Source organism: Miscanthus floridulus, chromosome 2, assembly GCF_019320115.1.
Source record: "Miscanthus floridulus cultivar M001 chromosome 2, ASM1932011v1, whole genome shotgun sequence".
Taxonomy (NCBI): Eukaryota; Viridiplantae; Streptophyta; class Magnoliopsida; order Poales; family Poaceae; genus Miscanthus; species Miscanthus floridulus.
This window is the reverse complement of record NC_089581.1, coordinates 40,671,566-40,742,933: the sequence shown is the minus strand read 5'-3', so window position 1 is coordinate 40,742,933 and position 71,368 is coordinate 40,671,566. Positions and strand designations below refer to the sequence as shown.

The 71,368-nt window shown below is 45.6% G+C and overlaps 4 protein-coding genes across 11 annotated transcripts; 1 reads left to right on the top strand and 3 right to left on the bottom strand.

The window, feature by feature from the left end:
• Positions 1–4,129: 4,129 nt before the first annotated feature.
• On the bottom strand, positions 4,130–9,018 carry LOC136538572 (cationic amino acid transporter 1-like). Its single transcript, XM_066530520.1, has 2 exons — positions 8,532–9,018; positions 4,130–5,733 (listed from the first exon to the last, which is right to left on the bottom strand). The coding sequence occupies exons 1-2, from the start codon at positions 8,953–8,955 to the stop codon at positions 4,352–4,354; spliced, it is 1,806 nt and encodes a 601-aa protein (XP_066386617.1). The 5' UTR covers positions 8,956–9,018; the 3' UTR covers positions 4,130–4,351.
• Positions 9,019–16,722: 7,704 nt separating this feature from the next.
• On the bottom strand, positions 16,723–21,784 carry LOC136538571 (BTB/POZ domain-containing protein At1g30440-like). The gene is made up of 4 exons (XM_066530519.1): positions 21,352–21,784; positions 19,699–19,768; positions 17,728–18,921; positions 16,723–17,548 (listed from the first exon to the last, which is right to left on the bottom strand). The coding sequence occupies exons 1-4, from the start codon at positions 21,408–21,410 to the stop codon at positions 16,979–16,981; spliced, it is 1,893 nt and encodes a 630-aa protein (XP_066386616.1). The 5' UTR covers positions 21,411–21,784; the 3' UTR covers positions 16,723–16,978.
• Positions 21,785–34,806: 13,022 nt separating this feature from the next.
• LOC136522440 (single myb histone 6-like) lies at positions 34,807–49,300 on the bottom strand. Of its 6 annotated transcripts, none has more exons than XR_010775901.1 (9): positions 40,672–41,309; positions 39,065–39,276; positions 38,513–38,715; positions 38,132–38,355; positions 37,922–38,006; positions 37,325–37,408; positions 36,472–36,819; positions 34,977–35,208; positions 34,807–34,894 (listed from the first exon to the last, which is right to left on the bottom strand). XR_010775901.1 is itself a non-coding variant. In XM_066516271.1 (9 exons), the coding sequence occupies exons 4-9, from the start codon at positions 38,660–38,662 to the stop codon at positions 35,200–35,202; spliced, it is 900 nt and encodes a 299-aa protein (XP_066372368.1). In that variant the 5' UTR covers positions 38,663–38,715; positions 39,065–39,276; positions 44,397–44,492; positions 48,829–49,300; the 3' UTR covers positions 34,807–35,199. The 6 variants fall into 6 exon arrangements, 5 of the variants coding, with proteins under 5 accessions (XP_066372368.1, XP_066372381.1, XP_066372360.1 ...); XM_066516271.1 differs by lacking the exon at positions 40,672–41,309 and adding exons at positions 44,397–44,492; positions 48,829–49,300 and having other exon boundaries at positions 34,807–35,208; XM_066516284.1 differs by lacking the exon at positions 40,672–41,309 and adding exons at positions 44,397–44,489; positions 48,829–49,300 and having other exon boundaries at positions 34,807–35,208.
• A 212-nt stretch (positions 49,301–49,512) lies between these two features.
• LOC136538570 (fe(2+) transport protein 2-like) lies at positions 49,513–51,382 on the top strand. Of its 3 annotated transcripts, none has more exons than XM_066530518.1 (3): positions 49,513–50,298; positions 50,417–50,904; positions 51,021–51,382. In XM_066530518.1, the coding sequence occupies exons 1-2, from the start codon at positions 49,633–49,635 to the stop codon at positions 50,870–50,872; spliced, it is 1,122 nt and encodes a 373-aa protein (XP_066386615.1). In that variant the 5' UTR covers positions 49,513–49,632; the 3' UTR covers positions 50,873–50,904; positions 51,021–51,382. The 3 variants fall into 3 exon arrangements, 1 of the variants encoding a protein (XP_066386615.1); XR_010779379.1 differs by having other exon boundaries at positions 49,514–50,298; positions 50,417–50,933; positions 51,027–51,382; XR_010779378.1 differs by having other exon boundaries at positions 49,515–50,298; positions 50,417–50,933.
• Positions 51,383–71,368: the final 19,986 nt, after the last annotated feature.

Sequence of the window (71,368 nt, the reverse complement as noted above, 5' to 3'; positions counted from 1 at the left end):
CTTGATTTTCGTCGAATTGTCGCATGACGCCCCTGGTCGGGATTTACAGAGGAGGATCGCCGGGAACGCGCGATGGCGGCCGGCTAGGGTCTGACGGCGGCGAGGAAGCGGCCGACGAGGACCGCGGCGTCGAGGAACACCCGAAGTCGGTCGTAGCGCCTCCAGAGGTGGCCCATGGCCTCCCGGCCACGTGAGCAGGCGGCTGTGACCGCGGCCATCCTCGGCAGGCGAGCGCCGGCGGCGGCGGGCCGAGGAGAAGGGCAGCGCGAGCACCGGTGGGACCACACGCATCCATGGGACTACTCAGTGACAACGCTAGAGGGGCTGCAGGAGAGGGAGCAGCGACGGCAATGAAGTTCGACGACGGCGGCCATGGCGACATTGCTCTGGTGCGGCCAGAGCGTGAGCGAGAGAGCGAGAAGGGACGGGCGAGGGATGGGGCAGCCCTGGCGCTCTGTTATGGAGGAGAAGGGCGTTCAGCAGCGCGTGGCACGAGGTAGGACGCGCGTCGGCCATGGCAGGACGTGCTCCGGTGCATGGCGTACACGCAGACAAACTGTCGAGCACGTGGCGCGCGCCGGAGTTGACATGGTGGGGAGCCGATTTCGGCCGTCTCGGGTGCGAATTGGACATTGGGCCTAAAACGAAGTTTGAAGCCCGCGAACTGCTCTTCATTTTTCATTTAGAGACCAAGGTCATTAGAGCTCTTCAACAGTGGGTAATTAAGCCTCAAAATGACAGTGTCAACATGTTGATAACGGTCACGGGAACTCGCCTTCAGAGGTCAAAACTCGGTCAAACTCAGTGCAACTTTTTGCATGCTCTTCTCCATAATATAACCTTCAACTTTTATTTTTGGACCAACTCAAGTTGCTTAACGAATTTCGGAGAACGCGGAATGCCAACGTCGTTGCTTAGCGAAATTCCAGACTTAGAATATTTCTAAGTGCTGAAATCAGCAGCAAATTTGATCTTGTGACCTCGATTTGACTTGCTTCCAAGATGATCTAGCTCTTAGTCCAAAAACAAAGTTTGTTCTACATGATATGGACTACAACTTTCATTTAAGGTCCAACCTCAAAACTGGTATAGAACCTGTTGTTCTACTTTGACCAAAGTAGGATCACGATGAAGCTTAAATTATCCTTTTTGATCCATTGGAGCATTTTCTTGGCATTTGCCCAACATGAACCTTTCATGACTTTTGTTGTAGAGTTCATCTAGAGTCATTTTGGCAAGGTTGCAAGGTTTGGTTGACATCTCATGTTCTCATTCACTTAATAGTGCAATTCAAGCACTTAGCAAAGTCATTCCAATAAGGATATAACTTATCATTTCATGTGACTTTTTGATTCCAAACTTCACGAAACTTTTCCATGGATCAATATAGATGGGTATTGATGTGAGACACATGAAGATATTCCAATAACACCACCCAAGCATATATCTTGAAAAGGGGTCTATAGGCGAGCAAAGGTGCAATATCCAAGTTTAGGTTGGGGCTCGTTTCTATAGGTTTGACCTTGATATCTTCATCATCACTTAATATACCATGTTTTAGCTCAAACCCATTGCTTAACTGGTGGCAAACACCTGGGGTGTTACATGAACATTTGTTAGCCCAAGGATGTGTTCGTCCTTTTGAAGTTTGGCCAAGTTCCTCATCCCAACATGGGCTAGTCGGCGATGCCAAAGCCACCCCATGCTAGATTTTGCCACTAAACAAGTCTCAAGATTAGCTTTACTTTTGTTGAAATTAACTAGGTAAAGCTTGTTCTTTAAATGACCCGTAAAGACAATAGAGGAATCCTCACTTCTAAAGACTTCCACACCCTTATCTATAAAGAGGCAATTGAAGCCCATCTCGCATAATTGAGAGACGGACAACAAATTGTAACCTAACGAATCAACATGTAAAACATTTATAATTGAATGCTCAAGGGTTATAGCAACTTTACCGAGACCAATCACATCCCCCTTAGAGTTGTCTTCAAAGAGAATATTTTCATTTGAGTCCATCTTTAGGGTATATGATGAGAACATACTCCTTTCTTTGGTCATATGATTTGTACATCCACTATCAAGCATCCAACTTGACCCACTAGAGGAGTATGCCTGCAAAACAGATTTAGTTGCTTGATTTAGGTCCCCAATTTAACTTGGGGCCTTGCATGTTAGTCACAAGAATCTTAGGAACCCAAATAGAAGTATTCCTATATATGTTGGTTTCCTTTCCAACATGTTTAGCAACCAATTTCCCACTGCTGTTGTTCCTTAAAACAAAATATGAAGTTAAGCTTTGTCGAGGTGGTTGAAACTTTAGTTGGTAGGCATACTTGTTCATAGTACCCCACACTAAATCCTTTGGCTTCTGCTAAACCTGTTTCTGTTGGGACACCTTCTTCACATAAGGACCGGTTCATAGTCCCTCTCACCTAGTGAGATATTACGTACAGCCACATGTCTATATGGGTAGACTTGATCTTACACCCTGTTATATAGAAGTATAATTTCTACTAGGAGGCTAGTGTTGGCAGCGGAATATCAGGAGCCGACACGGGGATAGGTTTTCTTCCGTAGTCCGGTTGGTGTGGATGCTATGTGATCTTCCACGTTAAGCTTTTGGTTTTTGGCCGCGTTCGAGCCCTTTATTTTCTTGGACGTGTTCGAGCTATGTTTTCTTTTGTGATGATTTGGTATCATCACGTTGGGAGGATTTGGTATCTTCTCGATTTTTGTGTTTCCAACCCCTGAGAAGCCAGGGTAGAGTTATATGGAAAACTGAGGATGCGTCCCTTTGGGTATGAGGTCTCGTTAGGCCTGTCGCGCCACTGGCCCTGATGTCGACTACGCCTATCATGTGGGAAATTTTGTACACCTCTGCAGAGTTTGATTAAATCTATTCGAATAGCCACGTCCTTAGAATGGACAGATGTTAGGATGGGATACTATGATTAGGCTTCTACAACTATGATAATCTGGTAAGACGCACTTGACTAATCAGTAAATTGTGAATAACCTCGGGAACTATTGAGAATGGTAATACTCTAGTAGGATCCAACCTATAATTTTAACTACTTCACCCTACTACTTTTACCTCAACCACCATAACCACCTCCACGTATAGCCTTCCCTTCCACCTCACCTCCACCCAAAGTTTAGGGCTTGCTGAGTACTTTATGTACTCAACCCCCTCCATTCTACGTTTTTATGAGTTAAGCTCAAGACGATATACTGGGATGGAACTTCTGGAGTTATGCAAGGATAGGGTACCCGAAGTATGCTCGAAGACGGAGCCGTACGAGAGAGCTACGCTAGGACTACGACGATTACGATATAGGAGTACGCTTAAGGAGTAAGTCTAGGGTTACGTCCGCACTCCAAGTTGTCTGTAGGAATAGAGCCACGTTGACATAGGACCACTGTCTTAGAACTCTGATATACGATATAAGGCCAGTGGATAAGCTATGTAAACATGAACCATGTAACATGTTTTCCCATTAGCAATAAAAGTATCGTTATTTATATCAATCTTGTTCGAATTGTGCGTATCAGCTACTGATCCAGGGACTGATACATGATGCACAGAGAACCCTAAGTTAGGGGCCGACACTTACCCGTGACGTGAGAGTTCGCACTTTGCTTAAGAAAACAAATGCGTTAAAGCCTAACTATCAACGGTTTGGCCTTATGTAAAGATATACATGTACTTGGGGGGGGGGGGGGGGGGGGGGGGCAGAGCCTGCAGGTCACAAACCTTTCGGCATATTATTAAATGGCAAATAATTAGATGAATTGGTGATACGAAAATTCATATATAAAATAGCTAAATGCGAATATTAAAATCTGTCGATCAAATCCCTTTTGTGGTTTATACCCAAGTGTGCGAATGATGAACTTATCTGGGCTGTACAAATGAAAGAAGAATCAACAGACTACAAAGAGTTAAGCCAATTCATCATAAGTCATAACTAAAAGATGGAGGTGATTCGTCAAAAACTAAAAGATGGAGGTCAGCCGGGATACGGTACAAATGAAGCTTAACTTCACTTGCGAAGAGCAGCTTCCACGTAGCCACAGAAGGCAACTTATTGTTGAAGATGAATGCATTAACAGACAATCACACCTTGAGCACACTCTACTTTTCAACAACGGCTGGTCACCAGGAGACGAGAAAAAAAATACATTGTCCAATATATATTGTACGGACCTGGTAACTCAACACGGGCTAGTTACATAAACAAGTGACAGTCTTATGACAACTAAAGATTTGTACAAACTTATGTTCGCCTGCCAGCGACTAACAATCAAAAAGCACTTTATATTCACGATTACATGATTACGTCTCCCTTCAGTGCTCGCCGTTATGGACGGCGCCTCGTGCCGGCTTGCCGTCGCCGTCCTCCACCTTGGCGATGGCAGACTCGGCGGCGAGCGCCTTGGCCGTGTCGTAGGACGCGTGCAGACCAACGAAGAGGTAGTAAACCAGCAGCGCGGCCGTCCAGTACCCGAACCGCATGAACGACCTGGAGTCGATGGAGCCCAGGAGGAAGACGTTGATGGCGATGGACGCCGACGGCAGCCACGGCACCAGCGGCACGCCCCACAGCTTGGGCGCCCTGGCCTGCGGCACGAACGCCCACAGGCACACCGTGGACGCGAACCACGCGGGCACCGTCACCGCGTACGGCACCCACCCGTTCACGTCCACCCCCCAGCACGTCGCCGTCGCCACCGAAGTGGCCAGGATGGCGACGATGCACGCCGCCAGCTTGTTCCGGTTGGCGGCCGTGGTCTCCCCAGCGACGTAGTAGCGGCGGACCAGCAGCGCGACGGCGACGAGCATGAAGATGAAGAGCGTGGAGATGGAGAGCAGGTTGGAGAGGATGTTGAGGTCGGTGAAGAAGGCGATGATGGCGGTGGCGACGAGCATGACGACGGTGGCATTCACGGGCGTCCCCGTGCGCGGGTGCACCTGCGCGAGCCACGGCGGCATCATGTGCGTCCGGGCGATGTGCGTGAGGTACCGCGCCTGGCCGACGGCGCTGACCAGCAGCACGGTGGTCATCCCCTTGAGCGCGCCGAAGGCGACGATGTACTTGGCCCAGTCCATGCCCCTGGCCGAGAACGCCACGGAGAAGGGCGCGTCGGCGTCGATGGACGAGTACGGCTGCATCAGGCAGAGCGTGACGGCGAGCACGCAGTAGAGCGCGGTGGTGAGCGTCATGGCGCTCACGAGCCCGATGGGGATGTCGCGCGCCGGGTTCTTGGTCTCCTCCGCCATGGTGCTCACGGCGTCGAAGCCGATGTAGGCGAAGAAGAGCACGGCGGACGCCGAGAAGATGCCGCGGACGCCGAAGGGCATGAAGTCCCGCATGTTGGCGGCGTCGGCCTTGGTGAGCCCAGCCACGATGATGAAGATGATCACGGCGATGTGGACGATGGAGAGGACGTAGTTGAAGCGGGAGGTGCCCTTGGTGCTGACCACGGCGAAGATGCAGACGAGCGCGATGACGACGACGGCGATCGGATCCAGCTCCGAGTAGTTGGCATCGAGCCCCGACGCGTGGATCCGGAAGTCGCTGGGCTGGTGGTTCAACAGAGTGGCGAAGTAGGACGTCCAGGCGCGCGCCACGGCCGCGCCGCCGATGCAGTACTCCAGCAGGATGTTGCCCGCCGCCACGAACGCCATGAAGTCGCCGAGCTCCACCCGCAAGTAGGCGAACGATCCACCTGCCATTCGACAGCAACGCACGCATTTTCACGATTTTCAGTTCGTTCTCCAACGGAGAAATCATTGCCAGTTCGGACTAGTTTCATCCAACACATCCTATACCTTGCTATAACTGCATGGTTTTCAGACTGGAAACAAAGAATTCACAGGCTTGCTAAAACTATTTTATTGTTTTCTCATGGAGTAAAAGAGATTATTTTAATTTTGCAACCAAGAGTCGATCATGATTAATTTCTAGATGGCGATTAATATACTATATTGGTCAAACATTTTGCATAGTTTTCATGTAACGATGCACGACCCACACTGAAATTTGGGGTGCTGAAGATTGCAACAGTGGTGTGCTGGAAGATTTTTTTTTTTACTTGTTTGAAAAACCTTTTTCCAAATTAAAGCATGTTTTTTGTGTGTGTTAAAAAAGAACTTGTTTGTGCCTCTACAAGGAGAAACTTGTTGCAGGAATTGAAGAAATGGTCGATATTCAGGCGGGCCGCGGGCATGCCGAAGCATGCATATGGCATTTTCAATGGGACAAACTGAAGCAGCACTTTTATTTCTCCTGCTGAAATGGCCAGACTAGAGCCAAGTCAATCCCAACATGCTAGCGAAAAGGATTTTATGTACTGGTGAACTTTGTTTTTTAGAATTTAGTCACCTAATGACACACCCAGTTGAAATGAAAGAAAATACTACTACTGCTGCTGCTGAGGCAGAAAATACTACTACTACTACTAACGCAGAAAATACTACTACTACTGACGAACGATGCAGCCGCCAAATCAACCAAATACGCTGACTCGGCCCGTTCGCTGGTTGGTTTCTGGGCTGGTTTGGGCTGGCTGATGCTGGTTTGTTGTGAGAGGAAAATACTATTAGCTGGCTGGTTTGGGCTGGCTGAAACCAACGAGCGAACAGGATGACTGTCTAATCTTTCTGCATCAAGAAACACATTGTCTAGTCAAGGTAGAGAATTTTCGGCAAACGATCAGCAACCATTTGATCGGTTCGTTCCATGAGACTGTGACCTGCTGATGTGAAGTCCAAACTGTCAGCTCAAGGAGAATGTTCAGAGTATACTAGTATAACATTTCGACAGCTAAAACTAATTTTCCAAGCAGAAAAAAGAAAAAAAAGGGCTGTCTACCCAACACCCGGATTTTGTGAACATGTATGCAAATAAAAAAGCTAGGTGTTTAACACCCAGATAAGAGATAAAGGTGAGGAGTTGAACACCAAATTTTTAGTTACGCCAATCATTCCTAGCAATTACACGAAAAATGACTGTAACTTTGTAACTGGCGATTCAGGTACTAGAGACCTTAAACACACCCAAGCTTTGTTTACTACCTCACGAAGAAAAGGCAAAGGAAAAATTCAGCAATTCTGAAAATAAAAACGTTCTTAGCTTAGTCTGAAAGAGTTTTCGTGAGGGATTATCTAAAATCAAATCTGCCCATGTGAGGTGAGTCTCAGTACTCTGAGTTTGGTATGCTGGATGGATAGGAACACGAAGATACTAAAGAAAGCTACAGCTACTCGTGACCGTTGACGAATCACGATAGAAAACGAACAAGTTGGCAGTACCTTTAGACGACTAGTAAACGCTGCCACACTGTACTGGCAGTGACATTGTTGTATTGCTCCAAGAGAGAATTTGATTTAACCCCGGCTGTTTAGAAAACGAACGAATGAAGGCCTTGTCAATCTAAATGTGTTGGTGCAGATTGAGGTGAAATTTAGTTTAAGTTTCACTCCAATCCACCCAATACATATGGATTGATGGTAAGGGTTTACAATTTCGGCGAAATATCGCCGAAATTTCCGAAATATCGCCTTTTTCGCTGAGGTCCGAAATTTTTTTTTGTATCGGTCAAAATTTTTCGGTTAAATTCATCTTCCACTCTAAAATTACACCAAACCACACTAAAATGACCCTCCATATCATCTGTCTTATCAAAGCCCTAAATTTCTTCAAATTTATTTAATTTTCTCACTCACACATTGGACGGCACTAGTATATGTAGCTCGCCCACCATCAGCACACTGTATTACCGCGGCTCTACTTGTGTGATATATTATGTTATTTCATCGATGTTATATAAATTTATGATGGATGATGGATTATAGAGTTTTTCTAGTGAAATGATGCCAAATTTGTTTAAAACTCAATTTAAATTTATTTAAATTTGAACCGATGTTTCCGAAATTTCCGAAATTTCGTATTTATCGCTGGGGACCGAAAAAAATTTCTTACCGGTATTGTAAACCCTACCGACTACATCTAAACGAGGCCGAAGTCATACAAATTTTGCTGATTGGAGAGATGAGGTTCAACCGCTTCATGAATCATGGTTTCGCCTTCCTAGTTAGTTCCTACCTTGAATTTCTATGTTCTTTTAATTTAAAGAAACAATTTATGGTCACAATAATCATGGTCAGCCAACGTTTGAAAACCTTCCATATCGGTTCCTCAGAATCGTTATATCTTACCCGCTCCCTGTTTGGATATTTTTAAAGGAGGCAATCATAACTCATAGTATTAAGAAAGAATCTTTTAGGAAAAATAATACTTTTTTAAGGAAAATGGGTACGCAAAGGAATCTCTCGTCGTATCAACCAGAATCATAGGAGGAGTACGTCAATGTTTCATCTCGAGGAAATGAGAGAAATGATCTGAAGCAAGTATTGTTGGATCATGTCGCCGTGGGCTTTGCTTTGTAGTACTGGTTTGCACTGATCTTGTGCGTGTTGTATTTTGTAAGCAAGATGATGATAGGTGCGCGCGCGGGGGCGTTACCTGCGACGGGGATCTCGACGGCGAACTCGGTGTAGCAGAAGACGGAGAGCATGGCGGAGACGCCGGAGACGACGTAGGAAATGACGACGGCGGGGCCGACATCCTCACTGGCCTCCTGGCCCGTGAGCACGAAGATCCCGGCGCCGATGACGGCGCCGACGCCGAACCACGCGAGGTCCCACCACGTGAGGTCGCGCTTCATGTCGGCGCCGCTGCGGGCGCGCACCTCGTGCAGCTCCGTCGACTCCAGGGACCGCGACGTGAGGCGGTCCGCCAGCCGGGACCCCGTGCTCCGCAGCGCGCGCCCGTACGCCGACCAGCTCGAGAACGACTCCTCCGGGAAGAAGTCCGCCTTGGTGCACGAGCACCCGCGCTGCCGCTGCCGCACCCCGCCTCCGCCGTTGGCATCGCCGCCGCCCGCCATGGCTGTGTGTGTGTCTGCCGGCTTCTTGTTGGCTTGCTTCCTGTTGTGTTGTGTGTTTATATATAGGAGGAGTAGAAAGGGAGAGGATGAAATGGAGAATTAAAGGAGTGGTCAAACGGATTTGATACGTGACGGGGGTTTAAATAGGAGGGGTAATAATAAAAAATAATGAGAACGCTCCAATGGGAAAGCTAGCTGTGGGTTTTAATCAGGCAATGAGGTGGCAAGAGGCACACCTCAGCTGCCTTTTTTTTTTCTTGTTTGTGTGTGTACGTCACCAGTAGCAACTTCACAGCACGGTACATGCCAGCCATGTCTTAGGGCCACTTTGCAGAGCTCCGCTGCTAGCTTCTTCGGAGCAGTTATGCGAGTTCCTGGCAAATGATTAAAGTGCAGCTAAATTTTGGTGGGGAGAGTTGACCATAATCACTTCTCCATTTATACTCTGAGTTGGGAGCTAAAAAAGTCAATTATCTATTTTTCCCCATGGCTCCCCGTTCGATCACAACTTGAATCACTTCACAATCGATTCTCACCTGCCCCCCTCCCACGCTCCCCACCAGAATCACCATATCGGAGAATCAAGAAGCGACGCTCAAGAATAGGAAGAAGAGCTCTGCCAAACTGGCCCTTAGGACTCCAGTGAAAGCACCTTCAACGAGGTTAAAGTTCAGCTGGTGTTACGGTTTTGGAAGATGATTCATTGGAGATTACATATACTTTCGGGAATGCTTATGATGGTCCAAATTAGGTTCAGGGATGTCAACGGTTGGCGGAACAGGCGGATGGCATGGATGTTGGACAATTCTTGAGGGTTGCATCCACATCCACTTCCATAAAGACTTGATTGTACACTTATAGGAGAGTCAGCCTTTAACACCTAACCTTCACTGAAGGAAACCCTTCGTTGTTGGTGATTGATACTTCCTTCATTTCAAATAATTATAAGTCATTATAGTTTTTTAGGTACATAGCTTTTGCTACGAACCTAAATATAATTATGTCTAGATACATATTACAAACTATGTATCTAGGAAAGTCAGAATGACTTACAATTTAGGATTGAGGGATGAGTAGTTGCAAACATCTCATGAAACACCTCCGTGAAAAAGGTTATGACATCATGTCGTCTTGATTGTCTGGTCACCTAAAATCTTTTGGAAGAATAATAAGCGGGTGTTCTGCCACTCCGCCCTTCAGTTGGCTTAGCATTCTTGGCGAGAAGAGAGTTTTAAAGCGCGCCATTTCAAAGGGTTGGCAATACTCTTTGGTGTTCATAGTCTTTCTTGCCTCCTTAGGGCTTGCTCAGTTAGTATCCAATTCGAGGGACAAGTCAAAATCTCCCTCAACCCCTTTTAATTAATCCCCTTGAATGGGAGACTAACCGAACAAGCCCTCAGTGTAAGGCTTACTTTACGAGTTTTCTTTGTTGTGTTTTTTGGTGGCTCCTATCTTTACCTTGTTTTGTAATGGTTGACTTTGTTTCAAACTCTCTTCTTCTTCACAAGAAACATGCACAACTAGCACATTATGCAAGCTAGTTCTCTAAAAGATTGAGTGCGGAAAGGACAACCAGCGTGTAAGGTTGAGATGCAAGCTACCACAATTCGTTGTGATAAATTGGTGTCAAACATGATAATGGAGAGTGTGTCAAAAGGGAGAGTAAAATTTTCATGAGCCGTCCTCGAACTTGACAAAGGATGTCATCTTGGTCCTTCAACTCAAGAAATACAATTAGGTCCCTAAACTAGGCTTCGGGTGTTGTCCAATTGGGTTCTAAGTCTAAACTTACACCATGTTCGGCTGATGGTTTCTACAGCTGATAAACCGGCTGAAGCTAATTTGTTATGAGAAAAAAACAATGTTCCATGGCTGATAAGTAAGCAAACAGGGCTTTAGATCCAAAAATAACATATCTTGAGTTGGTTGACCTATATAACATCTAGAGCCTAGTTTAGGGGGGGTCTAAAAATAGCATTTTTTGAGTTGGAGGACACAGACGATGACACCCCACATCAAAAAGGGAGGACATTGAAAGTAACACTAGTCGTCTCTCCCCATGAGGTCTGCTATTGCCTTCCTGAAAGGCCCTAAATGGCTAGAGGGGGTGAGTAGTCTATAAAAATTCTCTATAAACACACTAGAGCAAAGGGTTAGTAACCTAAATGGTGAAATGCAATTTTACTCTATCTCTACAAGGGTTGTAAGCCACCAATACCACAATTCTAGTTCTTTACAATATTTAGGCATACGCAAAAGCTATGTCACTACTCTTACACTAGTGAGCTTGCTAATTACACCTAGAATACCAACTAAGCTATACTAGCTACTCAACTACCTCTACACAAGATATTTCTAAGAAAGTAAATACAAGAGGTAGAGAGAGGTATACTGCACGTGGCAAGAGATGATCAATCACAATATGAATTCCAAGGGAGAAATCCAATTTACAAGAGACAATCAATTTTTCTTCCGAGGTTCACATGCTTGCCCGCACGCTAGTCCCCGTTGTGTCGACCAACACTTGGTGGTTCAGCGGCTAATAGGTATCACACACCTAGCCCAACACTTGGGCGCCGCAAGAACCTACCCATAAGTGAGATAACTCAATGACACGCACAATCCATTAGAGTTACCTTTCGGCTCTCCGTCGGGAAAGGTACAAGACCCCTCACAATCACCGGAAGATGGCCACAAACAATCACCAACTCGTGCCAATGACGCTGCTTCAAGCCGTCTAGGCGTCGGCAAACACCAAGAGTAACAAGAAATCCACAGCCACAACGATCCCTAAGTGCCACTAGATGTAACCACTCAAGCAAATACACTAGGAATCACTCTCAATCTCACTTTGATGATGAATCAGTCGTGGAGATAAGTGGGAGGTGTTTGCTTAGGCTCATAAGGATATATCACTGATGAAAATGTGCAAGAGAGTGAGCCCAAGGCGTACCCCTTCTATTTATAGAGCCTCTAAGGCTCAGAACGCCGTTGGTCTGCGCAGGCACGACCGGACTCACTGACCGGACGCTAACACGTGGCACCACGTTTAACCTCGTCCGTTCATCTCCAATGGTCACTTAACGTTCACTCGCGCAGTTAAAACATGACTGGACTCAGCGCTAGAATGACCGGACTCACCAACACATGGCGTTGGGTCGAGTCTAGAAACTACACAGAGAGGTTTTCGAGTGACCGGACGCGTCCTGCCTCGCATGACCGGACTCACAGGTGCGTCTGGTCCTCTCTGCACAACTTCACGTGCGCCACATAGATGTGACCGGACGCGTGAACAGTGTTCACCCAGCGTTCGGTCGCGCGTCGCCTCCTACGTCCGATCGACCATCTGAGCAACGCCCTCTCTGCTGTGCATGACCGGACTCTATGTCCGAGTCTAGTCCTACGTTCGGTCCCAACTCGGCCCTCTCGGCCATGTGTTGCACCACCTAGGGTCAAGCACCGGACATGTTCGGTCAAGCCGAGACCAGCGTCCGGTCATTTGTGAGTGACCCCTTCTCTTCCTTTTCACTTCACCCTTGCTTCCATGTGCCAACACCAAAGTGTCTCACCACTAGTGCATGTGTGTTAGCATATTTTCAAAGCATTTTCAAGGGTCAATTGTTAGCACACTAGGTCCCTAAATGCATATGCATGAATCACTTCACCTAGTGACACTCGATAACCGCTTAGCCAAAGATTTCCCCTCTTTGTAGTACGGCTATCGATCCTAAATACACTCACACCCTCTATGGTGTCTTGAGTGTCAAAACAAAAACCTATTTGATACCTTTGCCTTGATCAACACTTGATTTTTGTTTTTCTCTTTCTTCTTTTCCAAGTTGGAGCACTTGATCTTCAAGTTTGGTCACCATCATCTAGCTCCACCACTTGGCTTTGGACCATCCTCTCTTGTCTACTCACTTAGCTCAAGGATTAGTCCATGGTTTCATTAATTATCCAAATTTAAACTAGGGCTTTCACTTCCCCTATTACCGAAGCCCTAGATGGTGAGGAGGAGCAGGGATCCTCCTTCATCCGGTCAAGTCATAGTAGTTAGGGTTTAGAGAAAATAAATTGTGTCACATGAGCTATATGGCATCGTCTTCGTCGATTCATCATCGTATCTTGTTTTCTTAGAGAACTCTAGTGCAAATGCCTATCTAAAAATCCAACCCGGCCTTTGTAGGGTTCATGCGATTGGTGGGGATGGTTACGTTCCTCGTTTGCATCTTTATGTACCTAGCTCATCAATTTTTTATCTTGCGATGTCCAGGAAGTTATCTAGACTTAGCGTGGTTGGTACTAGTGGTGCTAGATTGATGGTCTCATGATCATCTTTATAACGAAGGAGGCCGGTGGGCGACTAGAAGGAGAGGGTGGGCATTTACATATCATTTTTTTGTAGATAGAACAAGGAACTTCGCAATGTTATTTCCGGTACAATCAACGTCCGAAGCACACACCATCAGAAATAAAATGGCACGATCATCAAGTCAAACCCACGGCGCGATGCCGCGATCCCTCGGACACATGCATCAGCACAGCTAGAGGGCACGTTATATTCTTTCTGCTCCGGTGCGTATATTTATTGTATAATTTGTACAGTACTTTATAGCCTTATCTCATGCATTCAGAGCTGGAATCCTTATTCTTCACAGGTAGAGTGACTTTGCGGAATTGCGGTTATCCTAACAGCGGATCCAAACTTGAGCTGTGGTGGAAGTCAACGCCTCTAACATGGGAACGCACGGGATCGCCTCTAACATGGCCTAGCACTTGCGTGCGGCACACATGTGCATGATTTCATCGTATGAAACCGCTAATTGTTTTGGAGCATGACTATAGTATTGGCGTTGACTCCATAGTTGAATACTGGCCGGGTAGCAATGTGATGTGACCTCATATGCGTGTTCATGCCTAGCATGGCCGGCCGTCATGCTGGTTTCTTCTTCTTTCTTTTATTTATTTATTTATTTTAAAAGGTGTTGCTTCTTCTTTTTAATTGTAGCTTATTATTGAACCCGTTTTCTGTAAAAATCAGCGATGAATTTGAAAACCATAATTTCCAACTCACTTGATAATACATTGAGATAAACTGTTGCACGATGTTCCCGGATGGTGGAGGCTAGAACCTTGTTTCATTATTAAAAAAAAACTGCTGCGCACTACTTGAATAAATACAACAATATAAGACTAAACCACCCCATATTGAGATTGATAAAATCATGGCATGCCTCTACCGAATATAATCGACAGGTGGTTCCTAAAATTAAAATTGAAGTATTCACAAATGTGTAAGCAGCGGCAAGCCGATCCTGAGTTTTACTTCTCAGGTACTGCACCAATTTTTATCTTGCAATATACAAGCACTGTATTTGATTTGGTATACGACAAGTTGTTTATATATAAACCTAAAAGGTAAAGGACAAAGAGTGGCTCCCGACCGACTGCTTTCACGAGGCGAGTGACAGCAGAAATGGCCTCCCTGAATTTGGAATCTTCAGGTGACGCGCCGGGGTTTCACACCATACTTTTGGATCGATTCTTCGCCAGAGTACACAACACAACCCCACGCGCAGATGCCAGATGGCAGCCGGCGCATCGTGTGAGGTGAGAACAAAACTGAACGTGGCTATCAACCGCGGCATCTGCATGCGTCCATGTCTGCCGTCGGAGTACGCTATGAACGCAGGAGCTGAAAAGAAATATATCTTTTTTTTTGAGGGAACAGGATGAAAAGAAATAAATCTTAGGAATGAATGTATGAGCATGAACCATGTATGCCTATGTACGAGTACGTGCTCATCGGTTTCTGACAGCAGGGAGAGCAAGAATCCAGCAGGGCAAATGATGTTTATTGTTGGTGTATATGTGTCCGCTGCCATTGTCTGGTTGCAGCCTCCAAATCATGCCACATTCACCATGGACAAAAGAAGAGAAGTGGAGATATCAAGACATCCCATCAGTGATCATCACAATATGTATCGACTGATAAAGATCGGAACGGCGGACAACGGGAAAGGAAAGGACCCTAGCCAGTGAAAATATCAGCTGACTGGTTCATAAACTGCTCGGGAGTAGTAGAGTGGAGAGAGAGGCACGAGGATTTGCGAGTGGCTTCCACACACTTGAACAGTTTGATTCACCGGCAGCTCCAATCGAATCCGCCTGACTTGACCTGTCTTTTTTTTAACGAATGGGCAGGAGAGCGTGGTATAAGACGTTTTAGTCTGCTACGCCCCTTAAAAAAGGATCAATAAAAAGATAGAAGAGTTGCCAGATGTTTTGCTCCGGCCGCTTTCCAAAGCCTCGCTTCATCTCTAATCGACTTGACCTGTCTAGAATGCCTGCTTCGCTGCTTGCTACAGGCAACACGATGCTTAGGACTTCAAAGATTCTTCTCTCTGCAGTTTGACGGCGCTTCTAGTCAAAGCAGAGACTTCGTAAGCTCTAATTTTCATGCCCACTTGCACCTCCTGTTTTCAAACCAGAGACCAGAGAGGGACGGACACTAGCCCCACACGTCAAAAACAACCAGCTGAATTTGCCGCAGTGCCGTTAGCTCTCCCCTTTCTCCAGTTCACACCTCACACTACTATAGTGCTAGTACCAGTCATGGTAAGAACACTGCTGGACTTGTACCTGGACACTGCAGAGAGAATTGCTCCAACTTCATCTCCAGTACATCACTGTCCAACAATTCCAAGCTCACGGATCACAACACAGGCAAACAACTCAATTAGCCAATGCTCTATGCATAAACATGCATATATGGGCATGTTTGGTTGAGCGTCGTCTACCAGACAATTCTAGAGGTTCAATAATAGACGCCTAGGGACGTTGCCTGTGCCGCTGTGAGCTAGGCAGCTCCGACCAGGAGCCAACCAAACAGGTCCATAGCGTCTTTTGCTTCATTTTCCTGCACTCAGCCAGGCTAGAAAATAAGCTAGGACGGCCTAACCAGGCTACGCAGTCAGTCTATGTTTGTTTGCCAAGGTGAAGGATTTTTGGCTTGATCAAAGATTGTGTTTGGTTAGCTGTTTTGCGTTGTTTTTAATGATCACCTCTTTTTTCATGGGTGAGTTTAAACTCTCCAGTGCCTTCTCGTCCTCGGTTGTACCGTCGAATACTTGCTTGAGTTGGTCGTCGATAGACGACAGCATGTAGTGCAGGCTGCTCGCCGAGATGTTCCCACCAGTGTGTCATCGTCCCACACGAGCACGGCCCCTACGGCGGCCACCGCGCCGCCGGCTGCGGCGTGCACCTCCCACTCACGCTCACCTCCGCCCTGGCGAGTGGCGACGCACAAGACGCAACGCCCGGCTGCTGCTGCCACGGCTGTAGGCACTGACCAGACGCTTGCGCAGGAACACCACCCGCCTACGTGAACTATTGGAGTTTCTTCGTCTTCGTGCCGGAGCCCCTGCGCGTCTTGTGCGTCAACGTCCTCGTGAAGCACATCGAGAAGATCACCGGTGATGTCTTTGAGGATCCGGACTTTTTCCAGGTAGGAAATTCATGAGGAAATAATTTAAATAACCATTTAGTTCTTCGTGGAACTCTGTTGCTCTCTCCAGCTAGCTGGAGTGTTCGGTTATTCTGAATGAAAATGTGGTGGGGAAGCTCTCTCCCCCGTTTGTTTTTTTTAAAAAAAAAGTTCTTCATAGAGGGTTTTCCATCCCTGGGTGTGCCTCTCTCTTTCCAGATTAGCCTTCATAGTCCTAGCAGCTGCTGCCAACGGACATGTCAAAGATCACAGTTGCCAAGTAAGTAAGCCACATTTTCCTCACAAGTCACAACTATCAACTGATCACATCATCAGGTTCTCGTTCTTAGCTACTTGGACACTCCCATTCAGCCATTCTACCTGGTACCATCCACGGTTTAAGAACGAACCGACACACGGCACTCAGACGTTTAGCCTAACAGAGTAGTAACAGCTACTCAGGCAACCAAAAGCGATCAACACCGGGCTCAAATTACAAGGTCAGGCCATGAAGCCGGAGTCTCCAGGACTTCAACTTCAGGCATCCGCGGCCAACTGCTTCTTCTGCTTCGACACCTTGGCCTGTAGCTTGTCGAGTTTGGCGCTCATGCTCCTCTGCTGCCCGCTGACGGAGCCCTCCTGGGCGCTGCACATCTGTGACCTCACCTTCAGGCCGAGCCGCCGGGGCACGACGAGGGAGGCCCACCCACCACCGCTGCCCTTGCCCGCACGCCCGCCCAGCTTTTCGATCTCCTGCCGCATGCTCGAGCACTGCTTCTCCAGCTCGGCCAGTCGCATCCGCATGTTGTCCATGCCGACTTTCAGGACCTGGTTCTCTCGGACAGCCGTGGCCCAGCCCCCAGCCTCGCCGGACGTCGCGATGCCGCTCCGCAGAGGCCTGGAGCCTTCGAGGTTGTCGGAGACCAGCAGGCACCCTGCAATCGAGGTTCTCAGCTGGAGCTGCTCGAAGAAGAGGACTTGCACCACCACGCGCAGCGGCAGCCTCTCGTTCTGGGCAGCGTGAGTGCATGCTTCCAGGGAGAGCTTCTGGCAGTCCAACAGCCGGCAGAGCTGCTCCCTTTCAGCTTCTGATAGCCAGGAATGAGCCTGCCGACAAGGGAAGATATAACATTAGTATTACACTGCCAAGCCTGCAAGATATAGTATTTTTGTAGACAAGGCACGTAGACATTTCAGCAGTACTCTGTCCAAAGTTCATTTTACGATTAGGCAAATTAAGAGTACAGAGCTGTAATAACAACGTGAAATACAGTACGTTAATTTACCTTCAAGTATATATCAATGGCACGATAAAGTCCATCATCCAGTGGCCGGGCATATTCAGGGATAGCAGATGCCAGAGCTTGGAACTTAGGAGGCTTCAAATTGATATCTGGTGCAATTTCTGCAAGATAGCCATCAATTAGCTTGGCAACACTTGTGATCGGTGCCAAGGATGGGGATGCCATAACATCATCCAAGCATGGGGACTCGCCGCCATTTGCCTCGTCCATTGCCAAGAAATGATCAAGAATCCTGTGCACACACTCCACATTGTACAGAGTTTCCATTGTGTAGGAGAAATTTGGCAGCAGTAGATCCTCCAAAGTGGCCTGGTCTAGTTGCATGCCAATCCGTTTCTCCAAGTTAGAGATGCACGTGGGGCTGGCTTTCAGAATCATGGCCGTGCGAAGGAGCCCAAGCAGAACTTTTGTTGATGCTACACCCTTGTGAACGGGCAATAGCCGGTTGATCTCCTCAAGTAAGTTTTTCTGTTCAACCTCAGATAGAGTAGCCGTAGGAGCCACTGTGCCCATGCTATGACTATGACGCCTATTGAGTCCTGGAAGATACTTCTTGGCATAGTAGGTCAAGGAACCAGCAATTATTTCAGGCCGAATGCCTCGAGACTCCATGGTGGAGATTAACCTCTTGTACATGGGGAAACTCAATGATGAAGCATCACCATACCACCAGTCTGAATTGAAGTTTCTGGGCCTTGCACCCGTGCTGATCCCATTCCACAGTACACTGCCACCTGGGCTTTGCATCATGCCATGTTCCCTTATCGGCCATCCAAAGAGGTTTGGATCAGTAGTAGCTTTTGATGCTAACGACTCGATGCATCTCTTCACAATCTGGAGGTCTTCAGCATCGGGGAGTAGGTCATCACATGTCTCCAATGCTGTCAGGGAATCTTTCCAGTTACGGAGAACCACTTGGTTGAGGAACATTTCTGACTGGGCAATCAGGTTTTCCTCAGCCACTGCTTCAGTCATTTCTAGATGCTCTGAGGCACATCGTAGGTAGACAACATTTGCAGGAGAAAGCTCTATTTTCACACCATAGCAGAACCTTGCAACTAGCTCAAATGACTTGGCACCCCCAGGAATGTCATTTAGTTTGATGATGCATTCTTCTTGGTCTGAATTTTCTTCAATCGACCGTTCGAGAAAGGCACTTTTTGAAAGTAAAGGGAACTGCAATGAGATAGTCGTTGTTAGGGAGAAAACAATCAACATATAAAAAGGTTAATTAAAGGCACACATGGCAATCAAGTGACAAAAAAAGTATTGGGACAGAGATAAAAAGGTTATAGCCATTTTCATATTCTTTCATAAATAGCAGTAGAAGAAGCTTTACCCAGAAAACACTAAGTCAAACATAGTATGATGAGAGTTTCATTCAAATCAACGGACTGTTTATTGTTGCATCAGGATTTGGACAGAGAACATTTGCTAGAGCTAGACAGAGGCAAGCTAGCAAAAAGGCTATAACCATTTCTGTCTTCTTTCTTGCATACCACAGGAAAACACAGAAATCAAGAATAATATGACGGGAGTTTCATTCAAATCAAGGAACTGTTTATTTGTTCCTACAGGATTTGGATAGATAACTTTTGCGTGTTACATAAATTTCCTGGAAGCACTTTGAACAGTCTTCCAGTAGTTTCACAGTTTTTATAGCTCTTGACTTAAAATAAGGGTGTACCCAGTGCAGAGAGCTCCCGCTCCGTGCGGGGTCTGGGGAAGGGTGTCAGTGGCAAGCCTTACCCTCGCCTGTGCAATGCGAGGAGACTGCGACTCGAACCCGGGACCTTCCGGTCACAGGCGGTAAGACTCTACTGCTTGCACCAGGCCCGCCCTTCCTCTTGACTTAAAATAAATAAAGCTTTAAAGAGTTTCAATTCTAGGACTCGTTAACAGGAAGGGCATACTTTAATGGCTTATAGACATCCACAGAAAAGAGCACAATACCTTGTGAAGGTGGAAAGACATATCCCCAACCTCAACGGTGACATCGCTAGGAAGTCCTGTTGTGCAGAACCTAAAAGGTTCACAAGCAGAAGAACAATCAAAGTTCAGATAAATTTGTATTCAGTAAGAACTGAAAGATATCTCTGATCAGGCTCCTTGTGGTCACAAACAATGATGTGCGCCCACCTAGTGGTTAATGTCAATTTCAAATTATTTGTACATCCCATTCCTGACTACAAGCAATTCAACGGAATAATGTCGTATTTATTGCAGAGTCAGGTGTAAATATATAGAGGGATTTTTGCGATATATATTTCTCACAAAAAGCCACACAATATACCAAACAAAAGTTTAAGATAAAAAGCATATTTTTTTGTGTTGATGTATACTACCACAAGAACAAAATCACGGAGATCCCTCTAAGCACAGGCACATTGATGTAATTATGAGCAATCAGCTGGAAGGAGAATGATGAGTTAGAGATTTTGACTTGTCCAACGAAAACAAATCCAATATGCTCATGCCTAAATAATTCCATGATCGTTACATCAGGCTCCATTATTAGGAACAATAACATCTCACTGCCAACTAAATGTGATGTGGATCCATGAGACCCGCCCCATAAACCATTGGCTGAAGCAGTCAACTCTAATTAACTAGAATTTCTGTCAACATAACATGTGATCAACTGCACCCACCACGCTTAAATGCATTTAGTATGCGCAATAAGGCACTCATGCAGGATACCTAACCGCTAACCACGAAATCTATGAATCCCGTTTTGTTGTGCTTGTAAAGAATAATAACAAAATGCTGCTCATAACAAGACACTAGACATGTAGATAAAACAGCTGCCAATCGAACATTTTTCAGTTGGACATTAGACATGTACTACATTAAAACAAAAGCAATGAAACAAATGCATTGCTGCAGGAGCCCACAAGGCAGGAAAGCTTTGAATTCTGAATTCTGACAGCCACTTAAGGGGCCCGGTTGGACAAGGAGGATGCTCTGGGAATATTTCGTACGCCTATTTGTGTTGATAGTTCAAAATTTGAACTGAATCTCAAGGACTTGAATCCCAGTGCTCCGATCCAACGAGGCCCACTTGTACCCTACTACCAATTGCAACCACCAATTTGAACAAAAGAAATGCCTAGAGTTCTTCTGCTACCATGGTTGTGCGAGCAGAAGAAGAGTGGGAAGAAGACAAGCAAGCCAATAATTTACTAGAAAAAATGAAAGGTAATACGACAGCAGAGAAAACTCGGGATGCACACACACACACAGAACTACTACTCCTAGAGAAGAACTGAACAGAGAAGGTAGGTTCAGGATGCAACAAATGCCTCCCCGGAGGAGCGCGGCGAAGGCGTCGTGCGGTACGGTCCAAACCAGTGGAGCTGTGGCATTTTGGGGACAGGTCCGTGCAAAATCCACACCAAATTGAGCAGGAACCCACCCAGAACCTCCCGAATTCAGAGGCGCCAGCAGCTAGGAGGAGAACGGAGGGAGCAGCAGGGCAACGGAGGCAGAGTTAATCCGTCCCGGGCAGCACAGAACCCACCCGCAAGGAAGCTCGGGAAGATGATTAGGAAAGCGCCGGAGGAAGGGAAAGAAAAAAAAGAAAAAAAAAGGGAGAGGAGAACTTACCATGCCTGGCCTTGCCGCTTGAAGGCGTCAGGCTTGGAGCCGAGCTTGACGGACGCCATGGCGGGCGGGCGGAGAGCAGGTCCAGCTGGTCGACGGAAGCAGGGAGAGTCGCGGCGGAGCAGAGCACGCAGGGGACCTCGCGCGCGCGCGCGCAAGCACCCGACCACCGCTCGCTAACTCCGGAGGTCAGTCACGCCATGGGTGTGCTCCCCGGCCGCGAGCTCTCTCTGTCTCTCTCTCTGCCCGAAGCACAGCAGCAAAAGCAACCTAATCCAACTACCCCAGCCCAGGAAACCACCAATGCGGGCAGTTAATGCCGGGGTGGTCACAGCACAGAGAAGTGTGGGGAGGAGGGAGGAGGGAGGAGGATGCGGGTTGCAGACAGAGGCAGGCGGTGGGGAGAGTGGGAGCGGGGGTAGCAGGCGCGGCAGGTGGCCCTGTTATCAGTTGTCGGTGCATCAGCCGCTTTTCACCGTCCCTCCCTCGTCGGTTCGTCTCAGGGGGGGATTGAGTGCGCTTAACTAGGATTATTAAGAATCATCGTTCTTTGTTTCCTTGGGGAGGATCTGGAAGACAGCGGCAAGTGTGCCAGCGAAGCGGGGGAGGAGGACAGGGACTCTCAGTCAAGGGACGCAGAGGAAGCCATAATTATAAGCTGGCCTTGTTTAGATCACCTCCAAATTCCAAGTTTTTTCACTCTCTTCTCATTACATCAATTTTTAGCCGCTTGTATGGAGCATTAAATGTAGGTAAAAAAATTAACTAATTACACAGTTTAGTTGGAAATCACGAGATGAATCTTTTGAGCTTAGTTGGTCCACGATTAAACAATATTTACCAAATAAGACGAAAATGCTACTATTCATCGGGTTGAAATTTTTTGCAATCTAAACAGAGAAATCCTCTGCAAGCAAAAAGGCAAAGCAGCCGAGAGGCCTGCGGGGCGGGGGTGGGGAAGAAGACAACGCCGCCCGTCCTCAAAGCTGAGTCTGATCGGTCAGGTCAACAGGCTGCTCCCCTGCCATAAAAGCGGCAAAGTGTAATGGTGCAAAACGGCATGCACGGCAGATGAAGAAATGGGAAATAATTGAAGTTAACGGCACTGTTCAGCTGGCGGAAAAAACGATCGAAGCTTATATTGACGTTAATTTGTTATCAAAGAAAAACATTGTTATTTTATTAAAATGGTACTACTGATAAGTTGGAGCGAACAGGGCCACCAACGTTACAAATCTCCTCCTCTGGACGGAATAGAAGAGAGAAAAACTCAGGAAAAAATGACACACGCAAACGGCACATGAGATGAGATGCGTGCGCCGTGCCGTGCGCGTGGACTGGTTGGGATTTGGGACTCGGGAGCGGGGTGCATGGGCCTTAAAAGTTCTGGAAATCTGGGGCCGCGCGCACAGAGATTCGCAGCCGCTTTTGTGCAGATGGGGTTAACCGTGAGGATTACAGGATTGCCCCACCGCTTCGACTGTCCCGTTGTCGGATTTTTTTTTCTTCCTCTCCTTTGGTTTCAAAGGTTCCGTTGTGGACAAGGGAGCTGGAAAGTGCTTCTTGTCCCGGTTTTGCCGTTGTACGGGCACAGCTCAACTTCATCGGTAAAACTGTTTTTTTAGGAAATAGTTTTATGAGCAATTTTTTTAGATGAAGCTGAGTTATTTTGAAAAAATTGTTTGGTAAAACAGTTTTACCAATAGCTTCATGCATGGATGGGAGAAAAATGAGGGTGAGAGCTAGGATAAGCTACTTTTTTCAGCTTCATCCTAACTCATATCTTTGTGAGATGGGAAAAAAATAACTTTATGGGTGAATTTATTTTAAAAACGAATATTTGACAAATAAAACAGCTCACGAAGCTAACTGTCCCAAACAGACCCGTCAGTGCCCTGTGCACTGTACTCTCTTTTCCCACGTTACTCTTGGCTCTTGGCTGCTTCTGGAGTAGCTGCATGAAAAAGCATAAACAGTCACAGCACATATTTCTGGAAAAAGCGAGGACATAAACTGACCGGTGGTTTCTACGGCTGCTAAGCTGATGGATGCTGATGTGTTATGAGAGAAAAATATTATATTATAACTGATAAATAGGACCGATAAGTAGGGATGAAAACGGACGAAAAAACTCATCTCCCATTTCCGTTTCTATATTTTTAGCGGAAACGGGATCGGGATCCGAAAAAAACGGATGTGGATATACGGAAATACAGAAACAGACAAATACGGACGGAGAGCCGGAAAAATAAGTTAGAATAACATAATCAGATATTCTTGAGTATACATGAATAAAGTCACAAAAATATACACGTACGAAATTATCGGTCCAATATTCACTAGTATACCATGTGTTAACATGTTAACATGCATAATTTATGATTAGTAGGTTTATGAACATATCAATTTCTAGACATATCTCACGTAGATTGAAAACGGGATGAAAAACGAAATAAATACGGGTCAATTCTGGATAAAAACAGGATCTCGCGGAAACGGACGGAAAAACCCCCTTTCGTGACGGGATCCCACAGATACGAAAACGAATGAAAGAAAGTAGAAAACGGAACAAGTCGCAACGGAATTTTTTTCGTCCGTTTTCAACGTTACCGATAAGTTAATCGTAACAGGGCCAATAATAATATAGCCAAGTATTTTTCGGCTCGGATCTGTTGAGACTGTGCTGTGGCCCTGCAGCGTGCAGAGGCAGCCTGCAAAGCACCAGCCAACGCCAGTAGCAAGAGAAAATTCCCTCGTTGACACTAAAAAATTATAGCATTTTCTTCATTGTCATAAAAATTTCCTAATTTTCCTCACAGCCATCAGTGACGGAAAGCCACATCTAACGGCGTTGCTAACGGGAAGTGACGGAAATGGCAGTCAGGGAATCACAAAATTAATTTGATGGCTGTGAGGGAAATTAAGAAATTGGAAAATTTTGATAGCAACGAACGCTATAATTTTTAGTGGCAATCAGGGAATTTTGTCCGGTAGCAAAGAGAAACCGAAAACAGCAAAAAGCTGCAGCGGCTACAGCTACAAGTCACGTTTCCGATCACGCCGTTCGTTCTTTTAGAGACGTAAGGCTCGGTTTAGTTAAAAAAAAAATTCACCCTAAACTATCACGTCAAATCTTGCGGCATATGTATGGAGTATTAAATATAGACAAAAAAAACTAATTGCACAGTTTAGTTGGAAATCACGAGACAAATGTTTTAAGACTAATTAGTCCATGATTAGCCATAAGTGCTACAGTAACTAACATGTGCTAATGATGGATTAATTAAGCTTAATAAATTCGTCTCGCAGTTTCCAGGCGAGCTATGTAATTAGTTTTCTTTATTAGTATCCAAAAACCCCTTCCGACATCCCCGAAACATCCGATGTGACATCCAAAAATTTTCATTTCACGAACTAAATGCAGCCTAAATTGCCCTGAATCTTTTTACCTCAAATTGGTGCTAAACATTTCAAATAAAAAAACCCAGTACCTTTAAGATAACCCAGAGTTAATTCCTGTTGCCATGCATGGCCCCGTTCGCTTCGCTAAAAAAACAAGTCGAAATACTATTCCGGCTAATTTGTTGTGAGAGAAAACAATGTTCCGGCTGAAAAAATAAGCTAAAAAGTACATATTATAAGACAAGCGAACAGAGCCTATATATATATATAACCAATGACATGCAAATAAAAAAAACTTGTAATAAAAAACTCTGGAGGCAGGTGATGCCCTTGTATGACAGATTATATAGAGAAAATTATGTGTCAATGAATGATTCCACGATACCATGGAAGCCACTGAAAAATGAGTCTGAACATGAGTGCCATCGAAAATGTTTCTACGATCCACGAGTGCTACTATCGTCAAAACCGTTAAGATTCCCTGCCGTCAACAAGAGCAGATTGTCTTCCTTTTTTCAAAAATCCCCCAACTGCCCTTGCCATCTGGAATGCGACGGGCAAAACTGGTTGGAGGCCGCGTATCGTTCATGGACGCCTGTTGCTCGCGATAGAATAGAAAAAAACAACTCAAACTCGAACCGAGGTGGGGCAGCGGCAGCAGATCTATGCGGCTAGAGCAGTGATTCCTCGACGGCGGCGGCAGATCCCGACGACGGTGGTGCCCAGGTGGCACGGGTGGTCCACAGGCGTCTCACGTTTCCCGACGATGGTGGATTCCAGGAGGCTCGTGGCTGTCGGCCAGCGCGCGGGTCCCGGCCACAGCACGCAGGCACCGGAGGCGGCGCGCGTCCAGGCCGCGACGCACGAGCGCACAGGTCCAGGGCGGGATGGCTTCACCGGAACCAGAGCCTTGTGGTCCGGATTGGCTTCTCGACAGGTTAGTCATTGTGCTCCCTCCACCTTTGTGGCTCTGTGGTACTGTTGAACCCTAGATAGCTATAGTTTTGATACTGCTTTCATCTGTAGGATGGATCTGAAAAGAAGTTTGGTAACAATACTAGAGTGGAGGGTGGCTGGTATAGTTTCAGCACGGTTGTAGACAGTGATTATACTAATTTCAAGGATTTCGTTGATGACATCTTGCATTCCTACCCTAGTGGCTACAATGATGTTGTTAAACTATTCTACCTTGCTGATGAATCCTATAAAGAAATCAGAACAGATCAAGACATGCTTGCAATGTTTGCTAAGCATGAGAGCTCTAGAGTCATCCGCATGTCCATTGGCTACTTCGATACTAGGAAGCCACATGTTCCTATTCTTGATTGGAACATATCCAATGCTGTCATATCTGATGATGTGCCTTGTACACATTCCTTGCCACAAAATCCTCCTCTCAAAGCTATCACACAAGACACCCAACCTACAGAAACTGATTCCCATGAATGATAATTGGAGACCGAGCGGAATAGTACTTTGGATCTAGACTTGGTTAGGCATTCGAGCGAGGCTCGGATTGCACTTGTTCTGCCTATGTCGATTGAGGACCGTCCGTTGCTGTGGATGGTAGTCAGGTCACAGACTTATTATCCTGAGCATATACTTGCTTATGGGAGCGGAAAGGCTCGTTACGCTCTTGTCATGGGTTCCGGCTCTTTCTAGACCGACTGATTGGAGGCGGGAAAAGGTGGAGGTCTAAGCATCATACTGCGACGGGGTCTCAAGTGTCGGGGCTTGGAGTCCAAGTTTGGATGGGGACCTGGACCCTATAACAGGAGTGGAATGGGTTGATCTTATTTGTGTCTGGGGTACAAACAGGGCGTGTGTTTTGGGGTACCCAGCTGAGATACATTGATTCGTGAATCGCCGTTTCTGTGAGACGGTACAGCTTGGCTATGGTCTAGCACCGTAGTAAGAACTGGAACTACGAAAGATGGTAAAATGGTTCTGATTGCTCACCACCTACTTGAAAGTAGCATAGGTGCTTACATAGAATGGTTAGTTAATGAACTAATGATGACTGCTAATAAAATTGAATATAAGAACGCACGTTTAGGAATGTTTCCTGCAGATGCAATAACCCATAAGCCAGATAGCCTTGCAATCCTTGGAGTCTTTTATTTTTCTCCTATCGGGTAAGTCTTGCTGGGTACAATTGAGTACTCAGGGTTTATTCCCCCTGTTGCAGGTGATCGGAGGATACTTATAGCTGACTCTTGTGTGTGGAAACCTCCTGATGGGCTCAGAGAGAATTTCTTTCACGCTACGACCATATTGTTTATTTATAACCCTTACTAAAGGTTTTTATAAGAAAAGATATAAAATCTGATAGCAGCTCTTGTATATAAATGTCCCCTATGTTAATACTCCACAATGTCATTAAATTAATATTTGCTTCCTCTGTAACTCTAATAACATGGTTATATTCTGTTGTTATAATTAATTGAGGTAATATTCTGTTATTGTAATAAAGTGATGTAAGAAATGACCTAAGAATCTTGTAAGCTTTATTCTCTCGTTTATGATCCTGATAGAAAAATATGAATTTTTGAGTTCTCCCTTGGGGTGTGCTCGATGGAACTGTATAGTTTAGTGTCCACTCTTGAATACTTAGTGTCTAATGGAAGACAAGTAGTCCTGGGAGGCATTGGATTATGTGGTTCTGCCACATGTTGAAATCAGCATACAAGAAGGTAATTCCAGCTTTGTCAGACAAGTCTCAGTGGCCTGAGTCTCAGCATGGTTTCTTCATGCATCCACCATTGCTGAAATCAACTTCTGGAAGGAGAAAGACATAGAGGCATAAGGGCAGCGCCGAAGGTGGGCAAGGTAGAAAAGGGAGGCACTAGTGTCCAATTTGCAAGCAACATGGACACCATTGGTGGACCTACAAAGATGGTGATTCAGAAGACAAAGCTGCCATGCTTGTAGCTAGGTATTATCAAACTTCATAACTCTTGCATCCTCTATTTATATTTCTTGTAAATTTGTATTTTCCAATTCATGTAATGAAAAATGAATAATGTTGCAGAGGACTTAAAAAATCTAAGAAGACAAAAACAAATGAACCTACAATAGAATTGAGCATTGATGCACCCTCTCTACAATCTGCACCAACAATGGCATTCCCTCCTGAGACACCAATTGAGTTGGCTACACTTGTTACCAAGAAAAAGAGGACACCATCATCATCATCAAGCTCAATCAAGTAAGTAACCTGACTGTAATTCTTTTCAGCTACATGGAGAAGACATGTTCACTATCCCTAACTTCTATACTATTGTCCTCATTATAGGATGTCAGGGTCTGGTTCCAACCAACTTGAACCAATGGCCCAACCAACTTCCAAGTGCAGAGAAGTCGACTAAAGGAAAGAGGGGCAAGGCCAAGCTTGTGCAGGATAAGAAGAAGGCGCCTACTCCTCAAGATAGTCCAAGCTTGTGCAGGATAAGAGTTTGCCATGTGAGACCTGGTTGTGAACCTATGTTCAACTTGGATAAATCAGTGTTTGTTAAACTTGGTTATTTCTATCTCTAAAATTTTCTTGTGTCACTTTATGTGCATTTACATGATATGCTGCTGCTGTCTATGTGAGCCACTACTGTCCATGCATTTATATCAGCCAAAATAACAGCAATGCCATTATTCATGCAGTGGCGCACGTAGAATTTAAATTTTGCTGCACATCTACGAAAGAGGGGCATAAGCGTCTTTTTAAGCTGAGTATAGACGGTAGTGGCACACATAGAACGTAAGAGCATTTTTGATGGCACTCATGTCCAGATCAATTATTGAGTGGTTCTCTAGTATTATGGAATCATCCACTGGCACACATGGAATTTTCTCGATTATATATGGGGAACACCGGAGGACGGAACGGAGATGCCATTCCACATATGGCGCATTAACAATCGTTTTCCCTCCATGTTAAGTACGTTTACATCCTCTAATTTAATCGTCCATCGGTCCATGTGGCTGGTAGAAGATGCGCAACATTAGGGGTTTTTTTCGTTCAAAAAGATTCTGGCCAAAGAAAACATCAGATGAGGTATTGGGGGGGGGGGGGGGGGGGGGGGGGGGGGGGGGGGGGGGGTTGGCAAATTATACACGTACGAATAGGGAGTGGCGATGTGGCGTACATACATTGACTTCTCCTTCCTTTTCATGACAGTAACGCCATTGAACTTTCGGTAGCACAGAGCATGGAAACAATCAAATCATAAAAAAAAAACATGGAAATAACCACTTGGGTGCGAAAACCTTTTTCTGAAAATTCATTGGTGCCTGTTCCCAATCGGTGGGTAGAATGAGAAAGTAGTCCTGTTCAAGCGCATAGCGTGTGCAGCGGTAGGCAGTTCTCTTCTTTGAATTGAAAAAAAAAGAATGGGAACTACACAAGGTACATATCTCTGCAATCTATTACTTCCTCCGTTTCAAAACACAAGGCCATTGTTGTCATATTAAAGAACGCAACCATATTATAAAGAGAAAACAAGAATAATAATGACAAAATTAGATATGCTCCTAGTGTATAGTACATTCACTAAAATTTTACTAGTAAACATATTTTTCAAAAAGAAATAACTAGCAAAAGAAAACTCTATCTTTTTATAGCACTGAATTTATGGCTGAAATACTACGATAAGATTTATAAACTAACTTTAGCAGCAATTATCTCACAATTCATAGGCAAAAGGAACAAAAAGTCTACATCTCACTCGAGTGTTCCAACACTTGATTTTTCTCTCTCTTCTCTCTCTCTCTTTCTTCTCCAAATTCGACGGAGTGGGTGGAGGCGGCGGCGGCTGGACTAGGTGGAGGCGGCGGCGGCCGGACCAGGTTGAGGCAGGGCGACCATGACCATGATGACGGCGAGGAGAGGGGAAGAAGGAGGTCGCTGCGGCCGCGGCACTCGAGTGTTTTTGTCTCCATGGCTATTAGCACGGTCAACGCCGTCTCATGGGTTGAAGTATTGTTTTGTTATCATTTTAGTTATTAACACTTCCTTTGATCAGAAATATAAGTTAACTATTTTAGCTTTGACTATAGATATTTGACATAGGGTTGATAACTTGATACTACCATATTCATCATAAAAAGTAATTTAAGAATATATGATTTTTTATATTTAGTAAAATGTTTTGTAGAAAACAGAGGTCTAATCTTCAAACTCATAGACCATGTTGATGCGCTAAACTCCTTACATTTGGGAGTAGCACAAGAACGATGATGCAGCGAGTCACTAACAGTAGCCAGTGCTGCCTAATTTGATTACAGCCAAGCTGTCAAAGAACATATGCCTATGGGAGAATTATTTATTTGGCACTGAAACAAACCAGTGTTTCGTATTTGGCACTCGAAAATTTGGACTTTCTTATCTGACATCAAGTTGAAATTTTCTTTCGTAAATAGCACTGCCGTCCATTTTCATTGATCAATCTGTTAGTTGACTGATTTGACCGCGTCAGTTTTTTTCTCTATGTCCGATATACCCCTCCGTTAAATACACAGAAGACTCCCACGCCGCGTCCCTCCACGTCGGCGGGCTAAACGTGCGCACCAACCACGAGCGGTGGCAAGGAGACGCCGACGACGGCAGCGGCGCCCGCGTGTTCGCCGGTCCTTGTCCTTCCATTGCCAAGGCAGCTGCTTTACCGTCGTGGGGGGCAGCGTTAGCAGAGGCTCCTCAAGCTCGTTCTTAGCCGCTCGGTACTCCTGCCTGACGACGACGGCGAGGGGGAGGAAGAGGAGCAGGAGGAGCCCGGTCGCCGACGCGAGGTAGCCGGCGCGGGAGAAGCTGGTCTGCCTCTGCACGACGATCATGGCGAGGATGTACGCCGCGAGCGCGACCGAGATGTAGAGCAAGCAGCGGAACACGTCGCCGCCTCCACCGCGCGTCGCGCTCTGCCTCGGGCGGTGCGGCGGCATCACGCGGACGGTGCCGAGGAAAATGACCGGATACGGCGGCGGGGAGCCAGGCGATAAGCAGGACGAGCGACTTGGCGTCGCCGCGGCCGTAGATGGCGAGGTAGAGCTGCGCGAGGATGGCGCTGCTGAGGCCGACGTATCCCTTGAGCAAGCCGAGCAAAGCGCCGCGGCTGCCGTCCGGGAAGTTCTTGACAGAGGTGATCACGGCTCCGGTGCTGGCGAACGTCTGCGAGTTGGCACCGGCGCAGATGTAGGCGCACATGAGCCAGACCGGCGGGCGCACAACGCGGCCGACGAGGGAGAGGTAGACCATGAGGTGCCCGGCGAGGTTCATGGTGGCGCCGGTGGCGAGCACGAGCCACGGCGGGGCGACCTCGTTGAGGAGCCCCGCGGGGACGCCGACGTTGGGGCCGATGTCCTTGAAGAAGGCGAGCGTGGCGACGGCGCGCTGGTCGTAGCCCATCGCTGACCGTAGCTCCCGGGAGTAGATGCCGAAGGCGTAGGTGGCCCCCCTGACGACGACAGGATCAGCAGGCACGCGAACAGCATGAACCACCGCCCGATCACCACCTGCCTGTTGGGCTCCTCGACCTCGGCGACGAACTTCGCATCAAACAGATACAATGGCCTCTCCTCCTGGACATTGTCAGCGTACCGGAAGTACCTATCCAATGGCATGCTCACTGGCCTGACCGCGAACTCCTTACCCGCAGAGATCTCCAGCAAGTAGTCTCTGCTCCATTTCTGTAACGCCGGCCAGGTATCGATGCACTCCTCCAGCAGCACCGGCCTGTTGGGATCCTCGACCTCGGCGACGAACTGCTCCACGGACATGCCGCGGCGGCGCTCGATGTTGTCCCGCGCGAGCCACTCGTGCCGCATCTCCATGTTGGCGCAGAGCCAGCTCTGGAAGAGGTAGTCGGAGTAGAAGCCCTTGATCTCCAGAGCGCGCGGGGGGATGAGGTAGGCCTGGCCGCCGCGGGAGGCGGCGGCGATGTAGGTGGCGCGCAAGGACCCGACGATGGAGGACGAGCGCCCGCCAGAGTGGGTCGTGGGAGGCGACGACGTAGAGCGCCTTGGACGCGGCCGAGAGCGCCGCGAGGTCGCGCGCGGGGAGCAGGCCCAGGACGTCGAGGAGCAGGTCGTCCGGGAGCTCTCTCTCTCTCTCTCGCTCTCGCTCCGAGCTCGCGCGAAGCACCGCCGAGCAGCAGCAGAGCTCCGGCCAGCCGCTGCCATTCCGATCCATACGAAAATACTTGAACTTCCCTATTGGCATCATGAGTTTGTGCTGCAAACAAGGGTATTCATGTCTTTTTGCCAGTCACTTGACACCGTTAGTGTCCTAAATGGACGGCAGTGCCATTTACGAAAGGAAATTTCAACTTGATGCTAGATAAGAAAGTTCAAATTTTCGAGTGCCAAATACGAAACCCTGGTTTGTTTCAGTGCCAAATAGATAATTCTCCTTATGTCCTATTCGTTTGGCTGATAAGCCATGGCTGAAAATATTATTGACTGATTTGTTGTGAGAGAAAAAATAATATTCATTGATTAAAAAATTTCGGTTTATAAGCCAAACGAACAGCACGATGATCTGCCTCTTGCAATCAATAGCAGCCTCGAGATGCCATTCTACTACTTCTAGAATGACATACTACATGCACAGGGCAAGGCAACCAGAATTCTTTGTTTCCATTATAGCATCGGCGAACGGCGATGACTCCCAGCTGCAACATTCACAAGGACAGGAACAGAGTTTTTCTCTCACACCAAATCAACCAACAGTAAATAATCCACGATACGATACGACCTCTTAACAGGCGCGCAAGCAAATGTTTGTCCACCACCCCGACATGTCAAGCAAGGCACACATGTACGACCTGGGACGGGGAACCGTGCACCCTAGCGTAACGTAGGCTGGCGTACGTGGCCGCCGCGGCGAGCTCGCTTGTGCGTGCAGACGCCGTTGCCGTTGCCCGCATCCCGCGCGCGCACGTGCTCGAGGTCAGCACTCGCTGAGAGTCTGAGACCACTTGCCGCCCAGCCGCCAGTCCGCCACGCATGGCATGGCATGGCATGGGGGCGAGCGCCCGGCAGGTCAGCCAGCAGTTTCTCCGTGAAACGGCGAGCAGGGTGTACTAGCACTAGCAGCGCGGTCGCTTGCCGTTTCGTCCACGGGGGCGACGACTCCCGCGCTCCCATGCGCCGCGCCGCGCTCGCGGCACCGACGGTCCGGTAACCGAGCGTGCGCCACGCGCGCGATCGCGTTACCGTGCCGCCTCCTCGTCTGTAAAAGTGATCTCTGATCGCGCGAGACCGCGAGTGGCATCTGTACCGCGAATGGACGCAATTCACCGCGTCAGGGCGCAGGGTCCAGAGGACTGTGAGAGAGATTTTTTTTTAATACCGTGCGAGACTAGTTAGTTCTGCCTAGTTTAGGACGAACGACGAGGGAGCGAGCGACGCAGGTGACTGGGACACAGGTGAGCGGCGGATGGAGCGAGGGCACATGGCGTGACTGACGATGGGTGGAAGGGCACGACACGACAGCCTGACGAGCGCGCGGTGGGGGAAGAGGGCGGACGGATGAGCGGCCACGCTACTTCTGGGCCGAGCGGATAAGCATACGAGGTAATAGGAATTTGTTTTGTTTTTTTGGGAGATGGGGCCTGCTCCTATGGAGCTGCTTGGGGACAGGAGTCACGGACAGATGCCGTGTTGGATCGTTATCGTAAACTTTATATCCTGTCACATCAAATGTTTAGATACATGCACGGAGTATTAAATATAGACTAAAAAATAACTAATTGTACAGATTGCGACTAATTTGCGAGACGAATCTTTCAAGTCTAATTAGTCCATGATTCGACAATAAAGTGCTACCATAACACATGTGCTAATGACGGATTAATTAGGCTTAATAAATTCGTCTCAAGATTTACTGACGGATTCTATAATTTATTTTTTTATTAATATACGAACACCTCATGCTACACACCTATGTAACACCTAATGTGACGTCCCAAAACTTTACAGCCGGAACTAAAGAAGGCCTCTGTCTCGCTAGCGCTGTGCACCTCTTGCAGCCAATCAAATTTCATCTCGCTAGCGATTTAATCCCCCATTGGGGACGCCCTTAGCTGCAAACAAACCAGCCACCATGTTAGACGCCATCAACTCCTGTGAGGTGACACAGTGTCCGTGAGTGTGCCGTGAACGTGAGTGTGATTGCTACAGTAACTGTTAGGTATTTTGGTTTTTTTAATTCTTTTGTCCATCTATCTAAAACAAATGACCGGTGTATTTTCAAAAATTTTACGTAGATGTTAGAAAATAAGCACAATATGTTTTGTCTATATCTGACATCATACCACTTGTAGTTTCGAAATAAAGAATTATTCCCATAATATTATATTTGAGTCTTAGATTAACATGTTTAGCCTCAAAATAGACTCCAAAGTTCTAGAAAAAAATATCTAAATTAATGGTTTAGAAAGTAGAATTTTGTCATTTCTCAACACAGAACACACTCAGGTCCTTGAACAGGTACCACCCACAAAGAGTATGTCATACTATAGGAGACGGCATGACAAACTACTCAGTCATGCCATCCACTTTGGCGTGACAACCGTCTGGTATCGTGCCACATCAATATCCAACGTGAAAAACATCCTACATGAAAAATATGTTCTCAAAACGTGGTGTCCTACGTGAAAAGTGATCTCTGGACATGCTAACGTGTCTAATTAGTCAAGTGATCTCTGACATGCTAACATGTCTAATTAGTCACATCAACACATGGCACTACTGAAGTTATAAACTAGTCACAACACATATGACATGACTGAAGCTACAAATCACGCCACGGCCTCTAACGTAACTTTGGTCCGGTTCGCTTCGCCAAAAAATAACCGAAACACTGTTTTGACACATTTGTTGTTTCAAAAAAATACTGTTCCAACAAAAAAAACAAACAAACTAAAAAGTACTAATCATAAGACAAACGAACAAAACGTAAAAAGAGCTATTTCTTGAAGACTTAGTTTAGGACGTGCTCTTTTTAAAATATTAGTTTTTTAGGTTAGAATTAAAAAAAATCGTCAACCGGGTGGAGAATACGCAAGGATCAGCACCACCGGGCAAACGTTTTCAACGACCGGTACGACTGTTGGCAGGCAGCGCAGCAACGCAAAGGCTGTTGATGCACAATGCAATCCTGCAAATCGTCAGCGAAACATTTTAACATTGACAGAGTTAGCGTGTTCACGGCAGTGGAGGGCCCAGGTTATGCCACTCACAGTTCTCTGAATGGCGTTGTAGCGAGCAGCTATTGCTGCTACTGGTGCGCTTGGAGGCTGGAGCTTCACATGGCTCCCACTAACATAAGGCGATACAATCACCGGGGCAGCTGCTTTAAGCCGAGCAACCGTAACAACAGTAAACATGTACAGTTATACAAATCTAGCTGGCACCTGCAGAAACGCTGGTCCAGAACACCCGAAAGTCCGAGTAGCATCAACCTTAAGCCATCTGCAATGGACACCAAGGCGTTACAAAGATAGCAATAAACTTTCTGAAAAGCTGTCCAATACTAGATTTCTTTTGCAGGTGGTTCACAGTATCAGAATATACAAAATACAAAATGCATTGTAAATTATTGTTCACTTTAACTTGTCCTAAGTCAAACTTCTAACTTTAACCAAGTTTATAGAAAAAAAGCAGTAACATCTACAACATCGAATTAGATTTATTAAATTCTTTATGAAAATACATGTAAATATATTTTTCTACAAACAAGTTTGACTTAGGACAAAGAGGTGAACTATATAATTCAGAACAGAAGTAGTAGTTGACATAAGAAACAGACAGTAAAATCAAATCAAGTTCCTTTGGCAAATTTCAGAAACTGTTGTTTTGTCCAAATATACACACCAAGATGCGGGTAGTTCATCATATTTTACTCAAAGAGGGGTTTCAAAATGGGATGTCTTAACCTTAAAGAAAATGGAAGCCAAATATGGACACAATGTTAGCTACCATGTAATATATCCGTGAGGAAATAGAAATACTACAGGTCTACAGCAGCTATGATCGCTGACCAAACTCTGTACGCAGACATCCTTTTTTTATGTCAAAGAAATCCACAGGGAGTTATCTAGTACTACCAGGTTATAATCATAACTTAATGCTGCTGAGATTTCACTTTGTTACAGAGTGCAAAAGATATCTTAGCTTGCAACTTGTCAAAAACAGGTTGATTTTTTTCTCTGCTTCTGGCAAACTCAAGAACCCGTTAGTCCAAAGATTTTTTTTTCCTTTGTTTTTCAAATATTAATCTTAAATGCCAAGAATGATATAGTGCAAGAACAATAATGACTTTGTCAAAAAAAAAATTATACGGTAGAATGTATAATTTTTTTCACAGCTTGTCATAATGACCTTTACTATTATGATGACTGCTACTATCATTACTATTCTATCATCTTTATCTGTGGCTCTCATTGAGCTTCCTACTCCAACTTGCTTGGGACTAAAAGCTTTGCTGTTGCAGCAGCTGCTGCTGTCGGCATAAGTGCGCCTTTGGAAATCGCTATCTTTACGGAACAAGCCAATAGCTTTAAGAAAACTTGCTCATGTTGGGATTTTGTTTTTCCAGTAAACAAAAGTAACCAATCAATTGCATAAGGGGTTATAAAACCTGGTTCTACATGTGAAAAGGACGATAGGACATCATATAACAAAGGGACGATAGGACATAGTATAACAAAGGGATCCATGAACTAGAGCTATTACCAGTTTTGCAGCATTTCTGTTCTTCAATGTCAAAAATGCTGCTTCAGCAAATGCTTGTGCAGCTTGGGCTTCTGCTTCTGCAGCCTCTGCTTCTTTCGCTGCAGCTTCAGCTTCTGCCATGATGGCCTCTGCTTCAGCAACTGCATGAGCTGCAGCCACTGAAGCTTCCTCGGCAGTAATTGTTGACATACGTGCCAATTCAGCATCAACTTGAGATCTGGTAAGGGTTTTACTATCATCACTCCATATCTTGACAGGCTCTCTTTGCACATCTTCCAACAGCAGCATTTTGGGGCTTCGGCCCTCTGAATTGGGTGAACTAGGTGCTATCCTGTACTTCCGATTCACCTGCAATCTCCCAAAGGGCCACATGCTCAAGTTCTAGATTCTTGGCATGGGTGGTAAATATTGTCTACTGCCATGGTAACAAATAGCTCAATTTCATGGTTTAACAAATGGCACATTCTGATTAGCTCAAAACAAGAACATTAAGCATTAAGAGATCATTCATGAACACCAGAGCCTAAAAAAAAATACAACACAGAACCATGGTGTTTTCTTAAGTACAGACAAAATAGCAAGCCTACAGTTCAACAAGGATTGACATGAAACTGAACAATAAACAGTATGCAAAAGTGATTTATGATACTTAGTAAAAAACATGTGTATGCTCCTCTCAGCAAATACATGTAAATACAGCAAAGATATCTTGGGAAACCTTAATATATACTGTTTTCACAAATATTTCATCCCAACTGTTCTACTTGCATGAGACGGTTTAACTGAATGCACCCACTTAGTGTGGTATAGTAGTTTCACATTTGGAAATAGCTTTATTTCCCTTAAGGCGTACCTTTATCAATTTGCCACTGGTGGACAAGTCCTTCAGTTTTGCAGATAGTAAGTGATCAAAATCACTAGGTGGCCAATATTGCTCCTAAGTAAAACAAGGGTAAGAAACTGATTCCACATGTAGCAAATAAGAGCAATCATGACTTATTTCAACAAGACTGTCAAATAAGCAAGCATGATAATTTCAAATGACATAAGTACTCAGCCAGAAGACACAATGCAACAGTCTTCCATTCATAAAGCTGGAAGAGGGTGAACAGAAAGTTGGTTCCACTTCTTGCCTAAAAAGATACAGGAAATCTTATGTTTCCCTACCTATTGGATTCCACTAGTTTCTTCTGGTGTGATAAAATCAGGTTAGGTGTAGTGCAGTTTTAGTTTCTGCCTTTCTGGTAATGTTCTACGGTCATCTGACCGAGCTTAAACATATACAGAAAGTGCAAAAAGGGCACAAAAAAAAAGTATATAAATGTGGATGAAGGAGACAATGACATTAGACATTACCTGAAAAAAGACACAGCATTAGGAATGTTCATTTGTAGGCAACCACTAGAAACATAGATCTAGTACTGGAAAGGAACAAAAGATTGATGCATACCTCTATGTAATTAGCAATAGTAGTTCTGTGTGACCCCGTAGGCTCATTTAAATTCTTTATAGCCTCCATTATAATATTATCTAGCCTGCAGGAAAGCTATTAAACTGAAGTGGAGCATCAAAAGTATCTAGTTTTCTATTGGCAAATGGCAACAGAGAAAAAAGGGTTAAATTCCAGATTTGTGTGTTATACTTAGACATATATAAATACCTTGAGTGAGATTTCTTCGAATTTGATGTGTTCTTTGCTTCACTAGGCAATGATGTTATAGGCTTTTCGTCAACAATCTCATCATCAATATCAGAAGTAACTCTACTGATTGCCATAGTGTGCTCATTATTCTTGGGAGTGGTTCGGGCTCTCTTCACTGCAGTCTTCGCCTTGTCACGAGAACTCGATGCACTGACAATTACATTCATGTTTCGCCATTTGTCCTAAGTATTAATTAGCAGAGTTGAAAAAAATGCAAACTGAGACCGAAGATAACATGTGGAAATTTACAAATAACTCATAATTTTAACAAACAGAGAATTTAGAATGCCATTCACTAAAACAAGATTAGGTAAGAAGAATAAAGCGAAAATATCAAACCTTGAGGTCAACATTTGAGCGGTAGCACAAAGTGGAACTAAATTCTGGATCTTTCAATATTGTGCGCCATTTTCCAACTCCATGCCTTGCTATTCCAGCTCTAAGAGCAGCCTCTTCCTCAGAAGTCCACCTTTGTTTTGGAGCCCCCATTCTTAGGCCAAATCTCCTCTGATCAGTATAATGCGAACACGAGCGTGCACCTTCTAACATGAATTCTATCTATTAGAACTTTGCACATGCTGCTAAAATAAACAGCTACAAGGAGTATGACCAGTGATGAACTATATTTGGTCATTGTCCATGCCAAGCATCGAGTATTCTGAAAATGTCGACTATACGAATATTTGACCAAAATAATCTAACATATGCAAGAAAAACCAAACAGAAATGAAAAATTCTTTTCATATGTACAACATATAGCCATTCGTGGGTAAAGCAAATTATAGAAGAAAACGTTTGCCATACTGTGCCTCAGAGACTCCACATATTTCACATCAAATACAGCCTATCATATCTATTGTAGTATACACATACTAGTCAAATGGTACTCACCTCAACAACGGCCTATGCAACACGATGAGTCAAAGGTGCAGAGGCATTCCAAGGTAACTTCAGAATTATTTGTTTATCAGAAAAAAATGAGTTAAAACATGAAAAGGTGGCAACTGGCAGGTCCAACTGTCTCCCAAGCTTTGCTCATTTATACTTGATACATGAGAAATTCCATTGCTATGTCAAAACTCAAAAACACCATGCTGTAACACCTAAAATGCAACAAAAAAACAAGAGGAATATCAGCACAAAACATAGAATATTCCAGTGTAACTAGGGGAAAAGTAGTATAACATAACTCCCAAAAAAGAGGGAAATATAACATAAATAGTTAACGAAATAACACACGAGCACATTTCATAAAGCGACAAGCCGCTTTACAGTGATTTTTCCCCTTCAAGCTCCCCATTACACCACTCTTAAAGTTCCTATTATTGCTTAAAACACAAAGGAAAATCAGTTTCTTTCAAGTTGCTCTAGCTTTTGTAGGTTGCTGGTGTAACAAACTCAATAAGATATCAAAGCAGAAGATGATGGGTATCTAACTAATTTGACTCATTCATCATACCTATTTGGCTAGGAGCAACCTGATTAGTCCGGGCTAGGGTCGTTCCTTGTTCTTTTTGTTCCAAAGGTGTTTGTTGTTTTTCTAGTCTTTAAGGCAACCTTTTCTTATCCTCTAGTGAGATGAGAGGGTTGTGTATGGGAATGTTATTTCTCTCTCTTTAATACAAAGATACGCAGATCTACTGCATGTTTGAGAAAAAAATGGAAATGTGATTCAGGCATCTAAATGGTTAGTCTAAATAAGACCACACACTGTACTCACATAAGTGCCAGCATGACTGATCCTGCCAAGCATACCAGTATCACTAAACAATATTAATCCATGTTCTAGATTTTAGATTGAATTCATGTGTGAATCGGTGATGCAGAAACAAAAGGGAAAATGGTGGACATTGTACACTGACACTTGATACCTATACAGGCATTGCAACACTACCTTTCCTCGAAACTACCAGATATTGCTTCAGAGCAAATGACTTAAAATATTTTACCTGCATAACAACTGAGGCAGCAGGAAAACCCCAACACCATAATGGCACAATTTGTGTACCAGTGATTAAAATTCAGGCAGAGAAACTATCTTAAGATAGAGTGTGCTGTGTGCACAGACCACAATCACAATGGAAATATCAAACAGAAATAATGCATGATGGTTTGCTTTCGAATTTTAATCCAAAACTGTTTCACATAAGCCACATCGAAACTGCATATCAAACCTAGCACAGGCCAAGGGCAATCATCCATCGCTCAGATCCAGGGCAAGGCTTAGCGTGGACCATGGAGCATGGGGTTCAATCGAACCGGCAATTTCTTTTTGGAATAAAAAGTGCAATAATATCTCGGATCCAAAGTGCTAGGCGTCATATGGGACCCCATTTGTTTTGGATTGGAACCGAGCTAGAACTATGTTTTACTCGATACTCCATCATGAAGTAAATCCGGTACCAACTCATGCAGATAGAGAAGAATTTGGATTAACTGCTCTGACAACCCGCGCCCCATCGTTGAAAAACCCAACCAAGCAAGGTGCTAGGGCTTACCACTAGAAGAATCGATCCCCTGTTCGGATAGGTCTCCGCTTCACGTCGGGCACTCCAATCCGAAGCCAGTGGAGTGGGAAGAAGGAAGGAGGGGGCGGACAAGGAGGAGGCCGACGATCGGGAGAGGGAAGAGTGGGAGGCGTGGACCGTGGAAATGAGGCTGGAGCTCGGCGCGGCTCGGGCACCTGTCAAGGAGGGGACACCGAATGGTGGCGGCCCGAGCCCGGACCGATCGAGGAGGCTGTTGGGCGTGTTTCCCTCCACCCGTTTGGTTGCTTGCTCCCCTTTTTCCTCTTCCTTCGCCAAAGCTCGAGCTCGTCCCGCAGAGACCTCGATCCGGCGGCAATGAGCTCGATTTGGATGGTGGGGGAACTCGATTCGGTGGAGGGAAAGCTCGATCCGAGGGCGAAGAGGTCGAATCGGGAAGTGACGAGGAAGTGAGGAGTTAGATTCCGGAGGTGATGAGCAGGAACCGGAGTTCACGAGCTCGATCGGGCGTGGATTTCAGGGCGGCGAGGTGTTTTGTGGCTGGGAGGAAGCCGTTGATACTGCTGTCACGGGAGGAGGGGGAGCTCGGGGATGGCCAGAGCTGCCAGCGCGAGCAACCTTGCCGGCCCTGGTGAGATTTCTGGGCGAGGCGAGGCAAATTCCAGAAATGGAGAGTGGTCAGCCTGTTTTTTTTTTCTTTAGCTACGAGAGTGTTTTTCTCTGGTAGCATTTTAGCATGAACAGTATTTTTTTAAAGTACGAACGGTAAATAATCCAGTTTAGAGTATTCAAATCAATTATGTCAGGGTATGTTTGAGGTTTGATCAGTTAGGATTAGTTATTAGACGAAAATTTTGTGCTGATCCTCGCTCCGTTTGCTTGACTTGTAAGTCGTATTTTTTAAGTCAACGAACAATATTTTTCTCTCACATCAAATCGATCAATGGTACTTTCAGCCATGACTTATCAGCCAAGCGAACAGGGCATCTAATCGTGTACATGTTTAATATACCGCAAGGAGCTAGCCAGTGAAGGGAAAAAGTTTACATAACCACCAAACTATTTAGGGTGGACTACTTCACCTATAAACTATAAAACTGAATTTTCTACCCTTGAACTTTCTAAAACTGGTAAATAACCCCCAAACGGTTTTGGACCGTAGTTTTGCTACAGTAATAGTGTTTTGTCTTTTTCCTTTTTATTTATTTTCGCTGAATCTTTGAAAAATCATAGTAAATAACAGAAAAATCGTAAAATGGAACCATATGAGATCTACATGGTGAACATATAATATGGTATGCTTTAGTATAAAGTTTTTACTGTAACTTTAAATCTATAATTTTCTATAATTAAATGGAATAATTAATAGCTGCAGCTTTAATTGTGGTGAAATTTTTATGATGGACTAATTATTGTATGCTTGAATTATAGTAAAAATTTCATACTCATTGGATCATGTATAACTTAGTTATAGATAAAAGCATAGATTTAACAAACATAAACCTAAATAAATCTATAATTAAGTTATGCATGATCCAATGAGTATGAAATTTTTACTACAGTTCAAACATACAATAATTAGTTCACCATAAAAAATTCACCACAATTGAACCATAAAAGCTGTAGCTATGAATTATTCTAATTAATTACATAAAAGCATAGATCTAAAGCTACAGCAAAAACTTTGTACTAAAGCATACCATATTATATGTCCACTGTGTAGATCTACTCACGTGGAGTCCAACAAAATTGGATTTTCTATTTTATAATTTTTCTATGATTTACTATGATTTTTCAAAGATTCAACGGAAATAAATAAAAAAGAAAAAGACAAAACCACCGTCAGTGTAGCAAAACCATCGTCCAAAACCGCTTGGGGGGTTATTTGACCGGTTTTGGGAAGTTCGGGGGCTAAAAAATCTGGTTTTATAGTTTTGGGGTGAAGTAGTCCACCTAAATAGTTTGGGGGATTATGTAGACTTTTTACACGAGTGAAGGGTTGTTCAAATCGTTTATTTCAGGATATGTTTAAAGTTTGAGAAGTTAGGGTTAGTTGTTATTAGGGAAAAGCTTTGTGCTGGCCATGTGTGTTTTTAACATACCATACGTAGCTAAACTCTACTGTGCCACTTTTTGTACACAATTCACAATTAGGTGAATATCCACATGTTACAACGGAGGGTTCGACTCAATGATGGAAAAACATTTATAAGGCAATAATATGTTTGGTGTGCTGGTGATTTTTTGAAGCAGTTCAAGCAAAATTATAAGGCCTTTCACATATAGAGGGAGCAAGATAGCTCTATTGCAGACTTGTAGCTTAAAAAACGACTCCATATGCCCCAAGTTATAAGTCATTTCAACTTTTTGAGAGTCAAAGCACAGCTCAAGTTTAACCAAATTTATATAAAATAATAATATTTATGATATTAAATTAGTATCATTAGATTTTTTACTAATTATATTTTTATAATATACCTATTTTTATGTCATAAATTTTTGTAATTCTTTCTATAATTTTGGTGATGACTTATAATGTGGAATGAACGAGGTACCTTGATGGCATGGCTGTTAGTCTGTGGATCTTCAAGCCCAACTCCCTCTTGAATGAGTCATGTACTTTAAAACCAAACCCCAAAGGCCCAAACTGAAAAAGTGCATGTCAATGGACACACGGACGTTTGTTGATCTAAATCTATAATTAACATATATATTTGCGGATGCATTTACATGAAAGATGCCAGGCCTTTTTTTACTTAGTATACCTTGATGGACTGAATGTTTGTCTGTAGACCTTCAAACCCAAGGGAAGAGGAAGATAAGATTACAGGATATAAAGTCTACATGATAAGCATATTTACATAATTTGGACTGAATGTTAGTTTGTGGACCACGACGCATGAGGAAAATATGTATAGCATCAGCTCAAGGTGACGGCTCTCGTGATCTCAAGTGCTGCTAATAAATATATTGCAATGACCAGGTCTCTAGCACATGGCAATGAAAATATGTTCATTTTTTTATCTCATGGTTACAAATGCATTCAGATGCGCATGTTTCACATCCTCACAAATAAACACCACCAGCAACCATCAGGGCTATGCAAATTGCCAAAATAAAAGGGGTATATTTTCTCTAATAATAGTGCACAAGTTGATGCTGGGGAAAAAGTAGAAAAAAAAATCTCAGTACTGCATCCAACAAAACACATTTATACAGTAGCAAAGTAGAATGCATGCATCCATACGGACATGGGGCTCCCTCATGTATATACTATGTTTAGGATCTACTCAAAACATATATATGACTGTTAATTTCATCAAATCATTTTGAAGCTCAAAGCATAGAATCAAATTTACCAGAAAAATGAGAGCTCACAGTCCCAAACATTGTTTTGTTCATATGCAAAAAGCTCACAAATGAAGCTAGCAACTAAGAAATCTAGTTCACTCAAAATTTCGACATGGCTCTAGTGACCAACCAGTCTTACTAAAACAAATTAAGCTGAAAATTTCATTTAGAGTTGACAGTTGCAACTTCCAACAAGTAATGGAAATGGAAAAAAAATATAGCTTACTGTATGTGGTACACTACCACTCAGCAGTTGGTACATATTCAGTGACCTGATTATTTGTGATGCGATAGTTCTCATAAACAACAATATCTAACATACCATGCTTCCATGCTTTAAATATACACTTTACCGTTTTCAAGTAAATGAGTTAATATGCTTATACCTCCAAGAACAAAATTGTTCCATGGTCAAAGCCTATGAAAGCATGTTTCTGTCCCCAGGCTGTAACTTTGCAGCAAGTCCTTATTGAGCCATGCTGCTGTTCATGTTGTGACAATATGTTAGTCAGATTAAAAGCCGCTATTAAAAACCAAAAAAGATAAAATAGGAAAATGGACAAAGAAGCATGCAACTCAACGTTTGAGAGATAAAAAAATTGATTATGCCCTACCAAACAGTAATCAACACAAAATGACATTTTGGGCACACATCTAAGAATTAGCATAACTATAAGATATTTCATAATTCATAAGCAATAATATGATTATAGCAGCAGCAACAACAACAACAAAGCCTTTAAGTCCCAAACAAGTTGGGGTAGGCTAGAGTTGAAACCCAACAAAAGCAATCAAGGTTCAGGCACGTGAATAACTGTTTTCCAAGCACTCCTATCTAAAGCTAAGTCTTTGGATATATTCCATCTTTTCAAGTCTCATTTTATTGCCTCTACCCAAGTCAACTTCGGTCTTACTCTGCCTCTCTTCATGTTACTATCCTGGCTTAGGATTCCACTACGCACCGGTGTCTCTGGAGGTCTCCGTTGGACATGTCCAAACCATCTCAACTGGTGTTGGACAAGCTTTTCTTCAATTGGTACTACCCCTAATCTATCACGTATATCATCGTTCCGAACTCGATCCCTTCTTATATGACCGCAAATCCAACACAACATACGCATTTCCGCGACACTTATCTGTTGAACATGTCGTCTTTTCGTAAGCCAACATTCTGCACCATACAACATTGCAGGTCTAATCGCCGTCCTATAAAACTTGCCTTTTAGCTTCAGTGGTACCCTTTTGTCACATAGGACACCAGATGCTTGGCGCCACTTCATCCACCCTGCTTTGATTCTGTGGCTAACATCTTCATCAATATCCCCGTCTCTCTGTAGCATTGATCCTAAATATTGAAAGGTATCCTTCCTAGGCACTACTTGACATTTAAAACTAATATTTTCCTCCTTCCGAGTAGTAGTGCCGAAGTCACATCTCATATACTCAGTTTTAGTTCTACTGAGTCTAAAACCTTTGGACTCCAAAGTCTCCCGCCATAACTCTAGTTTCTGATTCACTCCTGTCCGACTTTCATCAACTAGCACTACATCATCCGCGAAAAGCATACACCAAGGCATGTCCCCTTGTATGTCACTTGTGACCTCATCCATCACTAAGGCAAACAGATAAGGGCTCAAAGTTGACCCTTGATGTAGTCCTATCCTAATCGGGAAGTCATCCGTGTCTTTATCACTTGTTCGAATACTAGTCACAACATTGTTGTACATGTCCTTAATGAGCCCGACATACTTCGTTGGGACTTTATGTTTGTCCAAAGCCCACCACATAACATTCATTGGTATTTTATCATAAGTCTTCTCCAAGTCAATAAAAACCATGTGTAGGTCATTCTTTTTCTCCCTATACCGCTCCATAACTTATTTTATTAAGAAAATGGCCAGTGAAAAACAAGGCGACATTCCGCGGTCGCCTAGGCGCTGGGCGGAGGCCTCCCGCGGGGCCTAGGGGGTGAGGCGGACATCTAGGCGGTGGGCGAAGAGGACTGGTGGGGAAGGGACGCGTGGGGGCGGCGCGGAGGTCGGGAGACGATGGGGGAGGAGCTAACGTGAGGCAGCGGCGGCCGATGGGTGAAGAGGCGGCGTCAGGCGGTGGCGGCGGGCAGATCCGCCAAAGCAGGGACGCGTGGGAGCGGCGCGGACGTCAGGCGGCGTTGGGTGAGGAGGTAACGTCGGCGGGGGCGGCAACAACTGGTGGGGAAGGAGGCGACGTCGGGCGTCGGGCGATGGCGGCGGCGCGGGGCGAGCGACGGAAGCGAGCGCGAGCAGAGGAGGCTGGGAGGGTGAGAGACGGGGCTGGGAGGGGAGGGGAAAAGACTTGGGCGTGGGAGACTTGGGCCGTTATTGGGCCTCTCCTCTTTCTCCCCGTTCTATGACCATTAATCTGCTATTTTTTCTTTTTTTTTACGTATTTATGCATATATTAGCTACCGCCTAGAAAAATGCCTTGAAACGCCTAATCCCGCCTAGGCGCGCCTAGGCTCTAGGCGGTGGGTCACCGCCTAGAGAGCGCCTAGCGCCTAGAAAAACATTGAAAATGGCTTCCATGGTTGACTTTCCGGACATGAAACCAAATTAGTTCATAGAGACCCGCGTTATTGCTCTCAAGCGATACTCGATAACTCTCTTCCATAGCTTCATAGTATGGCTCATCAACTTAATTCTCCGGTAATTAGTACAACTTTTATAGGTTTATAGTAAACTGAAATCTTAACTAGGTTCAGTGCCATCTACATGTTCGTATCTGAAATAAAATAGTAAGTTTCACATGTATAAGGATCGGACATTCGGACTTATATAAATCATATCTGAAACTTCAAGTTTCAATCTGCTATTCAACCACCAGCAGAGCATGGGCAGCGGTCAGTACTTCAGTTTCCAGAAGATGGCCATATCCATCAGTCATGGTATATGTCCAATTCGGTGATAAAATTCTACTCCAATACCTCACCCGTGTAATGTGGCTCTTGCACTGTCTCCCTCTAAAGTATAACCAATGATCAACAATATTTCCTATACCGAGGTTTTTATACATACATAAATAATCCTGATGATAACTTAACTTAATATTCATGGAATATAGGCATGGCTTCGTGTCGGATACCATAAAAAGGGGTACCCTAAGCAAACATCGAAGGGTCGCTTAAGTCCCATCAAAAAACAAAGCTAGAAGGTATGCCGTGGGCCCCTCACCCACCGTGACCGGGCCCACCAAGCCCTCCTCCTCGCCTTGAGCCTCGCGCAGGAGGTCTTGACGTCCTGACGCAATCTCCGCCTCGCGCGAGGCTCTCCGCGGGAGGTCTCGACAGGGGACACGATCTCCGTCTCGTGCGAGGCTCCCCACGGAAGGCCTCGGCAGGAGGTGCATTTTCCGTGTCGCACGGGGCCTCTCACGGAAGGCCTCGGCAAGGAGCCCGATCTCCGTCTCGCGCGAGGCCTCATTCTCCGCGTCGCTCAAGGCCGGTTCGTCCGCGACCCGTCGCCCCCCAGCCTCGGCCGACCCTCCCGACAGTACGTCATGTCTCATTAATACTTCAACCACTCCCGCAATCTCCGTCGGACGAGGGCTCGACGCCACGGAATGGTCGACGGGACCTGAGGTCACATCAGCGCCATACCGGCCGGGGCAGGCCACGGCGGGGATTACCGGCCACTGTGTTCTGACGCTGTGCCTACGATCAGCGCCCACATTGCACTGTGTCCTGCCATCCCCGCCTCGAAAACAACATCGCACGGACAACTTGTCCCGGGACATCACCGCCTCCAAGCCGACGCACCAGATCAGCCGCCCACTCGGGGCCTCGGCACTGTGCACCAAGGTCTCGGCTATCTTGGGGATCGTGCCCGCCGAGACCCCCCATTGCGGTGCAGCCTCGGCACCGGCCAAGCCTCGGCCTCACGCACAGTCCGTCCACAGCGGTTTACACGTCCACCGCCACACCCACTTCGAGACGGTCCCAGGGCTCTCACGACGCACAGGATCGGATGGGACTAGCACGCCGCCCCAGTGCTCCAAGGACGGACCACACCGACGACCACGTCGCCACAGGAACAGGCCACAGGGCTCGAACATGCCGCCCCTGTTGGCACGATGCCGCATAGTTAACACATGTACTGTCCTTGTCTTCCCTTCAACTATAAAAGGAGAGGACTTGGGCCACTTAGGGGGGACGGAGGGGAACACATTGTAACACACGCACACATCACAGCCGCCTGAGAGCAACGTCTCAGACGGCCCACACGACGCCTTGCCGAGACCTAGGACTAGCTCCCTCTCTCCCCTAGCTTGTAACCCCCTACTACGAGCACTTTGGTGCAAGGAATACAAGATCGATCTCTCAGACTGGACGTAGGGCATCGATTGCCTGAACCAGTATAAACCTTGTGTCTCTTTGCGTCACCATCCGGAATCGGGAGCACGCAGCTCAAATTCACTAGTTGGTTGAGGACCCCCGGTCCGAAACACCGACACTTCGTAAAGACTGGATCATAAACAATACAGAAACATGTATATATCACTGGTATCACGTATCGTACTACATTAACTACATTATTAGCTAAGGCAAACAATTATTATTATTTAGAAAGACAAGGAAACAATTATGACGGATATGCCGAGCGTGAGCACCTGGGGGTGGATCCTAACGTTGACCCAGGCACCTGTGGCTCTGTAAGTTTCAATGGTTTAGCATTTTTACAAACACGCAGTGGGCATGCTATTATCGCTGGATTAATGCTGCATCGGTGGTGGAAATCCTTATAACAAAAACCAAGATATGTGGTGTTCGAGGTGCAGCCGTACCTTCCCTGTGCCGCCCTGCACGACAACCTGCATCCGCAGATCAACCAGCGGCGGTTGGGCGGCGGCCGCGGCGGGCTCCGCACCACCGGAGGAGGGCCTCGGTGCAGGGAGGATGTGGGCGGCGTTGATGCGATGCGGGCGAGGTCCCTGCCGTCGTGCCCCTCGCGTCGCCCCGCTGCTCCTCAATGGGCGCCGTGAGGCTGGGCCGCGGGCCTTCGTCGATGGCACAGGGCACCTGCGAACGAGTCGTCGCATGCACCTCGGCCCGGGGCTGCGCAGCCGGACAGGCGCCAATCGACATGCCTCCGCAGGAGGCCGCGTGCTCGTCGCATGCGCTGCTTCCGGCGCGTCACGCCAGCGCATGGGCTGCCGCTCGCTCCAGCGCGTGGGCCGTCGACGGCATGGGCTGCCGCTCGCTTCAGCGCGTGGGTCGCACGCTCTAACACATGGTCGGCAGCGGTACCCGTCCGACCGGTGGGAGAGGAAGAATCGCGGGCCGCGAGGGGATCCAAAATTCCAGATCCACAGACGGAGGCATGCGGCGCAGATGTTGTGAACCCACTCCCCTAAAAAAAAAAAAGATGCTGTGAACCCACATGTCAGCGCCAAAAATACGACGCAGAGGCTGGAGCGGGCCCGGCTTCACCACGCATGGTGAACGGCTTCACCACAACTGAGTCTCCGATTCATTCGTGGTAGATTAGATTAGACTAGGAGGAAGGAGAAAAGGTTATTCAGGTTCTTCACCCAATCTTTTTCAACGGCCGGGCACACACAAGAGCTCGAATCGAATCCAAGAGAGAGATGTCTTCGAGAGCATCGACAGTGCTGCTCGTCGTCTGTCTCCTGTCCGCCTCCTCACCGTTTGCCGCCGTCGTCATCGCGCAAACGGAGCCTCAAGCACCGCCCGACGATGGCGGCGCATGCGGTGGTCCGGCCGTCGAGGGCAAATGCCACAGCGTCGCCAACGCGCTGCGCCTGAAGCTGATCGCCATCGCGTCGATCCTCCTCGCCAGCGTTATCGGCGTGTGCCTGCCGCTCTTCTCCCGCTCTGTGCCGGCGCTCCGCCCCGGCGGCAACGCCTTCGTCGTCGTCAAGGCCTTCGCGTCGGGGGTCATCCTCGGCACCGGCTACGTGCACGTGCTGCCGGACTCCTTCAACGACCTCAGCTCGCCCTGCCTGCCCCGGAGGCCCTGGGCGGAGTTCCCATTCACGGGGTTTGTCGCGATGCTCGCCGCCTTGGTCACGCTCATGGTGGACTCGATCATGCTCTCGTTCCACAGCCGGGGCAAGGGCAAGGGAAGAGCTGCGGTCGCGCGCCATGGCCATGACAGCTGCCCTCCGCAGGTGCACTGTCACGGGCACGGGCATCTAGAGATGAGTGAGGCGAGGCCGGAGGCCGCGGACAAGGCGGAGGAGGATGTGGAGACCGGCAAGGTGCAGCTGCGCAGGAACCGTGTCATTGCTCAGGTAATCGATCCATCTAGTTGCATACACTAATATAGGTTTCTGTACGGCATCGTACGTTTTCATTTTTGAAGCTCCGTTCATCGTTGTTGACCTTCGCGTCAACCTGATCGGTGCGCAGGTCCTGGAGATGGGCATCGTGGTGCACTCGGTGGTGATCGGCCTCGGCATGGGCGCGTCGCAGAACGTGTGCACGATCCGTCCCCTCGTGGCGGCGCTCTGCTTCCACCAGCTCTTCGAGGGCATGGGCCTCGGCGGCTGCATCTTGCAGGCCGAGTACGGCGCCAGGATGAAGTCAGGGCTGGTCTTCTTCTTCGCCACGACGACGCCGTTCGGGATCGCGCTGGGGCTGGCGCTCACCAAGGTGTATAGTGACACCAGCCCGACGGCGCTGATCGTCGTTGGGCTTCTCAACGCGGCGTCGGCGGGGTTGCTCCACTACATGGCGCTCGTCGACCTCCTTGGCGCGGACTTCATGGGGCCCAAGTTGCAGAGCAGTGTCAGGCTCCAGATGGTCTCCTTCCTGGCCGTGCTCCTCGGCGCAGGCGGCATGTCCGTCATGGCCATGTGGGCGTGATGTGTCCGGCCTTCCTGACAGTATCTCCAAGAGTACCTAATAATTTCTTCCTACGAATATGGTTTTTTTTTTCTAACTCTTTCTAATAATTCACTTCAAAAATCATATTTCAAAAGCACGTTCCAATCATTCAATGGTATTTTCGTAGATACAGTCATCTTCTTCCTGAGAACAAGAGTACAGGAGAGCTGGGAGCCGCGACGAGCGTGCCGGCGAGCAGGATCCGCAGCAGCCCATAGCTGTTGAAAGGGAAGCATATGGCACCCCTGTCCGTGCCCGCGGCCGCCGCGCGGTGGAATAGGTCTGCGTCGTGCGGTCGGTGCCACCACTGGTGCTTTGGGAGAGTTTTTTCGAGGGCTAAAATATTACGAGGATGGATTAGATGTTATTGGAGAGAAATTTTTTCTAATCTTTCTTAAAAATAAAGATTAGGAGGATGTTTAGAGAACTCTTGAAGATGCTCTGAGGCGGAAAAAAAAAAGGCTCAATCAATCAGGTTCAGTTGCCGTATATTCTGTGTTTGCTCCCGCTCGCATTCCATGTTCGGTTGCTCAACATGTCAATAAGGGGAAATCTAAATGTCAACTGGTTGCTCTGTTGGCTTTGGGCACACGAATTTTCAGCCATCCTATGCATCTTTGGTTGTTTGGTGCGCGTCAGATCGTGAAGCCCATCCAGATGTTGATTTGTTCTGTTTTCTTACACTAGCAAGTGGGGAGCTCAGCTGACATGACAGGGGAGGGCAGAAGCGGCATCACGAGGTGGTGAGACTAGAGGCGTGTTTTTTAGCATCAGGAAGCTTGTGAAGTGACCTGAGTTCCACTGTGATTAGAGGACAAACTTGCAAATGTTTTTTCTGGACTTGTGTTCCATCCCAATGGTTATGATCTTTTCCCAAAAATGGTACTACTAGCATATATCATGTTGCTGACTACTAATCTGTTCAAGAAACGTGGCCGAAATTCAAAAGGCTTTATTACCTAATAAAGCCATGTGGTAACTTAAAAGTTAATTGTATTTAGTGTTTTACATGTAATAATTGTAGCGGACAATTTGTCAGCAAGTCTGAAATGAATTGACCCAAATTCAAAAAAATTAACTAAGGTTGCATAAATGTTTTGTATTTTAGTCTTGTTAATTTCCAATTTGGGTAATGGTGGTTTTCTTTTTCTTATTTGTTGTCCTCCGACTTATTACATATAAAATAAATTGTGTTCGTATTTAAAATTCACTATTCATTTGTATTTAGTTTTTTTAATTTTAGGGGCTTGGGGTTTTGTACTCTAGATTTTATTTTCCCTAATTTTAAGTATGTATATACAAGAAAGGTTGGTATGATAGGATTTTGTATTTATGGGTGATTAATGCCCTTGTATTTAGTGTTAATTAGTGTTCTATGTTTAGGGTTTATCAAGGTTCTTGTTTAAGGGTGATCAAGTTATTTTATTTAGGGTTCAATAATGTTTTCCATTTAGTTGGGTAGTTGTGGGATTATTTTTATGTGTTGTTACTATGTCTACCACCCAGTTGAAAGCCTTTTGTGCTTTAGGTTTACTTCAAGGGTTTCGACTATGTTTTGCCCTTCAATTGTCATCTTGTTGTGGTGTGGGGTACCTTCTCAAGTGTTGTTGCTATGTTTGCCATCCCAGTTCAAAGATGTGTGATTTAGGTTTGCACTTTAAGGGTTATAACTTTGTTTTGTTATTGTGTTGTGGGATTATTTTTAAGGATTATTGTTTTTTTGTTGTTTCGGTTTTTATTTTCTTTTTTAGGTTTTGTTATGTTGTTTATTAAATTTTATTATTCTTTATAATTTGCCCCTATGCTTCTTTTATATGTTTGCAATACATAAGTTGTGTTTTTGTTGCTTCCTTATCATGTTAAGGTCACGACATGTATTTTATGCCATGTTGTTTTGTTGTTATTTTGGCCCATAGTTAGTAGCTTGCTCTTTTATATATCAACAATGCAGAGTTTTTTTTATTTTGCGGCCGTGGTAGGAATTTTGTGCCGTGGGAGGAGGAAGAGCCACCGCGCCCCTTCGCTTGGATCTGCCAGCACCCAGCGCACCATGAACCAGAGAGGGAGCAGAGAGAGATGGACGCGGTCCACCGCGGACTATGCCTACGGTCCATAGACCCACATGCATGGCGTTGTCCATCGTGGACCAGCCCCGTGGACCTGAGCCCAGTAACGACCCGTCTATGCCACATGGCCGCCTGTCAGCGTGACACGTGTCTAGACCTGGCTCGGCCTAGACTAGCCCATGACCCAACCCATTGGTCCCAGTCAAGTCCAATCAATGTTGACCGATGACCGGTCAACGTTGACCGTTGACCTGACCCCACCTGTCAGCCACTGTTAACCGCAGGTCCCACCGGCCAGTGACCGTATTTCCCCCATCCAATCACGTGCTGACACGTGTCCTTCACTATTCAAAATTCTTAATTTTCTTTTTTAGAAAATAATTTAAACTTAGAAAATTCATATGACCTCAGAAAAATATGAAACCAGTGCCCAAATTTTTCTAAAAATAAACTCTACATCATAGGCTTGTGTTTGAGTGCATTTGGATATTTTGGAATTCTGTTGCTTCTTTGTGATCATCTATAGGAGTCGCTTATCGTGGCTATATGTCTCGTTTGATAGACTTGGAGGAGCCACATATTGAGTAGCACGACCCCAACTACACTGAGGAGCTTGGAGATGACCTGCTAGGTGCCACGTCCCACCCAACCTCGTAGAATCCTATTAGACATGCTATAATATAGATGCTAGTGCTTTACTTTTATGCAAATGATCTATGATAGGTTGCGTGGTAGAATTGCTTGTGAGTCATTACCTTGCCGCAACCTATACCCCTTAACACCCGTTGTTAGGTTAGACGCTCGCATACTTACTTGCTACTACTTCTACTATGCATTATCTCTGTGATGTGATGCTTGGTGGAGGATTGTGTGAGTGGTTAAAGCACTGGGTGCTAGTAATGTGGTAACAACCGGGGAGATCTTGGCGTGTGTTTTGGGTGTGTGGTGAGGGTTGAGTCGATGGGTAGGATCTTATGGTGAGTCGTTGGACGAGTCTTGCTAGGGGGGTGTGACCTGGGCATCCCCTATGAGTGGCACCTATGGCGGGTGCATGTGAGATGAGGAGATCCCAGGGTGGAGTGTCTTTGTGGGATGAAGCCCCGAGATGGAGGTGCCTTCGATGATGGGGTGTTGATTATCCCCTTTGAGAAGATATCCTGTCTGGTCCCCCTAAGGACTGGTATGTCAAGAGAACCGGATCATAGGACCCTACGTGCATGCCACTCGTCCCTGAATGGACGGGGGACGGGTGCTGATCAGCTAGGACGGTGCCACTACTACAATGTTGGAAGTGGATAGTGTAGGGAGGTACGGGCGTATGGCCCACACCCTCCTAAGATAGCGTAGTGACCTCTAGGGCCCAGTACTAGATCTCACAGTCTCAGCATTTTGGTGGACACCGGGGTGGCCAAGGGCTGAGTGGTAGGGTGGCATCGCACCGGTTGGAAGGTAGCTCGGTATCAGCCTAGGCGGGGCACCGCTGATGATTGTGATCTTGTGGTTCTAGGTGTACACGCTCTGCAGAGTTGATCAATCTATACGTATAGTCGTGTCCTCGGATATGGACATTCCTATGACCTATGCTTCCCTTGATTAGTGAGTGGAGTCCTTTCTTCTTTCCCCCTAGGTTCTTATGTTGGTTTTTGGCTTTGGCCGATGAGGCAAGGTATGAGCGGGAGTCGTCCTTGTCGCCTAGAGAGTGTGAGAGTGGTGAGATGTGTGTGATGGGATGGGAGAACGTGTGGATGAGAAGGTTTAGAACTTGATGAATTATTAGTAAAACTTGACATACTCGGGTAGGAAACCACAACCACAAATAGGTCTTTTGCTCTACCCTTGCATTCCACTACCACAAAGCAAACGCAAAGCATAGGGTGGGAGCCAGTGGCCAATATAAATCATACTAATAATTGTTTGATAGGTTTCGAGCCTGAGTATGACTACCAGGGAGACGGTTGGGAGGATTAGAGGTCTTGTTCCTATTCTCAAGTTGGGTTGAGAAGATGGAGTCGACGCCCGCTGCCTTTCTACTTGAAGCTATTTTGGACGTTGTATGCTCTGACTGATTCTGCCGAGTGGCGATGTAATAATGAGTAAACCTTGCTATTTGTACTCTCTTTAAGACAAGTATTCAATGTATGAATGTGATATCGACTGTTATTTGATAATGTGATGGGATGATCACCTGGGACTATCACGTTATACTTCGAATCTGTGGATTTTCCTTTGAGGAAATCAGGATTGCTTCAATGGCATATCTAATAAATCATCACAAGAGGTGGATACATGCTTCTTTCCTACATCACAAGAGTTAGTCACATGTTGCAATTGATCACTTGACTCATGTGATGAGCTCTCATTCTTTTTAAGTTTCTTTAAAAGTACTTTAATGAGAGAAGCATGTTGTTCCAATATTTTTTCATGAGATGCAAGTGGTGTCTCATGAGTCAATGTTAGCTCACCATGTGAAGATTTAAGAACATCAAGTAAGTGCTTATGTTCTTCACATGAGTTCTTTAGAAATGAGTTTTCATTTTCCAATTTCATTATTTTAGCTTTCTCATTTTCTAAAGACATGGTCATGCTAGCAAGTCTACTCACAAGTTCATCATATGAATTAACATGATCAACCACATTAGCATTTGATACCTTTGTGTCACCTTGTGACATGAAGCAATGTGGTAATGTTGGAGAGCTTGTAGAAGCATCACTCTCATAGCTCGAGCATGAACCATTATCATCACCATCAAATGTGCATGGGGTAGCATCATCATTTGCATCACTTGTGGCATCATCATCAATCTTGTCAAGTGATCTAATGGCATGATCATCATCATCATCACTTGACCATGAGGTGGAGCAATCTTCTATAATCACCAAATCATGGTGATGCTCAACACACTCATGCACCTTATCCTTGTGATCGTCATCATCATCATCATTGGAGACCGCCCCATATTTCTCATTGAGACAAACCCAAATCTCATGTGCAGACTTCATGTCCATGATCTCACCAAATACGTTATCTTTCATAGATTGATAGAAAATGTTAGTGACTTGGCAATGAGATGTAGGCATTTCTTTTGCGCTTAAGTTGCATTCTTTTTGGCAATCGCATGAGAAAAGCCCACATCTACCATCCACCACATTTGAGGTGAAATAAACTTAGAATTGCAAGTCATCCAATTTTTCCGCCGTGCAAAGTGTGTGCCGTCAAAACTATATGAACACTCAACATCTAGCCCATAAGCCGCCATCCTCTCAGGTCGGTAAAGACCATAAATGAGAGACCTCGCTCTGATACCACGTGTAGGGTCGATATGACGGACTAGAGGGGGTGAATAGTTCTTTCTAAAATTAAACGCGCTGACTAACCAAAACAAATGCGGAATTAAAAACTATCGATCTAGTCAAGACTACACCCCTCTATCTAAGTTCACAGGCACCTTATAAAGATCCTAATTAGGCAACAAAGATGCCGAGCTAGCTAGAGCTCATCTAATCAATTCTAGAGCAAGGTCACACAAACCTATGCACTAGTACTTTGGCAACCGGGAGAGCTCCTACACAATCTAGTAAGCAAAAGCATAAAGCTCCTAAGCTCACTAGCAAAGCTCAATAACAAGGCTACACAAGCCAAATTATAGAGCGCAAAATACTAAGCTACACAAACTAAGCAATTGTGACTAATAAGGTTACTAAAACCAAATTAGCCACGCAAGGGAGCTACTTCTATGCTACACAAGCAAGAAGGCAACTCGCAAGCTACTAAAGCTAAACTAGTCACAAGAGCAACTACAAAAGTATAATGTAAATGAAAGTAATACAAGCTTGTGTTTCACGGAAAGCAAACCACCAAGAAGATGATGAAGACAATGTTGACACGGTGATTTTCTCCTGAGGTTCACTTGGTTGCCACCAAGTTATGTCCCCATTGTGTTGACCACTCATTTGGTGGTTCGGCGACTAATTGGCATCACCCGCCAAGCCCGCATGTCGTGCACCACAAGAACCTACCCCAAAAGTGAGGGTAGCTCAATAACACACTCAACTAGAGTTGCTCTTCATGATCCCCATGGGGTGAGCACAATTGTGGCAGAACCATCCGAAATAATGCACTTATGGAGGCGCTCATCTTCCACCAGAAACTAAGCACCCCGAAAGCGAGCTACAAGCGGGCGGATTCTATCGGGCACACCCCAAGGGAGAGCCCAAAAGATCCACATTTTTTCCCAAGGATCCAATAATGAGAACAAGTTACAATACTTAATCCATTTCATACATCCAGAGTTCTTAAAAATTACATTATTACATTTCCAAAGTCAGAGTATGGAATATTAAATAGCGGAATAAAAATAAACATCTATCGATAATGAACAAGGATTCGTCTGTGCCCACCAGAAGAATCCTTCACACAATAGTACTCCTCAAGCATTCCCTGCAATAGGGGTAAATAGGCCCTGAGTACACAATGTACTCGCAAGACTTATCCAAATAGTGGGAATAATTTCCTGACTCTAAGGAATATACAAAGCTTTATGGTTTGCTGGTTTCCTTTTTGTAGAAAGCAATACTAATAGTGAGTCCTTGTTTATGTTATTATTAACAGCCATGATTAATTTATTATCTAGCCATTCAATGTAAGCACCTGTTCTACTTTCAAGCAAGAGTTAAGCAATCAGTTCCATTTCATCACCTTTCATCTTTCAGTTCTTACTACGGTGCTAGAGTTTAGACAAGTCGTACCAGATTTCCTAGCGATTCACGAATCAATGCCCCTAGCTGGGTACCCCAAAAACACATGCCCTGCTTGTACCCCAGGCACAAGCAGGACCAACCCATCACCCTCTTGTCCTAGGGTCCAGGTCCCCGTCCAAACTTAGAATCCAAGCCCCCGCTACTGAGTCCCAGACTCAATGCGGTGCAAGGACCTCTACCATCCCTGCCTCCAATCAGTCGGTCCAGAAAGAGCCGGAACCCATGACAAGAGAGCAACAAGTCTTCCCTACGCCCATACCCAAGTATGTGCTCGGGATAACAAGTCTGTGACTTGCCTAGCGTCCAATGCAACGGGCGGTCTTTAACTAACATAGACAGGGAAAAAGTGTAACCAAGCTCTGCCCTATTAGCCACAGGACACAACCTCTTACACCCACCAGTACCCAAACCATATCCCTGCCCGGTCACCATTTTTCCTTTCCACCATTTTATCATGAGTGATCATAATTATCACCTATTGTGAGTAACGGTAGGTTACTCACGCTACCAAAATCATGAGCATAGCAGCTACTCGGCCTATACTAGTAGGACTCATAGGTAGATATATTTATGCATGTAGTTTCCATAAAATGCCTGTAACATAAATGCACATCATATATATTCAGTGATCATTTAAAACAAGGGTTATGCACCGGGGCTTGCCTTGGGTAGGCGGTGGGTCAACAAGGTCAGCAACGAATGGCTCCGGGGCTCCCTCCTGCATGAGAATCTCCTCCTCGTACTCTTCAATGACCTCCTCATAGTATTGTTCGTCCGCAGGCATGAACTCTACCAACTCGTGATCTACATGCATGAAATGATGATGCAACATTTAGTAATATGGCAATAGCAACTCTTAAAATAAAAATACATCTATCAAGCTACTAAGCTAGTCCTACTGACTAAGGTGCTAAGTTGCCTACTATTACCACTAACAAGTATGCAGCATGACATATATTATCTTAGCAACTAAAAGTATTCTTACTCTTAATACCGATTTACTCTATACATGATAAAACAAGGGTACTAGCTACTCTATTTATCATCCTACTCTAGGGTTACAAAAATAACAGTGAGTACATAATAATCTAATGAACCTACTATAAAAATTTCATGGCCAAAGCTATCATCAATTTGCCACAAAATTCCTACAAATATTAAGCTAAATAATACTAAGCTTCCTAAATTGAATTTATGAACCTATCATTATCACAGTTAACTATATACTAACTACACTAATAGATAGATAGCATTTTTGCGAACCTCACAAATTTTGTTTTACTATTTTTAGACATCTATAGAATTTACTATTATTTTTCAAAGTTTAGCTCAAAACTAAATTGAATAAACATTCATAACTTCACTGGACGTGATGGTAAGGTAGGTGAGGTAGGCCCACATGTGGCAAAGCGACGGTGCGGGTGAGCGTGCATGGGCATGGCAGCAGGTGGCAATGGCTAGCAGCGCAGAGCCCGCGGTAGACCCGGCCAACGTAGTGGCACGCGGGCGGGCGTGCGTGCATGTGTGCATTGTGTGCGTGTGCACGAGCGCATGCCAGGGTGTGGCAACGGTGGTACGGCCTACACGACGGTGCATGCCAGGGCAAGCCAAGGTTGCAGCGTCGAGCCGAACCAAGGCGGTGACCGCGTCCAGATGCTAACGCCGGCCAGGAACGTGCCTTGCATGCTTTTTAAAAACATACCACCAATTAACCCGATTCTCCCACAAAAATTCTCCAACTTAGCCTCATCAACCCATTTTCTAACTTAAGAAACTTGACCACGTCTTGATCGGTTTTGCGTTGAATTCTATTTCCAAGCTCTTAAGTTTGCTCGCTAGCGAATCCCGCTCTCGACCGCAAGTATTTCACCGCCACCTATGAAACTTGTACTACAAACTTTATTAAAGTTTCATACATGCATTCTATAACATTTTTGTTCAATAAAAATTCATTAAAAACCCTAAGTGATATAACGCAACATGAAATATAACATTCGTTTCGCGTTTTCGATGAACGTTTCAAGTCACAGGAATTGATTTACACACTATAATTCATATAGTATTACATAAACATGATGCACATGCAGTGCTTTAGAAAAAGATTTATAGTGTAACACCGAGGGTGTTACAAATCTACCCCCTAAGACAAAATCTCGACCTAAGATTTCATGTGCCCAGTGTGGGAAGGAGATAGGAAATACATTTCAACGTAACAACTACCTATTAGAATTGGAGAGAAGGTGGGGGTAATGCTTCAATATGTAGCTCTCTTGTTCCCACGTGGCCTCATCCTCTGAGTTGTTTTGCCACTACACCTTGTAGAACTTCACCACATTGTTCCTTGTCACTCTGTCCTTTTTGTCCTAGATTTTGACAGGGTGATCAATATAAGTCAAGTAAGGCTGGAGTGGAAGTCTATGGGGGGGGGGGGGTTTCGACCCTAGATACCCATGGCAGACCACATGGGCTGCGCCCTTAGGGGTGGCCCAGCCCACAAGACAAAGCTTTGCGGGGCACGATCCTGGTCGGCATCTTCCGCAAGACATCTAGAAGATATTCTAAAGATACTACGAGATCTGTTAGGATATGTATGATCCCAAGATTCCTATAATCAGTTATTACTTTCCGGTTATCTCTTAGATCTAACCGACTTGTAACCCTGCTCCTCGGACTATATAAGGCGGGCAAGGACCCCCTCCAAACACACGCAATATCAGACGATAGACAATACAAACAAATAGACCATAGGAGCAGGGTATTACGTCATACTGATGGCCTGAATCTGTCTAACTCGTGTGTCTCTGTTGTCTTCTTGTTCTTGATCTCACGCTCCTCTGCCGATCAATCTACCTTCGTGGGATACCCCTCGGAGGACTACCGATGATATTCTATCGATAGTTGGTGTGCCAGGTAGGGGCTGTGCATGCTGTTTTCCTTGTCGAATAAGATGGTTTTTTCTGTAGGCTCTTCATCCCTCCCACAGCCTGGCCAGATCTTCACGGTCGTAGAGTTTAGACAAGTCATACCGGATTTCCTAGTGATTCGCGAATCAATGCCCCTAGTTGGGTACCCCAAAAACACATGCCCTGCTTGTACCCCAGGCACAAGCAGGACCAACCCATCACCCTCTTGTCCTAGGGTCTAGGTCCCCGTCCAAACTTAGACTCCAAGCCCCCACTACTGAGTCCCAGACTCAATGCGGTGCAAGGACCTCTACCATCCCTGCCTCCAATCAGTCGGTCCAGAAAGAGCCAAAACCCATGACAAGAGAGCAACAAGTCTTCCCTGCGCCCATACCCAAGTATGTGCTCGAGATAATAAGTCTGTGACTTGCCTAGCGTCCAATGCAACGGGCGATCTTTAACTAACACAGACAGGGAAAAAGTGTAATCAAGCTCTACCCTATTAGCCACAGGACACAACCTCTTACACCCACCAGTACCCAAACCATATCCCTGCCTGGTCACCATTTTTCCTTTCCACCATTTTATCATGAGTGATCATAATTATCACCTATTGTGAGTAACGGTAGGTTACTCACGCTACCAAAATCATGAGCATAGCAGCTACTTGACCTATACTAGTAGGACTCATAGGTAGATATATTTATGCATGTAGTTTCCATAAAATGTCTGTAACATAAATGCACATCATATATATTCAGTGATCATTTAAAACAAGGGTTATGCACCGGGGCTTGCCTTGGGTAGGCGGTGGGTCAACAAGGTCAGCAACGAACGGCTCCGGGGCTCCCTCCTGCATGAGAATCTCCTCCTCGTACTCTTCAATGACCTCCTCATAGTTTTGTTCATCCACAGACATGAACTCTACCAACTCGTGATCTACATGCATGAAATGATGATGCAACATTTAGTAATATGGCAACAGCAACTCTTAAAATAAAAATACATCTATCAAGCTACTAAGCTAGTCCTACTGACTAAGGTGCTAAGTTGCCTACTATTACAACTAACAAGTATGCAGCATGACATATATTATCTTAGCAACTAAAATTATTCTTACTCTTAATACCGATTTACTCTATACATGATAAAACAAGGGTACTAGCTACTCTATTTATCAACCTACTCTAGGGTTACAAAAATAACAGTGAGTACATAATAATCTAATGAACCTACTATAAAAATTTCATGGCTAAAGCTATCATCAATTTGCCACAAAATTCCTACAAATATTAAGCTAAATAATACTAAGCTTTCTAAATTGAATTTATGAACCTATCATTATCATAGTTAACTATATACTAACTACACTAATAGATAGATAGCATTTTTGCGAACCTCACAAATTTTGTTTTACTATTTTTAGACATCTATAGAATTTACTATTATTTTTCAAAGTTTAGCTCAAAACTAAATTGAATAAACATTCATAACTTCACTGGAAATTAAAAAACGCATTCCATCGCGTGGCCCAAGGTGCGAGTGGCTTGGCCCACTCAGGCACAATGCGCGTGCACACGCTACGCATGGCGTGGCCCACATGGGCATGGCCCAGTCCGTGTGACGATGGCCCATGACGGGGAAGACCCACGCGCGCCGGTCATTTTGCGAAAACGCCATCAACCTACCCGATAATCACGCGAGCACTGAGAGCACTATTTTGCTAGTCTATTATCTTACAACTACGCCCCTCCCCCTTTCCATCTTTACCACGGCCATACCCTTGGCCCCCCACGCGCGCACTGGCGCGGCGACGCTGGCACCAGGTGGTTACGCCGGCCAGACCAGTCCCTCCCCACCCCCAAATGCGAGCCGATATCTACCTAGGCGCGAGCGCGAGATGATGGGCGAAGAAAGCACAAGCTGGGATGTCGTAGCAAGGCCGGTCCACCGTGGCAGAGTTCCTGCAATGACAATGGTGATGTTCTGGTGAGCTACAACAACACCGGAGAAGTTGGGGTAGCTAGTGAGCTCGAGGGACTCACCACGGACATAGACAAGGTGACAGTTCGACCGAAGACGACCCGAGCCGAGCTGGCCACGTGCGCATGGATGGGGCGGTGGTGCACGGCGGTGGCAAAGCTACGTTAGGTGTGGCTAGAAGGTGGTAGCGACTAGGAAAGGTTACGTAGGTGAAAGGTCCTAATATGGCTAGAGGGGTGGGGTGAATAGCCTATTTAAAAATCTATAAATCAACTAGAGTAATTTGATTAGTATGACAAATAGCGTAATGCAAACTTGCTCTAGCTCTACAAGGGTTGCAAGCCACCTATCCAACAATTCTAGTTGCAATGATTACTTAGGCACACAACTTCCAATGTAATTACTCACTAAGAGCTCTCAATCTTGCTACTCTAAAGAGCTCAACTAGATGAATGTAAATAATAAAGCAAGCTCTCAATTCTAATTACACTAAAGAGCTTGTATCAACTAGTTTGCAAGAATGTAAATAAGTGAGTAGGGTGATTATACCGACGTGTAGGGGATGAACCAATCACAAGATGAATATATAGCCAATCACCGGGAGAATGCCAAAGACAAGAGACAATCGATTTTCTCCTGAGGTTCACGTGCTTGCCAACACGCTACGTCCCCGTTGTGTCGACCAACACTTGGTGGTTTGGCGGCTAAGAGGTGTTTCACAAACCTCGTCCACATGATTGGACACCGCAAGAACCGACCCACAAGTGAGGTAACTCAATGACATGAGCAATTTACTAGAGTTACCTTTCGGCGCTCCACCGGGGAAGGTACAACTCCCCTCACAATCACCGAAGATGGCCACAAACAATCACCAACTCATGCCTATCCTCCACTGCTGCACCGATCCATCTAGGTGGTGGCAACCACCAAGAGTAACAAGCGAAATCCGCAGCGCAACACGAATACCAAGTGCCTCTAGATGCAATCACTCAAGCAATGCACTTGGATTCTCTCCCAATCTCACAAAGATGATGAATCAATGATGGAGATGAGTGGGAGGACTTTGGCTAAGCTCACAAGGTTGCTATGTCAATGAAAATGTGCAAGAGAGTGAGCTTGAACTGGCCATGGGGCTTAAATAGAAGCCCCCACAAAATAGAGCTGTTGTACCCCTTCACTGGGCAAAACGCGCTCTGACCGGACGCTCTGGTCATACTGACCGGACCTTGGACACAACGTCCGGTCCACAGATGTAAGCCACGTGTCATTCTGAGTTAAACTTGAGCCGCCAGATCACAACGGCTATTAACTGACCGGATGCTCTGGCAAAACTAACCGGACCCTGAACCACCAGCGTCCGGTCGTTTACAGTAAGGGTCCAAATCCGGTTTTCTTCGATCGGACGCGTTCGGTCCACCTTGACCGGACATAGACTAGTGTTCGGTGCTAAACCCTAGTCACTGTGTTGCCATGTCAGTTTGACCGGACGCAGAAACCAGCGTCCGGTGCATCTCAGGTCCAACGTCTGGTGCAACACCGAAATAGGCGACCTCTCTACCACTCCTGACCGGACGCACAGGTCCACCCAAGATCAGTGTCCAGTCACTCACAGTGACCTCCAATTTTTCTATCTAGGGTGCCGGTGGCACCGTCGGACTATCCGCACTCTACGGGCGGACACTCCACCGGTGGAGTTTCTTGCCCTTACACCTAAACTTCACTACCCTTGATCAAATGTGCCAACCACCAAGTGTATCACCTTGTGCACATGTGTTAGCGTATTTTCACAAACATTTTTAAGGGTGTTAGCACTCCACTAGATCCTAAATGCATATGCAATGAGTTAGGGCATCTAGTGGCACTTTGATAACCGCATTCTGATACAAGTTTCACTCCTCTTAATAGTACGACTATCTATCCTAAATGTGATCACACTCACCAAGTGTCTTGATCACTAAAACAAAATGGCTCCTACATTTTATACCTTTGCCTTGAGCCTTTTGTTTTTCTCTTTCTTCTTTTCCAAGTTTAAGCATTTGACCATCACCATGCCATCACCATTGTCATGATCTTCGCCATTGCTTCATCACTTGGAGTAGTGCTACCTATCTCATAATCATCTTGATAAACTAGGTTAGCACTTAGGGTTTCATCAATTAACCAAAACCAAACTAGAGCTTTCAATCTCCCCCTTTTTGGTAATTGATGACAACCCTTATACAAAGATATGAATTAAAGTTCATTTGAATCCATGTTGCTTGCCCAAGCATATTTACCATGTGTAAAGGATATGGACAAGTTTTATGAACTCCATATGATAGCAATTGCTCCCCCTATATATGTGCTAAGAGTTTGGATTGAAGCTTTGCACATATGATTAGATAGGAAATATAGGAGTCAATTTCTACAAAATGATGCTAAGGTATAAGAGATGGACCTTTGAAGGATGATACCAATCGGAGTGCACCAATATACCATCCTTAGCACCATTAGTAACTAGACATATACAAGAACTAGAATACCCCGTGAGATCAACATTACATGCAAGGGTCTAGTTTCCATAGAATGAACATAAGTCTAGTTACTTAGCCTATGCATGCTAGTTTTTCATTTCAACATTCAAACCTACAACTAGCATACACCACACAAGCATGGATATTTGAAATTAAAACTTATGCCATGCAAGCCAACATATGTAATGCTCATTCAAATACACCATACAAGTTTATGAGCTTGCTCCCCCTATTTGTATGCTCAAAATTTTAATTGATCCCCTTCTTTTGTCATCTATTATCTCTCCCCCTTTGTTTCACTATCTTTGTACACTATTTCTCCCCCTTTGGCATCAATGACCACAAAGGCTTAAAGTATAGAAAGGGTAGGATTATTAATGTCAACAATTTGCACAAAAGGTGGCCTCAAATTATAGATATGTTGGGGTGAAACCATGTGAAATGAGGATCATTTTCCCAATTTGGTTCAATCTAGATTACTTGCAAAAGATATTTAACTCGGTTTGATCCAAGGACAAGCTTCTTCACACCTCCAAATAAGGGTTATCTTGTACCATGTTGAGTTAAACACTTATAGCTCATTTTCTAAATCAAACACTAGGTTTACAAGCCCACAAACATGTCATATGCTACCACTAGATCATTTCAAACATTCAAGCAATAGTGGTACCATACAAGCATCAAATTCATTTGATTTTCATGAATGAGCCTATTCAAGTGTAAAATATGTCTAGATGCACTAATCATGTCCTTAGCAAGGATGTATGCCATGCCAATCAACTTTTACCTTGGATTGCTCGAAAGAGAGGCATGTCATATAATGGGGGTGCATCAACACATATTGGAGAAGTCAAGTATGTTCAATTCATTCCTTAGCTTGCAAAACCTCTTCTCATCAAGTGGCTTGGTGAATATATCAGCAAGTTGATCTTCGGTGCCCACACTCTCTATGCAAATGTCCCCTTTTTGTTGATGATCTCTTATGAAATGATGATGGACATCTATATGCTTTGTTCTTGAGTGTTGAACCGGGTTGTTGGTGAGCTTTACGGCACTTTCATTGTCACATAGCAATGGCACTTGCTTGAACTTGATTCCAAAGTCACTCAAGGTAGCCTTCATCCAAAGTAATTGAGCACAACAACTACCGGCTGAAATGTACTCTGCTTCGGCGGTTGAAAGTGCTACACTATTTTGCTTCTTTGATGACCAAGATACAAGTGATCTTCCCAATAGTTGACATGTGCCCGATGTGCTCTTTCTCTCAACTTTGCATCCCGCATAATCAGAGTCCAAATATCCAATCAACTCAAATCTTGCTCCTTTGGGATACCATAATCCAACATGTTGTGTATGCTTCAAGTACCTCAATATTCTCTTAGTTGCCTTCAAATGACTTTCTCTTGGTGAGGCTTGAAATCTAGCACACATGCATACACTAAACATCACATCCGGTCTTGATGCGGTCACATAGAGTAGGCTTCCAATCATAGACCGATACATCTTTTGATCCACCATGTTGCCACTAGCATCACTATCCAAGCTTCCACTTGTCCCCATTGGTGTACTAATAGCTTTACTCTCATCCATTTCAAACTTCTTGAGCATGTCCTTGATATACTTGCCTTGACTCACAAATGTGCCATTCTTCATTTGCTTGATTTGAAGACCAAGGAAGTAACTAAGTTCTCCAATCATAGATATCTCAAACTCACTTGCCATCATCTTGCCAAACTCCTCACAAAATTCTTGATTTGTTGATCCAAAGATGATATCATCAACATAGATTTGCATTACAAACAAGTCATTTTCAAGCTTCTTGGTGAAGAGAGTGGTGTCAACCTTTCCTATCTTGAATCCTTAGAGAGTAGGAAATCCCTCAATCTCTCATACCATGCTCTAGGTGCTTGTTTCAATCCATACAAAGCTTTTCTCAACTTGTAGACATGGTTGGGTTTCTTCTCATCTTCAAACCTAGGAGGTTGCTCAACATACATAAGCTCATTGATGTACCCATTTAGAAATGCACTTTTCACATCCATTTGATACAACTTAATATTGTGGGCACAAGCATAAGCTAGCAAGATCCTAATTGCTTCCAATCTTGCAACCAGGGCATATGTTTCTCCAAAGTCAAGACCTTCAACTTGAGTGTAACCTTGAGCCACTAATCTTGCTTTGTTCCTTATTACTATCCCATCTTGATCTTGCTTGTTCCGAAAGACCCACTTGGTTCCAATCACATTATGATCCTTAGGCCTCTCAACTAAATGCCATACTTGGTTTCTTGTGAAGTTGTTTAGCTCTTCATGCATAGAATTGATCCAATCAACATCCTTCAAAGCTTCATCTATCTTCTTAGGTTCGATGGATGACACAAATGAGAAATGCTCACAAAATGAAGCCAATCTTGATCTTGTTTGCACACCTCTTGAAATATCACCAATGATAGTGTCCAATGGATGATCTCTTGCAACATTGGTTGGTTGAAGCACTTGCACTTGATTGCTTGCATTAGATTGATTACATGGTTGAGATGATGAACTAGCCATTTGTTGATCTTGCACATTGCCATCACTAGTGCTTGCTTGGATTTGATCATGAGAACCACTAGCTTGTACATTTGAGTTAGAGAGCACTTGGTTCTTGTCATCTTCAACATCAATCACCTCTCTAGGCCTTAACTCACCAATGTCCATGTTCTTGATTGCATTGACCAATCGAGTGCCTCTTACATCATCTAGATTCTCATCTTCCTCTTAGTAACCATTTGTTTCATCAAATTCCACCAGGTCAAATTGCAAGCACGGGTCCGGCGACCAAGGTGATAGAGGAACAGTGGATGGCCGACATGGCTTGGTGTGACGTTGCCATGGTGAGTCGCGGCAGTCAACTCAAAGCACAATTGCGCACGCGCTACATGGTGATTGGGAACCAGCCAACATGCACAGGAATAGTTGGCCGCATTGCCATTATTAACAAGTCGATGACGGCTCAGTACTTTGCGCGGCAGTGGACGGTGGTGGACAAGGGAGAGGCCGCATAGTGGCATCGCATCGGGCATGGACGTGATGGTAAGGTAGGTGAGGTAGGCCCACATGTGGCAAAGCGACGGTGCGGGTGAGCGTGCATGGGCATGGCAGCAGGTGGCAATGGCTAGCAGCGCAGAGCCCGCGGTAGACCCGGCCAACGTAGTGGCACGCGGGCGGGCGTGCGTGCATGTGTGCATTGTGTGCGTGTGCACGAGCGCATGCCAGGGTGTGGCAACGGTGGTGCGGCCTACACGACGGTGCATGCCAGGGCAAGCCAAGGTTGCAGCGTCGAGCCGAACCAAGGCGGTGACCGCGTCCAGATGCTAACGCCGGCCAGGAACGTGCCTTGCATGCTTTTTAAAAACATACCACCAATTAACCCGATTCTCCCACAAAAATTCTCCAACTTAGCCTCATCAACCCATTTTCTAACTTAAGAAACTTGACCACGTCTTGATCGGTTTTGCGTTGAATTCTATTTCCAAGCTCTTAAGTTTGCTCGCTAGCGAATCCCGCTCTCGACCGCAAGTATTTCACCGCCACCTATGAAACTTGTACTACAAACTTTATTAAAGTTTCATACATGCATTCTATAACATTTTTGTTCAATAAAAATTCATTAAAAACCCTAAGTGATATAATGCAACATGAAATATAACATTCGTTTCGCGTTTTCGATGAACGTTTCAAGTCACAGGAATTGATTTACACACTATAATTCATATAGTATTACATAAACATGATGCACATGTAGTGTTTTAGAAAAAGATTTATAGTGTAACACCGAGGGTGTTACAAATCTATCCCCCTAAAATAAAATCTTGACCCAAGATTTCATGTGCCCAGTGTGGGAAGGAGATAGGAAATACATTTCAACGTAACAACTACCTATTAGAATTGGAGAGAAGGTGGGGGTAATGCTTCAATATGTAGCTCTCTTGTTCCCATGTGGCCTCATCCTCTGAGTTGTTTTGCCACTACACCTTGTAGAACTTCACCACATTGTTCCTTGTCACTCTGTCCTTTTTGTCCTAGATTTTGACAGGGTGATCAATATAAGTCAAGTAAGGCTGGAGTGGAAGTCTGTGGGGGGGGGGTATGACCCCAGATACCCATGGCAGACCACATGGGCTGCGCCCTTAGGGGTGGCCCAGCCCACAAGATGAAGCTTTGCTGGGCACGATCCTAGTCGGCATCTTCTACAAGACATCTAGGAGATACCCTGAAGATACTACGAGATCTGTTAGGATATGTATGATCCCAAGATTCCTATAATCAGTTATTACTTTCCGGTTATCTCTTAGATCTAACTGACTTGTAACCCTACTCCTCGGACTATATAAGGCGGGCAAGGACCCCCTCCAAACACACGTAATATCAGACGATAGATAATACAAATGAACAGACCATAGGAGCATGGTATTACGTCATACTGATGGCCTAAATTTGTCTAACTTGTGTGTCTCTGTTGTCTTCTTGTTCTTGATCTCACGCTCCTCTGCCGATCAATCTACCTTTGTGGGATACCCCTCGGAGGACCACCGATGATATTCTATCGATAGTTGGTGTGCTAGGTAGGGGATGTGCATGCTGTTTTCCTTGTCGAATAAGATGGTTTTTTCTGTAGGCTCTTCGTCCCTCCCATAGCCTGGCTAGATCTTCACGGTCAGATCAATCTCGTGGATCATCAATGCTGATGGAGTTAGAGAGCTCCTTGAGCCAGTGTAGATCGATTCTGCACCGATCACCCCCGTGCCTGTGATTGTAGATCTGATCTTGGAACCACTTCCGAGGTCGCCTTTGTCAACAACCCACTGCCTACTTCCTCGCTACTAGAAGAGGCAGATAACAGCAATGATCTGATTGCATCTATCGATCAGGTTGGTCACAAGCTCGCCGATCGCCTCTTCATCGCCGAATCGGCTCTGGACACCCTTGTTCAGCGCCGACCACCCACCAATCTAGACCTCCCGGAGGCTGCTCGGAAGACCCCAAGAGTTATGGCTCTGCCCTTTGGGCTCGGCAACGCTGTCGCCACTTTCCAAGATGCTCTAAGGGGCAAATTCGCCGATGAGGTGGGAGACGCTCATCCTTTCACCTACCAGCCTCCGCTGGCCGTCAACATGCTCCATGTCAGCTGGCACCCTAGGGCGTCCCTCCACACCATCCTGGAGGAGAGTCCTGGCTCTAAGTCCCAAGACTCCATAGAGACCCTCGCTGAAACCTTTGCTGAACAATTTCCTCTCCCTCCTCTCCGGGGGACGCAATCTTCAACATCAGCGTCGATAGCCCCCCTCAGAGCAGCGAGACTAAGGAGGAACACGCCGCTCGCGAGAACTGGAACATCAACCATGCACAATGCTGAGCAAATGAGCACACCCTCACGATGGCCATGCAACAGCTCAACTGGCAAGGGAGGCCACTCCAGCGCAACCTCGATGAAGAGTTTCTCCGCGTTGATGGCCACGACATTTTTAGGACTCTGAGCGCCAATCTGGCAGTAGCCGCCAACGAGCTCGCTCGCCTCCCGTAGATGCCCGAGCTCACCAAGGTTGCTGCCATGCTTAAAGCAGCGCATTGTTAGGTCAATGAGATCTGCCAGGATCAGAGACCCTCTTACTCCACCACTTTGATCCGCTGATCAGTTGCCACAAGGACCGACTGCCGCCAAAGTCGCTTCACCGACCAGCACCATGATGACAGGCAGCCCCCCAAGGTGGAGCTAGGGGCAATCGCACCGAACATCACCACCAACACAACTAGGAGGTCGACTAGGATGTCCGGGTGCATCTCAACAATCGTCGAGATGCACGACGACGCATCGTCGAACACCAATTCGGTCACCATGAAGATGAAATCCGCCGCCGTTAGGAGTACGAACAAGAGTACGGTAACCCAGACTCGGCTGTTGAACCACTCACTGGTGGCAATACTGCTGACGATGGCGTCGACAGCTCTGAAGGGCCTCCGGCATTTACAAGGACACTCTAAATGCTTTAGTGGCCCCATGGTTTCAAGATCACTGGGGTCGAGCCCTATGAAGGAAGAATGAACCCAACACAGTGGCTACAGGCTTATGCCACTACTATCCGCGCCACTAGAGGAGACTCTAATGTCATGGCAAACTATCTTCCTATCATGTTGATGCCTGCCACCATGAGCTAGTTTACTAGCCTTGCCCTGGACTCCATCGGATCCTGGGAGGATTTGAAAATAGTCT

Coding starts and splice junctions, on each gene's coding strand:
- LOC136538572 (XM_066530520.1), bottom strand. CDS start 8,955: ATGGCGGGCGGCGGCGATGCCAACGGCGGAGGCGGGGTGCGGCAGCGG. Junction 5,734..8,531: donor CGTCGAGATCCCCGTCGCAG/GTAACGCCCCCG, acceptor GTCGAATGGCAG/GTGGATCGTTCGCCTACTTG.
- LOC136538571 (XM_066530519.1), bottom strand. CDS start 21,410: ATGGCGTCCGTCAAGCTCGGCTCCAAGCCTGACGCCTTCAAGCGGCAA. Junction 18,922..19,698: donor TGTCTTTCCACCTTCACAAG/GTATTGTGCTCT, acceptor ATCTCATTGCAG/TTCCCTTTACTTTCAAAAAG. Junction 17,549..17,727: donor CCATTGATATATACTTGAAG/GTAAATTAACGT, acceptor CCTTGTCGGCAG/GCTCATTCCTGGCTATCAGA.
- LOC136522440 (XM_066516271.1), bottom strand. CDS start 38,662: ATGGGGGCTCCAAAACAAAGGTGGACTTCTGAGGAAGAGGCTGCTCTT. Junction 38,356..38,512: donor GCTCAAATGTTGACCTCAAG/GTTTGATATTTT, acceptor ATTAATACTTAG/GACAAATGGCGAAACATGAA. Junction 37,409..37,921: donor CTATTGCTAATTACATAGAG/GTATGCATCAAT, acceptor TGTTTTACTTAG/GAGCAATATTGGCCACCTAG.
- LOC136538570 (XM_066530518.1), top strand. CDS start 49,633: ATGTCTTCGAGAGCATCGACAGTGCTGCTCGTCGTCTGTCTCCTGTCC. Junction 50,299..50,416: donor GGAACCGTGTCATTGCTCAG/GTAATCGATCCA, acceptor ATCGGTGCGCAG/GTCCTGGAGATGGGCATCGT.